The following is a 61,348-nucleotide window of genomic DNA, read 5'->3' on the forward strand; positions in this document are numbered from 1 at the left end:
GACTCATTAAGTAAATATAGCCATATCTAGAATAGTCATCAATAAAATTGATAAAATACTGATATCCACCTCGAGCTTTTACATTCATCGGACCACAAAGGTCTGAATGTATAAGTTCAAGAGGTTCTTTGGCACAAAGACCTTTTTTAGAAAATGATCTTTTAGTCATTTTTCCCTCAAGACATGACTCACAAGGAGGTAAAAAACTATCTTCTAACTGACTTAGATGACCGTTTTTAACCAATCTCTCAATCCTGTTGAGATTAATGTGACCAAGTCTGAGGTGCCAAAGATAGGCGTTAAGAGAAATTTTTCGTCTTTTATTTTGAGTCTCAATCGTTTTAAACATCTCTATATTTAGAATGACTTTTGCTTCAGTTTGTTTTAATATGTACAAGTTATTTTCGAGTCTTGCAGAACAAATATGAACACCTCTTGAAAAAACAAACACTTCATTAATTTCAAAAGATATTTTGTACATATTTTCTAGCAGACAGGAAATGGAAATCAAGTTTCTTTTCATCTTAGGTACATAATATACATTCTTTAGTAAGATGAAAGATTCTCCAAAAAAAAAAATAGCTCGACATCTCCTACTGCTTCAATCAAAATGACTTCTCCTGTTCCCACCTTGAAAGTCATTTCATACTCAGAAAGTTATTTCCAAGAACTAGTTTCCTGTAGAAAAGTGCAAACATGATTATCGTGCCCCGAATCTAATATCCAGGTTAAGTAAGAATTTTCCACTAGACATTTTTCAACTACTAGTAAATCTAATTTACCTTGCTTTCCCTTTTCTTCTTTCTTCTCAGGTAAATACTTTGGGCAGTTATGCTTTCAGTGTCCATCCTCTCTGCAATGGAGATATTTTCCTTTGGGACATTTATTTTTTTTGCAGTGGGTTTTTATTCCCTTTTCCCTTTTTCTTCATTTGCACGAAGAAGAAGGAATAGACTTCTCTTTGTTAGCGGGTTTTGTTCTTGATAAAGAACCCTTGAGAAACTTTTTCAATCGTGAAATAACATTTACATCACTTTCTTTGAGTTTCATCATTGACTGGTAAGTCTGTAGTTCGTTCAACAATGTTGTCAAATTGTAACTAATCTTATTCATCATAACATTAGTACAGAAGGTCAGATAACTCTTCGGAAGAGATTCTAATATCATACTAACTTGACTGGTTTCCTCTATGGTCGCCCGTGAGCTTTAGCAATATTAAAATGGGCCATCATGTCGAGAACATGTTCTCTGACATTGGTACCATCTTTCATACGTGTATTATAAACATATTTAATGGCTTTGTATGGAACAGAAGATGACAGTTGCCCGAACAATCTTACGGGCAGTGGGCATGGCTTCATGTTTTTTTATTAAGTACATCAGATATACTTGCCAAGATATAAGCCCTGGCTTTTTCGTTAGCCCTAACCCACCGATAATAGGCATCCCAAACATTTCGCTTTGTTGTTGAACTGGGAATGAGAGGACATTCCTCTATTAACACAAACCTCAGATCATCCACAACTAATATTATGTTTATGTTGGACTTCTAATTTGAGTACCCTTCTCCATTAAACTTATCAGAAGCGAGCAGTTGTATAGTCGAATTGGACATTTCTGGAAAAATTAAACAAATTCTATTAAACCTATGCATTTAAATCCAAATTTAGTGAGAAGTAATAAAGTACACATACTTCTTTATTTATTTGCAATGATACTTTAATGATTTAGAACATTTGCTACTGAGAGTAGTAAAAAAATCCTTCACTAAACAAGACAATCCTAACTAAATACTATATCCAGAATAACTCTTATTCCTATAGTTCATTTGGTTACTGTTTTCGGTCAAGTTCTTTACTAACAATTTAGTAATTCTTGTATGTGTGACCCGCCATTTTCAAATCTTATAGAACGGTATGAATATGCCCTCGAGTTAGAAGACAATATCCAAGACGGAAACTATAAGACCCTATTCATTTATGAAGCTTGGATTGTTTCGAATCCTATGTTACAACCCTTCGTAGGGATCACCGTGGTTAACAACTAGCTAGTGCCGCCTAAAAACGATAGCAGGTGCAACATAGGAATCTCACAGTTCAAACTAATGGAGGAAACCGTAGGACAATGTTGACACATTTCCTTCCCTCACTTACTATGAACTACTTCCCTCGTTCACCTTGTTATTGACCCATGCAAACACTTTTCGAATGGAGTAGTTATGGTAAAAGCAACATGAAGCCGAACATGGATCTCACGGTGTAAACTCTTAAGGACATGAGAGCTAATAACTATATATCGAATATATTGTTAATCTCCCACTGAAGTATTCTAAATGCTTGGGTATTCATTTACTTAGGTTTATTACAACTAAATTTAAACAACTTATGTCTATGTGATTTTTATCCAAGTACAACGTTTGTATTTGGATTAACCTATGATGTCTAGGTGTTTAAACCAGTTTTAAACCTCACACCACTCATGCAAGCTCATAAAATCAGTTAACAACGCTCAACATTTCGTTCATAATCCTCAGAGAGGAGGTGTTACATAAACCGTCAACTTAAGTACCCCTAGCCTTATACAGGTTTATGAATCAATTTGAGTTTGTAACCAAATTTTATAAGGTAAGAATCTATTTTAACCGTTAAACAAGTTGTTAACCTAAGTGAGCATGTTGTTTATCTTTGTTATAGATTTTAAAGTCTAATTTCATTTTATAACAAACTTATAAAAAAAACATGCTTTAACAAACCATAATATGCTTCAAAGGCATTCAGAATTAATATAACATTTGCATCAATTTTAACAAACCCTAAAAAACATGTATACTATATATTATAACTAGTTATAACATACAATAATGCATGTAACATGTTTACCTATGGTGGGATTTTAAATCTAAATGACATAATATATGCACAAACATGTTTAACTAAAAAATAATACACATCACATGCATAAAATAATTAAATAATACTAATATGGTTCAACTTTGGCATTATAAACAAGCAAAATAACTAAATTATTACAAAATTGAATAAAAAATAAGCTTCAATTTGGGGAAGAATCGCTCAAACCGAACTGAATCGGACCCAATCCGCCTGAACCGAACCACCAAGGCTCCTTTAGGGGTTGAACCGGGTCGGTTTGAGGAAAAACCGGTCGAACCGGACTCTTCAACCTGCGAATCGGTCTAGCAGCGCACAAATTATTCTGATCTGGGATGAACAACATCGTAATGTTGCATCCCAGCATTACGTGCTATTCATCAGTGAGCCCATGGCGTTGCAACACTCGATGAACAGTGTCGGGACATTGCCTGGACAGAAACCTCAGCTCCGTTTTGCTGCTCGACCTTGCTTGCTTCAATCGCTAAATTACAGTCTAATTTTAACTCTAATGACTGCAAATAAATTACAGACTCTAGAGCACACATATAAGCTCATCAATCAAGAGCTAGTTATAAATTTAACAAAGGAATCAAAGAGAAATATAATGCCAAATTTGAATTTATACCATATCAGTTACAAACTCAAACATGCTTAGAAATTCACTCACCAAACTCAAATTAACGATAGTTGAGTGCTTAAATCATGCTCTCCTACCAATGAAAGAGTTAGATAACATGCAACGAAAGAATTCAGAATCAATAAGAATTCTAACTACTCTTAATTTGAGTTTAAAATATATTACTCATAACAAGTTCACAAGAGGGTTTAAGTTACACATTACCTTTGAAGAAAACTCCATGAATTCAGCAAGAAATCCATAAATTTGAGCTTGAATCTTCAAGTAGACCACCACCAAGATCTTCTCTACTAATCTCGAGTGAGGATTGTGTGGTGGAAACACTCAAACTGAACTAAATTTGGATGAACTTTAGAGAGGGAATTGGGTTTTCATTGCAGCATAAATTTAGAGCAAAAACACAACATGCATCCTCAATTCTCAGCATTGAGCTTCAATTTATAAGCTCAGATCATGCATGGAGAGGCAGTGTGCATGGAGGTCAGCTCCAACTTCAACAATCTATTGAAACTCAAGTGGAATTTGGTGATTAAACACTTAATCACCATAGGGGATTTTTCCAAAATTGGAAAAATCCACTAAACCCTTTTAATTATATTTTAATCAATTTGATTAAAATATGATTTTATATTTAAATAAACTATTTTATTTAAATATTTAGTTTTACAAAATTAATATAAATTAATTAATTTAAATAAACTAATTTTAATTTTAATTAAATTATAAATTTAATATCTTAATATTAAATTAATAAAATATCAATTCCACCAATATGATTCAATTTCATATAACTAAAATTTAAATAATAATTTAAATATTAATTGATTCTCCAATTTCGATAAAATTAAACGTTTCAATTGTATCGTATACAATTAATTGAAGCCCTAAATTAAATTTGAACGTTTCAAATTCATAACCTTAATTTCAAATTTCATCCAATAATACTCAATTTATTGATCAAATTTACGAACTAGTAGAGAGACCTAATGGACCTACAGATCATGAGCTCAAACGATTTGTAATTAATTGATTAAACTCTTTAAATCGAATTAATTACTATTCGTTAATTATCAAGACATACCATTATAACTCAATAGTTGCACTCTCCTCACTGTAGATGTATTTCTGTCCATTTTAACCATTGGTAAGTCGATCATTCACAAACCGTTCGTTTTTACAACTAGGTCAAAATTACCGTTTTACCCCTGTAAATACATCTTGCTCCTTAAGCTCCCACTGACCCTCTATTGAACAACTGATTCATAATACCACTTATGAATCATGTCCCTCTCTACCAAGACCAGGAATCAACACTTAGAGAACAACCTATCTGCTAACCCTAAGATGGGTAGGAGTGAATTTCATCTTGCAAGGCTATGTCCCTAACTATCTATCCGGTCTTATTCGCATAATGTGAGGCTTATTGAGCAAGTTGAACTACTCTCACCTATGCAAATCAAAGGATAATCCCGAAATAAATAGGAGTTCATAGTTAACTCCATATTAAGATCGAGTTACCCTAGGTCATTTTAGTTTGAAATAGTCAGTTTTAACAGTAAAATCGTTATAAAGAAAAGTGGCTATTTTGAGTTCCTGTCTTATGCAAATTCAATGCATAGGATGCCCCCACTCACATGTCTCTACATGAATGATCTGTGGATCACATCATTTGTATCAGCATACAAAATGGACCGCATCCAAAAGTGTTACCAGGACGAGATACCCAATTTCATCCATATACTTATAGACCATTTAGGCTATATACTATATCTTGATCCTATCTATGTCACCACATAAAGTTAAAATATTCATATTATAGCCATGGATTTGTTTATTGGATTTTCATAATAGAATGCAATATCAACAATTTTATTGAATAAAATACTCAATAATATTTTATTGATAAATAGAATATTTAACACGAAATTTATGAACTGCAAGTTTAGGACATTCCCAATAATCTTCCACTTGGACTAAAACTCCAGTGAGAATAAACATACACATATATACAATGTTTACAATGTTGAGTAACATAGGGGAAATACAATAAACTAGGGCTTCTAAAATACCATAGACATTCTCCTACTTGCCCTAGATTATGTTGCTTGTAGTCCTAGTCTGACTAGGTGGCCCTCGAACACTTTAGCTGAGAGGGTCTTCGTAAACGGATCAGTAAGGTTGTCTTCTAAGGCTATCTTCGTGACGATCACATCTCCTCGATGTACTATGTAACGACTCGACCTCCTAGGAGTCAAGCTAGGCCGTTACTAAATACATGCAAGCATGGAACTTAAAACGACATCTTTTTATGGTGAAATAAATGCTAAATAAATAAGGTAAGTTCAAAAGCCCTTCATTAAATTCAAATATTAAAAACAACAATAGGGTACCCATAAATCATAAATGTTAATAAATAAGTCTGAAAACAATTCTTAATAGTAAGTTTCAAACATCAAAACATAAAAAGAAATCCAAATCTCATGAGCGGAAGCATAAAACTGGTCCCAGTTGCTCGATCACGAATTCTGCTTGTCATTCACCAGTGCGTCCCTACTCTTACCTGAAACATAAACATGAGAAAGGATAAGTATAAATTACTCAGTAAGTAACCCCACTACTGGGGTCAGGCTAGACATCTATGTCCTCTAGATGCTTACCTCTAGTAGAACATATAAACTGCTCTAGTCCTCCTGGGATGCATACATACATGAAAAAAAAACTTGTTTCTATCCTACTGTAGTTAAGTATACCCACTACCTCTAGTAATTACCGTAGGACCCACAACCTTTGGTGAATCCCGAAGGAAATATAATCTCTAGTGAGTCCCGAAGAAAACACAATCTCTTACGTACATATGGTTATGCATACACCTCTTTCATATACACATAACCCACTTAATGTGTACCACTTTCGTACACATGGTTATGTATACACCTCTTTCGTATACACATAACCCACTGGATGTGTACTTCTTTCGTACACCTGGTTATGTATACACATCTTTCGTATACACATAATCCACTGAGTGTGTACCTCTTTTGTACACCTGGTTATTTATACACCTCTTTTGTATACACATAACTTACTGAGTGTGTACCTCTTTCGTACACCCCAGATCCTCTCTATGAATATAGGGATGCATACCTTTTTTGCACACATGATTATGTATACACCTCTTTCGTATACACATAACCCACTGAGCGTGCACCTCTTACGTACACCCCAATACCCTCTAGGTATGTATCACTTTGATACACACCAGCCCTAGTACTTCTCTTTCATGTACTAGCGCCCTTGGACATGCATCACTTTCATGCAGTCACATAGTTTGGAAAGGAAAAGAGATTACATCTAACTTCATAATACATATAACATTCACATAATCATGAGTTCTCTAAAATCTCCTCATCAAGATCATTTTAATTAACCTCAACGTACGTGTTTAATCTAGTTTTAATGGATCAACTCTAGTACATCACTTTCATGCACTCACACATGTAAACAATCAAACATCTGAAATTTCATAATACATCATATAGCTTACACACTTTCATAATAAATCACGTAAATACGCACATCAACAAATACTCCAACTTTCACCTAACTTTAAGACATTCTAGTAGTAGTGTCCCTTAACTCATAATTTAGGGTCATGCCTAATCTTACTTTTAATATGCCTCATGAAATTCTAAATCATGCTTATACATTAAAGTACTTCAGATATATTATCACATGCTCATATATCTTTTCTAAACAGTCCATTAAATCTTAAAACAATCAAAATTATCCTTTGTAACGAGTCTTAAAATTCTCAAAATAAATCTTAAATTTATCATCTGGCACACAAGCGATTTCAGCAATAAGATTACTTACTCAAGAAAAACCCCAAGCAAGCTTATATCCTCCTTGTCAAGCAAGACCCAACAAGCGGTTTACCCAAAACCACTTTGAAACTTCAAAATCAAACCAACTCCACTATCAATCCGCCAAAATCACCCTTTTAACTTAGCTAGACAGTAGCTTAGAACTTCCAAACTCGAATTCAAAATACCAATTCCGATGAGAAATCGGTGGTTGCTTGAATAGATCCGGCGAAGACCTCTTACAACGGAGACCAGCAACATGAGATGGTGGCAGAGCACCAGTGCGGACCAACAGCTAGCAGGGGGGCACGTTGCAGATGGCTGGGATGAATGACGCAGATGACTGGGCTCCTCGCCGAACGACCGGAAAGGGAGAGGCACGGAAAAACTTCAGGCGGCTAGTCGGCGATGGTCTCGACGAACGGCTGGGTGATGGGTGACGACGGCGGGAAGGGAAATTTTCGATTGGGGGGGGCAGACACGATGAAGAAGGAGAAGGGAAATTAGGTTTTTTTATTAAAAAATAAATAATAATAATAATAAATAAAACTAAAAAGGAAATAAAATAAACTATATTTTATTATTTTCCTTATTCTACTTTATTTTATTAACTTTCTTTCTTTCCATACACAAATTATATATATTATAACCCTTTCCTTTTCCTCTTAAAAATCCAATTTCAAAATTAAACCAATTCCTTGATTTAAATTAAATTTTCGACATTAACTTAAATATCAAATCAATGCAACATAAAATCCAAATTTTCCTTTAAACAAAATCAAATTTCAAAATTAACAAAATGTCCTCAAATTTTACGAAAATATTGAATTTGAATTATAAAAAAAAAAAAAAAAAAAAAAACTCGGGATGGTACATACTATCTCCCTGATGAGATGGTACTTTCTTTCGATATGTTTTCCATGTTTGTGACTCCTTGGTTCTTTCGACTTGGCAACTGCACCACTATTGTCACAATATAGAGTGATGGGTAGGTGCATATCTAGAACCACTTCCAAATCAACCAAGAATTTATGTAGCCATACTGCTTCTTTAGCCGCTTCACGTGCAGCTACATATTCTGCTTCCATCGTGGAGTTAGCGATACAACTCTGTTTAATGCTTTTCCAAACTATAGCTCCTTAATTAAGAGGGATCAATGGTACTTAAGGAGTAAGATGTAACTACAGGGGCAAAACGGTAAATTGGCCCAACTGTACTTATGAGCATCTGTGAAGGGTCATCGCACTGATGATTGGTTATATCCAATGGACATAGAAATATATCTATGGTAAGAAGAGTTCAGTTGTTGGTCTTTAATGAAATGCCTGGCAGTTAACGGATGGTGGATACCGTGGCTAAAGAGTTTAGTCAGTTATTCACGTACCGTTGGAGCTTCGAGCCATAGGTCCATAAGGTCCTCTTGGTAGCTTGAATAAAAGTTGAGAATAAGTTTTTGGGTCAGTTTGAAATGTTCAAATTGACAAGAAGGAGTTCGATTATATATGATATAATTGAACTAGTTAATTATATATGATATAGTTAATTTTATGTATGAGATACTTTAATTTGGAGGAAATTGGATATAAATATGATTTATATCTAGTGGAGGAAAAATACTATGGTTAATATATGATATTAATCCATAGGTTATGAATATAATGTGATTATATTTATTGTCTATTAATTGGACGGTTAAAGGATAATAGGTCGATGTCTCTTCTGTTTTCATAACGGATGAGTAAGATGAAGAATCACTTTGAGACGCTTAAATAGCTCACGGTGTGTTAAGCATTGGATGCGCGACATAGTGTTGAAGTGTGTCATCGCTTAGTAAAATCAAAGCCTATACGATAGTGCTAAACGATCGCTCAACGCTTACACCCGCGCGCGCTATTTACTAAACGATCATTTACCCTTTTCTAAGCAATCATTTAGTGCCCGATATTTACTAAACGATCGTATAGACGATCGCTTAGCTTTTCCTACACGATTGTATAGATGATCGCTTAGCTTTTCCTACACTCGTATACTTCACCTAAACGATCAAGCATTTTGTCTATACGATAGACATGCTTTACTCCCACTTGCTTGATCGTTGTATACGATCTCTCTTCTCCATCCCCTCTACCAAATCCGAACAAAGTCCACCCTTTGGATTCTCACTCCGAGAATACCGAGGGCTCTGAGTGATGGTGACGTCCCCATTTCCTTCTGTTCGTGTGGAGACTGTTCGAGGTAGATGATTGGGATTTGCTGAATGATATCTTGCCGTTCTAGTGATAGCGAGATTTGTTGTAAAGAAAAAGTCTTCAACTGGTATGATCTCTCGATCTTTTATTTATTGTTCCTTTGAGCATGCCAGTAATTTAGTGTTATGAATGCATATTAGTATGTTTGAATGTATATGTGGAAATTTTGTCACAATGAATTGGAAAGATCCGTTTCCGCTCACAGGTACTCTTGAATAAGAGTTCCTTCATATAGAATTCCTTTCATTTCCTCAACTTCTTGAGGTGTCTTAGGACGCTGCTCCTTCGACAAATGAATTCCATATCTAAAAGGTAATATACCCTTTTTGGAATTTTGCATATTATACCTTGACAACATTTTGTCAATATAAGATGTCTGAGATAGTGCTAAGGTTCTTTTCTTATTATTTCGAAAAATTTAAATTCCAAGAAAATATCGAGCATCTCCCAAATATTTAATTTGGAATTGTGCTGCTAACCATATTTTTACGTCAGCAAGAAAACTTGTTTCACTCTCAATGAGAAAGATATCATCAACATAAAGTACTAGGAAAGCTACAGTTTTGTTCACTATTTTCTTGTAAACACAAGGTTTGTCAACATTATGTTCAAAGCCATAAGACTTGATCGCAATGTCAAGTCTTATATTCCAGGATCTAGAAGCTTGATTTAACCCATAAATTGATCTTTTAAGCTTACAAACCTTTTATTCTTGACCCTGTTCAATGAACCCTTCTAGTTGAGACATGAAAATACTTTCGTTAAGATGGTCATTCAAGAAAGCTGTCTTGACATCCATTTACCATATTTCATAGTCATAATATACGGAAATGGATAAAAGTATTCTAATTGATTTTATCATGGCAACAGGAGAGAATGTTTTTTCATAGTCAATCCTCTCCCTTTGAGTAAAACCTTTTGCCTTAAGTCTGGCTTTATAGGTTTGCACCTTGCCAGTTTGGTATCGTTTTCTCTTGTAGATCCATTTACAACCTATAGGTTTAATCCCATGTGGTTGATCTACAAGTTCTCAGACAAAATTGAAGTACATTGACTTTATTTCCATGTCCATGGCTTTTATCCATCGTTCCATATCAACATCTTCCATTGCCTTTTTAAAGGTAAGTGGATCCTCTAGACCATCATCATGTATGATGTCCTGAGTTTCTATTAAACCCATGTAGCGTTAAGGTTATTAAATAACCCTCCCACTACGTCGAGACATTTTCAACTTTTGAGAAGGATGTGATCGAGCAACATCTATTGTTGATCGACCAGTTTGATTAACAACTTTTGTTGATTTGTCTGTAGTATCTTTGGTCATTTCTTTCAATGTCAGTTTACTGCGAGGTTGGTGATTCCTAATATGATATTCTTCCAAGAGTGTAGTATTTATCGATACAAATACTTTATCCTCTTGGATATCATAGTACAACCCACCTTTTGTTTCCTTAGGGTATCCTATAAATAGGCATAATTTTGAACGGTGTTCCAATTTCTTAGGATTTTGTACTAACGTGTGCTGGACATCCCCAGATTCGGAAGTAACGTAAACTATACATCCTCTCCATAACTCATACGATGTTTTTGAAATACGTTTTGAGGGAACCATGTTCAGAATATATACTACAGTCTGTACTGCATACCCCTAAAACGGTAGAGGTAACTGAGCATAACTCATCATCGAATGAATCATGTCTGACAAGGTTCGATTTCTCTTTTCTGTAACACCATTTTGCTATGGTGTTCCATGTGCTGTGAGTTGGGATTGAATTCCATGATCTACTAAATAGTTCTGGAATTGTAAATCCATATACTCACCACCTCGATCTGATCGAAGTGTTTTAATTTTTTTACCTAATAAGTTTTCAACTTTCGTCTTAAGTTTTCTGAACTTTTTGAGAGTTTCAGACTTGTGACTTATTAAGTAAATATGGTCATATCTTGAATAGTCATCAACGAAATTGACGAAATATTCATATTCTCTTCGAGCTTTTACATTCATCGAACCACAAAAGGTCTGAATGTATAAATTTTAGGGGTTCTTTGGCATGAAAACCTTTTTCCAGAAAAAGATCTTCTAGTCATTTTTCCTTCAAGACACGATTCATACGGAGGTAAAGAATTGTCTTCTAACTGATTTAAATGATCATATTTAACTAATCTCTCAATCCTGTTGAGATTTATGTGACCAAGTCTGAGATGCCAAAGATAGACGTTAGAAGAAAATTTTCGTCTTTTATTTTGAGTTTCTGTCGTTTTAAACATCTCTATATTTAAAATGGCTTTTGCTTCAGTTGGTTTTAATACATACAAGTTATTTTTAAGTCTAGCAGAACGTGAATACCTCTTGAAAAAAACGAACACTTCAATAATTTCAAAATATAATTTATACATATTTTCTAATAGAAAATATATGGAGATCAAGTTTCTTTTCATTTTGGGTACATAATATACATTTTTTTTAACAAAATAAAAGTTTCTCCAAAATATAACTTGATGTCTCCCACTACTTCAGTTGAAGTGACTTCTCTTGTTCCCACCTTGAAAGTCATTTCGTGTTCTGAGAGTTGAGTCCAAGAACTAGTTTTCTGGACAAACATGGTTAGCGGCGCCTGAATCTAATATCTAGGTTAAGTGAGAATTTTCCACTAAGCATATTTCAACTACAAGTAAATCTTATTTACCTTGTTTAGCCTTTTCAGCTCTCTTTTCAGCTAAATATTTCGCGCAATTTCGCTTTCAATGCTCGTCCTTTCCACAATGGAAACACTTTCCTTTAGGAGCTTTTGTTTTAGCAGTAGATTTCTTCTTCCTTTTCCCCTTTTTCTTCATCTGGATACTTTTATCTTTAAAAGATGAAAGGATAGACTTCTTTTTATCTGAAGGCTTCGTTTCCGAAGATGAACCCTTCAAAAAAAAAAAATCTGATGTGAAACAACATTTGCTTCACTTTCTTTTAATTTCATCATAGATTGGTAAGTCTGTAGTTCATTTAATAAAGTAGTCAGATTGTAATCAATCTTATTCATTACGGTATTATTTCAGAAGTTCAATAAGCACTTCGGAAGAGACTCTAAGATCATACTAACTTGATTAGTTTTGTCTATGGTAACCCTGTGAGCTTCTACAATGTTAAAGTGAACCATCATGTCTAGAACATGCTCCTTAACATTGGTTCCATCTTTCATATGTGAGTTATAAACATATTTTATAGTCTCATGTCGCACAGAAGATGACGGTTGTTGAACATTTCTTGCAATGAGGCCATAATCTCATGGGCAGTGGGCATGACTTCATGTTTCTTGTTGAACACATCAGATATGCTCGCCAAGATATAGACTTTCTCCTTCTCATTAGCCCTCACCCATCTATCATAAACTTCTCAAATATTTTGGTTAGTATTTGAATCGGGAAGAGGAGAACATTCCGCTGTTAAAACAAACCTCAGGTCATCAACCACTAATATTGTATTTATATTTGATTTTCAATTAGAGTAGCCTTCTCCGTTGAATTTGTTGAAAGCAAGAAGTTGTATAATTGAGTTTGATATTGCTGAAAAATAAACAAATTCTATTAAATTTATGCATTTAAACCCAATTTTAGCAAAAAGTAATAAAGTACCCATATTTGTTTATTTATTTACAATGATACTTTAGTGAGTTAGAATAGATGCTACCGAGGGGCAGTCAAATATTCTTTCACTAAGGCAAGACATTCTTGACCAAATACTATATCTAGAATAATTCTTAATCCTATAGTCTAGGAAACATAAATACTTCTAATTATGCAGAGAATCGGTATCAGATATGAATATGATACAGATATGTGATAGATACGTGTCTGATACGTGATTTGAAGTATCTGATTTTTTATTTTTATTTTTAATTGTCAGATACGCGTATCTGCTCCCAGATACGTGAAGGGGATACGTGAGTCGATTTTTTTTTTTTTAAATTTAAGCCCAACAATTTAAAAGGCCCAACCCACAACCCATTTTATTTTTTTGCATGTTTAGGAATGATTTTAAAATCATCAAATATCACTTTTTTCATTTTTAAAATCACTTGAAAAGACACATTTAATTACTCAAAATTAATTTAGTTTTTAATTTTACACTTTTAAATGCAATTTTCATAACATTAAAATTAGTTTTGAAGAATTAAACATGTTTCACGGCGATTTTGAAAATGACAAAAGTGATTTCAACCATTTTAAAATCACTTCCAAGCATAAAAGTCCACTTAAATTGAGCAATCCAAAACAAAATAAATTAAAAATGATAAAACATAAAAAAAATTTAAAAAATCCCGAAACGTAATTAAATCTTCATTCATCCCTTCTCTCTCACTATTAAAATAATGATTTACACCCCCTTCATCCTCAACTTCATTCTTCAACACGAATGGAGTAGTCGCAGTAAAAGCAACACGAAGCCGAGCATGGATCTCACAGTGTGAACTCTAAGGGATGTGAGAGCTAAACACGGTATATCAAATATATTGTTAATCTCTCACTGAATTGTTCTAAATATTTAGGTATTATTTTACTTGGGTATATTCCGGCTAAATTTTAAACAATCTAAGTCTATATGTTTTTATCCAAGTATAACATTTATATTTAGATTTTATCCTACAATGTCTAAGTGTTAAACCAATTTTAAACCTCACACCCCTCATGCAAGCTCATAAAACAGGTTAACAATGCTTAACATCTTGGTCATATTCCCGAGGTAGGAGGTATTACGTAAACTGTCAATTTAAATACCTTCAGCCTTAGACAGGATTATAAACCGATTGAGTTTGTAACCAAATTTTATAAGATAACGACTTATTTTGACTCTTTTAAACAAGTTGTTAACCTAAATGTGCATGCTGATAATTTTTGTTATGAATTTTAATGTCTAATCTAATTTTATAACAACTTATAAAATAATAGATATGCTTTCAAACCAAAATATATATCAAAGGCATTCAAAATTAACATAACACTTATATTAATTTTAAGAAACCCTAAACATGCATACTATATATTATAACTAACTTATAACATAATATTATGCATGTTACGTGCTTTCCTATGGTGGGATTTTAAATCTAAATGGCATACTATATGCACAAACATGTTTAATTCAAATATAATATACATTACGTGCATAAAATAATTAAACAACACCAATATGGTTCAACTTTGGCATCCTAAGCAAGGAAAATAACTAAATTGTTACAAAATAGCTACAAAAATATCTTCAAATTGATGAAGGACTGCTCGAACCGACCTGAACCAGACTCGAATCGCCTGAATCGGACCACCACAACTCCAATTAAGTCTGAACCAGACCATAAGTGGTTGAACCATACCAGATGAGGACTGAATCGGTCAAACTGGTCATCTTCCTGCGCGAACCGGCTCGTTGACGCGCACTATTCTTGATTGGGACGAACAACATCGTGACCCTACATCCCAACATTGCAATGCTATTCATCAAAATGCCCGTGGCGTTGCAACGCTCATAGTGTCGCGACGCTTGTAGGCAGAAGCTTCAACCCAAAAATCTGCTGCTCGTCCATGCTTGCTTTTCACTTGAATTACAACTTAATTTGGACCCTATTGACTCTAGTAAAATTAAAAACTCTACAGCACCCATATAAGCTCATCATTCAATAGCCAATTATAATTTAAATTCCATAATTAAAGAGAATTCTAATGTCAAAGTTGGATTTTGGATTTTGGATTTTTACCACATCAGTCACAGAAACATGCAATCTTAGAAATTCACCCATACAACTCAAATTAATGATAATTGAGTGCTTAAATCATGCTCTGATACCAATTGATAGAGTAAACTAACATGCAACGGAAAAAATCAGTATCAATAAGTACTCTAATTATATTTAATTTGAGTTTAAAACATGCTTTGAAACACGATTTTAGAAGAGGGTTTTCAGAACATAATACCTTTGTAGAATTTTTTTTTTTTAATTCCAACTGAATTCCAAGAATTGATGCTTCAAGCTTTCACTAGACCACTAAGAGATGCTTCTCTACTAGTCTCTAATTTGGATTGTGTGGTGGAAACACTGAATTAAGAGCAATGGAACTAGGGAAGAATAAGGTTTTTAGGAAGAAACTTTAGTTTTTTATTTCAGCTTGCATGACTGAATTCTCAGCCTAAAACTTCAATTTATAAGTTCTTTCACCATGTAATCAGATTGCTTGCATGAAAGCAAACTCTTTCTTCATTAATTTGAATGAAATTTGTAGCGGAATGGTGATTAAGGTGCTAACCCTTAGTGGATTTTTCCAACTTTTGGAATTACCTTTAATTTTCAAATTTCATTTCAAAATTGATTTCAAGATATGTTTTAATAATTAATAAATAAAAGGTATTTTATTAATTTCATAAAATTAATTGATTATTAGATAAAATTAATAAATATTAATTAATTAAACTATCTAATTAATTTTAATAATTTAATATCAAATATTAAATTAATCAAACATCAATCTCACTACAATGAATTTTAATTCATGTAATTAATATTTGAATCACATTTTAAATATTAATCGACTCTATAATTTCGTAAATTATATTGAATATAATTAACCAAACTCTAAATTGAATTTGAACACTCCAAATTTAAAATTTCAATTTCGATTTGAATATTTTAAATTGGCTCAATTCACTGATCCAAGGTTTAATTTACGAGCTAATAGAGGGACCTTGTGGACCTACTAGCTCTAATGATTTGAGATTAACTGGTTAATCTCTTTAAACCGAATTAATCACTATTCATTAACTACCGAGACACACCACTATAGCTCGACAGTTGCATTCTCCTCACTGTAGATATATTTCCATCCACTATAAGCATAATTAGTAAGTCGATCATTCACAGGTCGTTTGTGTTTACAGATAGGTTAAATTTACCGTTTTATTCCTGTAAATACATCTTTATTCCTTAAGCTCTCACTGATCCTCCATTAAACAATTGGTTTATAGTTCGACTCACAAACCATAACCTTTTTTTTATCAAGAGAGGGCAGGGCCCCTTTGTTCAAGACCAAGATTCAGTGCTTAAGAAAACAACCTAACTACTAACCCTAAATCGGGTAGGAGTAAATTTCATCTTGCAGAGCTATGTCCCCAACTATTTATCCTGTCTTATCCCCAAAATGGGAGGCTTATTGAACCGTGTTGATGGACTACTCTCACCTATGTAGATCAAAAGATAATCCCGAATAAACAGGAGTTTATAATTAACTCAGGATTAAGATCGAGTTACCCTAGGTCATTGAATTTGAAATAGTCAGTTTTAACAGTAAATGGTCGTTACAAAGAAAAATGACTATTCGAGGTCCAGTCTTATGCAAACTCATTGCATAGGATGCTCTACTCACAAGTCTCCATATGAGTGATTATACACAAAATGAGTTGCATCCTACTCATCGACTATTTTGGCTATATACTAAAACTTGATCATCTTTTACGTCGTCACATAAAGTTAAAGTATTCATATTATAGCGTTTATTGAATTTTTATAACAGAATGCAATATCAATAACAATTTATTGAAAAATACTCCATAATACTTTTATTGATAAATAGAATATGTTAACAATATTTAGGAACTGCGAGTTTAGGACATTCCTAACACAAACCACATCGCATCAAATCAACATCAACATCAACACTAACTCAAGTTCAACTCCACAAAACAAGTTTATCCGGAAGTCTCATGCGAACACTAATCCTTCAAGAAAAGGTCATTAAGCCCAAATGCTGATCATCCAAGAAGATCAACAAGCCCAAAGGTCAATAATCCAAGAAAATCAACAACTCAAAAGTCGATCGTCAACAAGCCCAAAGACCTATCATCTAAGAAGATCAACCAGTTTAAATATTAAAGTTTATTTTAAACGCATCAAAAAATTACTATGTTAAATATTATACTCGCTATACTGCAATTGATACAAATACAAAGTTCAAATTTTACGAAACAAGTTTATCCGAAAACCTTCTACGAACATAGATTTTTCAATAATTTGAATGTGTGATGAAAAGAAAGAAATTTTTATTCGAATTATGGATCGACTCGACGGGAACAATGGAGAAAAACTATTGTAACTATTTGACCAAAAAGAATGATGTTATAGGTTACTTCTAACGATTTCCCTACATTTTTTATATTTCCATAAAGATCTCTGCCTTCTAAAATTTGATTGGGTTCATCAAACTCCGAAAACGGCCCAAAAACCACTTCAGGCAGTCAAAGACTATTCCCCGACTCCGAGCGTCGGAACGATTCCGGAGCCAGCCTTGTCTCGTGTTGCATGAAAAACTGGCGCGAATCGGTTCTCAGGCAATCCTTTTCGCCGGATTCCCAATTTTCTAGTTTTCCTCTGGCTGCCGACCGACGCTGTGACAACAAATTCATAGCAAATGAATCTCTACGCTCACGACCTGTCAGTGTTAGATTTTAATTTTGGCTTCTCCGAACCCTACGGCCAGTCCTTCTCTCGCCTTCGCGCTTCCTCCGCTATTTCTTCAACTTCCTTCCTCGATGAACACGACGACTTTTACCGTCCTGGCTGCGCCACAAGGAATAAGTGCGATATGCCTGGCGACAGCCCCCCTAATCGCCGGCATGACGGTTCGTCGCCTCTTCCACTCGGAATGGACTGGAGTCCCCCTCCTCAGAAATGGGTATTGGATCTTTTTTTCTTTTTTCTTTTTTCTTTTTTATTCTTTTCATTCCTTTGGGTGCTGAGTGTTCTTGTCATAGCTTCGGGGTTTGAATTATAAGTTTGTTCGCTAATGCTGCTACTCACATATTTCGTTTTGGGTTTAGCTTTTGTGACGATTTCATATTCCATTTGTAGCGTTGATGAAGTGAATTGCATTTTGGCTTCCTTGTTAAAATTCCGCTGTTGGTTGTGATTAGCTCGGTGGTAGTTTCAATATGATTGGAGTTGATTATCTTTTTCTTAGGCCATATATAACATTGTGGATGGAGTGATAGGGTATTTATGTAGTTGCTTTTGAATTTCATACTGGGGTTCTTGCAAAAGCCAAATATATTTGACATCCAACCACATGCTGCTCGCTATCTAGAATGATGTCATTAAGATGTTGATCTGAGTAAGGGGACTTGGGCTTTGTGCTGTGGGGAGTGGAACTTCCTAAAAGTGATATAAGTATTGTCCACGGTTTGTTATAATCAAGGCTTTGAGTTCGGTTTGATATGTCCAATTAAAGGGTTTTGGGTCAGCTCTTCAAATTTACGGTTACCTTTATACATTTTTCAGAGACGTAAGAAGTAGTTGTACTTGTAACCATGGAAGATGATGTTGGTTTGGCATTATGGGAATGTAACCAACCACATGAATGAATGGAGTATAGAGCTGTTTTTCTTCTCTCTCGCTCTCTCTCTAAATGTAGTTCTGTCAGACCTGGAAGGAAGAATTTCTTTACAGTTTTGAATTGAAATGGTAGTTTTCCTTGTTTTTGTTCTATGATACTATTGACTCGTTTTGGTTGGAAATAAACCTTAGAGTTTCCAAATTATGTTTGCGTTTATTGCCCTTTTGTATTTACTAATTGGAAATGATTATTCTGTGCTGTGAGCTCCTTCATTTTTAGGAGCATTTTCCTTATTATGTATTTTTTAGTGTATCATTGAGAAGTTTATTGTTTTCTTACATTAAAAAAAAAAAAAAAAAGGATGGACAGGGTACAGCGTGGCCTCATGATCCACCCACTGGATGGAGTTATTGTGTCACAGTTCCTTCTTGGACTACAATTCTCAAATCAAATGGTTCAGATCCCGTTGTGGTAATTTTCATGTTTCTGTTGTTTGTCCTTTGAGTGCAGAGATGATAATACTAATTGTTCATGCGTGTGCACTCGTGTGATTTGTGAGTGATTCTCCCTTTCCTCCCTATGGGGAAGTCTTGCTTTTACTTTGATTTGATTTTTGCAACCTCCATAACCATGTTATGCATCTTGTTCTTTTTTTTCTTCCCCCTTTACTATTGTTATTGTTATTATTAGTTTTTCATAAGATAGATATTTATACAAGTAAATTTCTTGGAGACATTTAGCCAATTTTCCTCCCAACATTTTCTTTATGAAAAAAGTCATGCTAACAATACTGAGGTATGCAACTTTTTATTTATATTACAATCCACAATTGAAGATTGTATTTAAAAATTTAAACCAATTGCTCACTACTTTCTCTTTATGGTTGGCATCTGATTTTCTTCCATGTTTTGTGGATTTTAACTTGAACATGGTGAAATCTGCATTCTTGTTATAATGAGATTATTCCTGGATGTATTCTTATTGTGTTTAACATGGCTGTAGTGCTCAATATTTTAAAAAGCTTTGTGATTTCTATCTTATGCTTTAACAATAAAAATTACAGTTTTACATGGTTCAAGTTGGATTGCAATCTCCAGAAGGTATCACTTCTACAAGAGGAATATCAAGAAGATTTAACGAGTTTCTAGAGCTGTTTTACGAGGTAAACAGTCATTATCTTATGTTTCTTAAACTTGTTAGAATTCCTCATTATGTACTATTTATATTAATTTTAGGTGTCTACTGTAATTTTTTGCGTATTTATAAACTAACAGATCCATCTTTAAGGATGCTGCTTTGAATTTATCTGTGCTCTTCATTATCTTTTGTAGCTCAAAAGAGCATTGCCTAAGAAACAATTGCCTCCAGCTCCACCAAAAAAGGTTTTGAGAATGAAAAACAGTGCATTTTACGATGAGGTATGTTGAACATTATGATTCACTCTTTATTTGTTTTTTTATTTTATATTTGAAGGCTAAGAAGTACAGATGGATACGAGGATACGACACGATACTGATACGATGACACGTCATTTTCTAAAAATTAACACGGATATGGCAAGGACACACTTATCAAAATGCACATTTTTTAAAATATATATCATTTTTAAACCAGAAGGAAATTCAAAGTCAATGATTGTATTCATTTCTATGCTTAAAAAATTAAAAAATTAGTTTGATGTATTTTGCTCTCAAATTTTATTATTTTTATCATATATGTGTTGACTTAGTATGTGCAAGAACTGATTTATGCATGTCTACTAAATGTTGGTCTTATTTTGAATTTGTACAACTAGTGTCTAACACATGGATTGCACTAACAAGTGTTTGATACGTGTCTAACAAGCGTCGGAGTGTCCAAGTGTCTGATATGGACACGCTAGCCAAACTAAAGTGTCTATACTTCTTAGTCTAAAGGTTAAAACTGTTGAATCAAGTATGATGGATGGACAGGGACAGGGTACAGCATGTCCTGTACATGATAAATATGATGTATCAAATTAAGGAACTGAAAATTATCTAAAATGCTTTTAATTATTTCATCGCAGCGGAAGTCTTCCTTGGAGGAATGGATGGAAAAGATGCTGTCAGATATTGATGTATCAAGAAGTGCTCCAGTTGCAAGTTTTCTTGAACTGGAAGCTGCTGTGAGATCTTGTAGGTTTCATATGGATGCACGTCGACGGGACTATAAAAAAATGAAAAAAAGAAAACAAGAAAGAAAAACTTGAGGAAGCAGATATGATATAAGTGAACATATTAGACATGTTTGGTCAATTATGATTGTCTATTAATGTTGTATATTAACCAACAAGTGATTCTTTGGATTTTAATTTTTCAGTTTTCAGTGATGTTAATCACCAGATATCGGAGAAGGCTTCTTCTGGTAACATCATGGTCCAACCAATTACGCTATCAAGCTCAACTGTGTCTATGGCTGCTTCTTCTGTTACCTCCAGTGCACGTGATGATACTTGTTATGGGGAACGTCAACTTGGAGCTCCAAGATATGGAGATGATGAGAGTGTAGAATTGGGAATGGATGAACCTGCACTGGAAAAAGCTGGAACAGACAGAGAAAATCTAATAGTAAGATCAAACCAAGAAATGTCTGAGAGACAATTCCTTGCACCAAAGGTGTGGGTGATTTTGATCGTGCACCATTTATTTGCTTCAGTTTTAGATATTCCATGATAAGTACGATCAGATGCTTCAAAAATATTATCTTTTCCCTTTTTCCATTCAGGAGATGTTCAATATTAGAAGTCTCATTTGGATTGTTGATACAGGAGATTAGCCCAATTCTTATCCCCTAGGTTTTGTTTCATTGCCTAAATTAAAGAATTTTCCAACTTTTAATATTGTATGCTTTCAGAGGTGTTTTATTTAGGTGGAGGATACTTCCATCCGCAAGGGGTTTTTCCTCCCTTTTTGCGAGCATACATCTTTTATTACACGTTTTCATCTCATTGTCACTTAGATTTCATACAGCTAACAGAAAGCCTTTATCTTTTTCCAGGATGAACAGGTGCTCACAGAATCAACAATAACGTCAATTTTAGAGGAGAACAAAATTTTGCTGCAAGAGTTGGATGCTTCAAGAGAACAGATCGAATACTTGCATAAACAATTTGAGGAGTTTGTGATGAAATCAAAAGCAGATGTTGATTTTCTTGTCAAAGAAATTAAATCTCTTCGAGAGACTCAGTCAGACTTGAAGCAGGAATACAGCCAAATGATGAAAGAGAAATCAGAATTAGAGGTAGATTTCTCCTTTTCCCTCTGTAGGTTTTAATGCAGGTTCCTAGTGGTGTGCCCTCTTCATTTTTTCAGATCATTTTTCAATTAGTTTTGTACTATTAGCTGGTTAAAATTTAACAACTACGTTCTCTTTTTGAGATTTGGAAACTTTTAGCCTTTATCTTTAGTTCTATTATTGGAATAACTTGTTGCTGGCATTATAAATTGTGGCTGATGTTCTTAATTCAATTTTTTTGGGAGGGCTCTCATGTTGTTCTTCGCATCTGTCTTATGACTCTTACCTACTTGCTAATTTTGTGATTCTCACGGCTTGAGGCAATTTTAAGTGAGATTATTTAAGTTATAAGCTTGGTTGCAAGTATAATGTAGAATAGGGAAAATCAAATGTAGATCAAGTTGACGAAAACATTTCTGATATTTACCAATTAATGAGAGGATATTGCGACATGAAATTTTCTGAGAGAAGGATTTAGTGATTTGTATTGCAAGAGAAGACTGGAAGACGGTTTCTTCATAGATTTTCAGCAGGAAAACAAACAATGAAACAGTAGACTTATTGGTTGCTTTTGGATGTCCAATGTCAACGAAAAGATGCAAATTGCGATGGTGATCTCAGGACGCTACACTGCATTTAAATGGATTTGCCATCTAATAATATTGTGGAATACGTCCTTTTTTATTCAATTTGTGCTTATTTTGGTGTAGTTTTTTTTTTATCTCTCTTTGTATGTAATGTTTATTTGCCCTATCCAATAACATGTAGTCTTTCTTCTGTTTTCTTTAGAGAGTGCTTCAAACTGAAAGACAAAGAATGGAGCAATCTGATATTGCTAATCAAAAGCTTCTGCATGATTGTGAAATTCTTCACTACCGCCTTCAAGACTCTAGTGTCGACTTTTTCATCGAGGAGGAAAATAAACTAATTTTGGAAACTGCTTCAACAGCTGACGACGCTATAGATCTATTGGAAACATCTGATAATCACATTAGCGTTGTTTTATCAGAGGTATATGCATTTTTTCCATTTAAATGTATTTGCATCTTGGACATCTTGATCCTGAATAGCACAAGTTTTGGTACATACAAACAGGCAAAGCTTCTCGCACATGATACCAACGATGCCGATGGCACTGCTGGATCAGCCAGTCCAAATGGAACTGATAAAGGGTCAGCTGACAAAGTATTAAGTTACATACTAGCAAACATGTTTGTCGAAAACGGCCGATTAAGGATGCGGATGAACTCTGTCATCCGTTGTGCTCTAAATGCAAATGGGACCCGTGAAAAAGAAGAAGATGAATCCGTCAAGGAAAAACTGTTCTAAGCAAGTTTTAGAGAGAGAGATTCCTGAATGCACATATATAATGACCTTACTCTATAGGGGCAAGAAATGGGAGAGCTGTAGATTTTAAATAAATGCAGCAGATGTTGCCCATTAATCTGCAAGTCCTAACAAAGTTGGTGGTGGGGGTAGAGAAATGATGTATCAATTTAATATTTAACAAAGTGCATACTTGCTTTGCTTAGCCAAGTTAATCTTGGGCATTTGAAGACTTTGCTCTTGGTAAGGTTATGAAAAACCAAGAGCTCAAACAGAGTTTGGCTGGCTAGATTTGTGTTGATCATAGATCATTAAATGGAATTACACTGATATTCATGATCTCTCCCCTTACTTCATCGATATTCTTCATGATCTGTCTCTACTTCATTGATATTCTCTTCTCAGTAGTGAAATATAATAAAATTAGCAAACAAATATTAATAGTGCACACTTAACATTAACAATAAGGAATTTATACTTGATTTATCCGTAAAATATTTATCTATTAGTTTAAATGTATTTTATGTTTTCTTTATACTTATAGTTTTTTCTTTAAATAAATATCTATGGACATCGACGTTCCAATAGAATTGAGACCTTTTTGTTAACACTTACCATAAGATTCAAAGTGTGTTATTTGAAGAATCAATTAAAGGAGACGACGCTTTTAATGTGGAATATAAATAAAATTATATATCCATATAAATAAAACAAAATAAAACATTTTATGTTTTAGTTGTTAAGGGGTGTTTGTGGCAATGAATTATTTATTATAGTTTTAGGTTATTATAGTTAGATTATAATAATTTACATTTGATGTGTAGATTATTTTAACTGGTATGTGTTTGAGGTGTAAACTATTTTAGTTGAGAAGAAAATAGTAAATATTGTAGCAAATAATAAAAAAATGATGAATGTAAAATAGTAAAAACTGTAACAAATAGTAAATATTGTAGTAAATAGAGATTTTGAAATAATATTGAGCTAATTGGAGATTTTGAAATAGTATTTACTGCGACAATAGGTGGTTGTTATAGTACTAAGATAGTCCTTGCCCCAAACACCCCTTAATGTTTCGATATTTGTGTTAAAAAAATTCGATGACCCGAAAATGTAGATCAACCCAACCGTATGGTTTGAGTTGGGTTGGATTCAAATAAATGAAAATTTTATGGATTTGGTTGGTTCATGAATTCATCCAAAATAACTTGAGTCAACCCACACTTATTATTAATATTAAAAAATATTTTTTACTTCCAATATATATATATATATATATATATATTAATTTTACTTGGTTTCATTTTTTAGAATATTTATTATCCACCAATTATTTAAAATAATTTTTTCTATACTATAGAAACAATTTTTTTCATAATATAATTAAAATTGATTTGCTAATCATTTCTATAAACGAAAATACCTAAACGAATTATTTTACACATTAACACGTTATTTTTCTTAAAAAACAAAAATTTAAATAATCATACGAATAACTCAAGAAACTCAACTCAAATAGAAGATTGAATTGAGTTTGAAAAATGTTCTAACCAAACTCAGCATATTAACACCCTAATATTAATTAGTTTTACAATTTAATCCATCACCGCCGGTAAATGTAAAAAGTTGTTGATAATAAGCTTGCCTTGCATATAATTTAGATATTAAATTAAGTAAATCTCAAGACAAATTGCGGGGATAGCTCAGTTGGGAGAGCGTCAGACTGAAGATCTGAAGGTCGCGTGTTCGATCCACGCTCACCGCAAATTTTTTTTCTTATTTTTCATTTTACTTCTAATGGGCTGGGCTTTTTATAGAACTGTGGAAGCCCAACAAGACTATAATCATCATTAAGGCCCATTTTAAAAGCCGACAAACTCAAGGGTCGGTTCGTAATTTAACGAATATAAAGGATTCAAGACCCGATTTGCTCCAGTTTAGTCTTTTTCTTTTAGTCACTCATCTTTCGTATTCCTCACCCGTTAGTCTCGCTTCCACTGAGCGGGCAAGGGAGCTTAACCCCCCAAAGCCCTAGAAACCGCCATTGAAGAAGCTTCAAAAGCTTCTTTCTCTTACCAGCGAACACATTTTCCTCTTGTATAGGCTTTTCATATCTGGACCCGATCGGACGTTTGGAGTTTCGAGGTCTCAATTATTAGATTAGATTTATCTTGGCGTCTCAATATGTGGAACAATGGACAGATTGCGCCGCCGGGTACTGGTGGGTCTTCTATTCCACCACCGCCTGCTGCACAGCCTTCGTACACGGTGTTGCCTTCTCCTGCGGAGGCCGAGGCCAAGCTCGAGGAGAAAGCTAGGAAATGGCAGCAGCTGAATTCGAAGCGGTACAGTGATAAAAGGAAGTTTGGGTTTGTTGAAACCCAGAAGGAGGATATGCCCCGTGAGCATGTTAGGAAGATCATTAGGTGAGTTATGAAAAACTGTTCTGAATATTTGAATTCTTTTCTTCTTTCTTCCAACGTGATAACTGGCGTATTTCCATTTTTTTTTTTCCTTTTTACGTTTTCTTGGGTGAGCTAATGAAATATTCAAATCAACTTAGCTTTGCTGAAAGTGTTCTGAATATTAATAAGGCGGTTTGTTAGTCTTTTAGTTTTGATAATTCTGAGTTGTTTCTTGGTGTTTCCACCATTCCAACGTATAATCTTTTGTTTATTGTTTGGTATTGTAATCTCACTTCATGGGCAAGATTTTTCACGTTTTCCACACAATAAGTAACTTGCTGGAAAGTCCATAGAACTTCAAATTTCTTGAAATTTAAAGAAATTAAAAAGAAATTTCGGCGTTGTTCGTTGTGCGTTAACTGCTTCGAGGGATGAACTCTTATGCCTCTTGATGTGGTACTTTCGTTTCTTTCTTTTTTTTTCCTTTTTTTTTTTTTTTTTTACTTCAAGAGTGAGGTTACGTTTACCATCTTATAAATGATGTTTTATTTATTTATTTATTTTGCCTAATGAAGTGCATATTACTAGCAACGAATCGATGTCTCAAATCCACCATTCTGCTTGTTAGATTAATTTGAAGAACTATTGAAGAATTCAGGCCTCATGCTGTCCAATCTCCATATGAGCATTATGAGTTATATATCATGATATATCTTCTTTGTTTTCGAAATGAAACTATTTGGTATATGGCATACAGTAATGTAATATTAGTTTCTTTAGGTTTCTGTTGTCGTCCTCCAAAGAGAAGAAAAACCTTATTTGGTGCGGTGGTAGTCTCAGGGAAATTTAGTTGTAAAGGAATCAAAGAACCTCTTATGCCTTGTGAGGTTGAATTTTCTCAGGGTGATTTATGGAATTCACTTATTTTTGCTGTTTCCTATTCGGTCTTGTAGGGGCTTAATTTTCTGCATTAATGAAACTCCTTTATTCTGTTTCACCAAAAATAAAATAAAATTAAAGGAGTTTCTGTTGTCATCATGAAACAATTATCTGTAAATATGGGTTGGAGTATGCTGAGTATTCATATTGTATCTAATTTTTATCTTCACTTTGGCAGAGATCATGGGGACATGTCCTCAAAAAAATATCGCCATGATAAACGTGTTTATCTTGGTGCCCTAAAGTTTGTTCCACATGCAGTTTACAAGCTGCTTGAAAACATGCCGATGCCCTGGGAGCAGGTATCCTTTGCCTTTATAATTCGTGATTGTTTGGAAACTATATTTCTTCTTATTCTCTTGATCCTTAATAGCTTGCATTTACAGGTTCGTGATGTGAAGGTTCTTTATCATATTACTGGAGCAATCACATTTGTAAATGAAATACCATGGGTGGTTGAGCCTATATATTTGGCTCAGGTACTTTTCTTTCTCCTTTTTTCCCAGATTATTGCTGCAGTGGCTAATGTTGTATATGAACTTTTTGGATCAAAACTAGGATGATTATTATCTATGTATTCATGCTTGTGCCAGTAGCAATACTATTCGTGATTGTCCTCTTGATCATTTATTTATTTGTCAGTGGGGAACCATGTGGATTATGATGAGAAGAGAGAAGAGAGATCGTCGACATTTCAAGAGAATGCGTTTTCCACCATTTGATGATGAGGAACCTCCACTAGATTATGCTGATAATTTGCTTGATGTTGATCCTTTGGAACCAATTCAGTTAGAGTTGGATGAAGAGGAGGATTCTGCAGTTTACACTTGGTTCTACGACCATAAGCCTCTTGTCAAAACAAAGCTTATCAATGGTCCAAGTTACCGGAAATGGCATCTTTCCCTTCCAATCATGGCAACTCTTCATCGGCTAGCTGGACAGTTACTCTCCGATTTAATTGATCGCAATTATTTCTACTTGTTTGATATGGAGTCTTTTTTTACAGCGAAAGCATTAAACATGTGCATACCAGGTACACCTTTTTGTTATCATTCTTTTTCTAATATTATGTTTATACAAATATAAAATTGCACTAACACCCACACTCTCTCACTTACACACACACACACAATGTTAATGAAGATGGTCTTGATCGCTTGAATGTATAAAGCTGTTAAACGAACTGCCGACTGTTTCATTGGATAGTATCACTTTATTCATTGAAGCTTTTTGTCAAATCAAAGCACACATGCAGCTGTGAATATGTAATGTTAAAGAAGTTTGTCTTGATCTCACTTGAAAGTTGAATGTTTGGAGCTGTTGGATGAACTGTCGTCTATTTTATTGGACAACATCACACTATTCATTGAACTTCCTGTGGAATCTATAGTTTTGGTTTATAGTCACCAAAATAGGATTCTGTTAGGCATTTACTTCCTTAGCTTGATGCTTTCTTTTTACAGCCGTTGCAAGTAGACATGATGTAGTAATTGCTTTAGAAAAGATATGAACCTTGATACATTCATTGTAATGTGTACCATGCAACGTCAAATTTATTTGTCTTGCTATCTTCTTGCGAGTTCAAAGCCATGCTAGTTTTAGGGGTTCTTGGAACTGCAGACATCTCTGTACTAAAATTTGTTGCTAAGTTTTCATAATTTATGTAATCTATGGTGCTTCTTTAGGTGGCCCGAAGTTTGAGCCATTGTATCGTGACATGGAGAAGGGGGATGAAGACTGGAATGAGTTCAATGACATTAACAAACTCATAATACGATCACCTCTTAGAACGGAGTATAGGATAGCATTTCCTCACCTTTACAACAACAGGCCAAGAAAAGTAAAGCTTGGTTTATATCACACTCCTATGGTCATGTATATAAAGACTGAAGATCCTGACTTACCAGCATTTTACTATGATCCTTTAATACATCCAATTACCAGCACCAATAAAGATCGCCGTGAAAAGAGAGCTTATGACGATGAAGATGATGATGATTTTGAGTTGCCAGAGGGTGTTGAACCTTTTTTGAAGGATACTCAACTTTATACAGACACCACAGCTGCTGGGATCTCTCTTTTGTTTGCTCCACGCCCTTTTAACATGAGATCTGGTAGAACGCGCCGGGCTGAAGATATTCCCCTGGTTTCAGAGTGGTACAAGGAACACTGGTATGGTGTATATTTTTGTAAATTTCATTAACTTGTTTTAGTCATTTCAAATTTCTGATTTCTTCTAATTACATTGTGTGCAGTCCTCCATCATATCCTGTTAAGGTTAGGGTTAGCTATCAGAAGTTGTTGAAATGCTTTGTGTTGAATGAGCTGCATCATAGGCCACCCAAAGCTCAGAAGAAGAAGCATTTATTCCGATCACTTCAAGCAACCAAATTTTTCCAGACGACCGAACTTGATTGGGTTGAAGCAGGTCTGCAAGTTTGTAAGCAGGGGTACAACATGCTAAACCTATTGATTCATAGAAAAAATTTGAACTATCTTCACCTTGATTATAACTTCAATCTGAAGCCAGTGAAGACCCTAACCACCAAAGAACGTAAAAAGTCACGGTTTGGAAATGCTTTTCACCTTTGTCGTGAAATATTGCGATTGACAAAGCTTGTTGTTGATGCTAATGTTCAGTTCCGTTTGGGCAATGTCGATGCATTTCAATTGGCTGATGGTCTACAGTATATATTTTCACATGTTGGGCAGCTCACTGGAATGTACAGGTACAAGTACAGACTTATGCGTCAAATTAGAATGTGTAAAGATTTGAAGCACTTGATATACTATCGCTTCAATACTGGTCCAGTGGGAAAAGGGCCTGGTTGTGGATTTTGGGCGCCAATGTGGAGAGTCTGGTTATTTTTCCTCCGTGGTATAGTCCCTCTCCTTGAACGGTGGCTAGGAAATTTGCTTGCTCGCCAATTTGAAGGAAGACATTCAAAAGGAGTGGCAAAGACTGTCACTAAACAGCGTGTTGAAAGTCATTTTGATTTGGAACTCCGAGCAGCAGTCATGCATGATGTTCTTGATGCTATGCCTGGTACAAAGTTCAGATTTATATTTTTGTCTCTTGAGCATGTGTTGCTTGCTTTATTAATTTCTCAGTGTTCAACTGCCGTTTTCTATCATTTACTAAATATGTATAATGTTTCTGCAGAGGGAATTAAGCAAAATAAAGCTCGCACTATCCTCCAGCACCTAAGTGAGGCATGGCGATGTTGGAAAGCAAATATTCCTTGGAAGGTACTCATCTGCTTTTGGACTTTGTCTTCCATTTCTTTCCCATGTTCCCTCCATCTAGATATTCATTACCCTTTGGGGTTTTCTTCAGGTTCCTGGTTTGCCAGTTCCTATTGAAAATATGATTCTTCGTTATGTCAAATCAAAAGCTGATTGGTGGACGAATGTTGCTCACTACAATCGTGAACGTATAAGAAGAGGTGCTACAGTTGATAAGACCGTTTGTAGGAAGAATCTTGGAAGACTTACACGTTTGTGGCTAAAGGCTGAGCAGGTTTGTTCTTTTCTTAATTGGCTTCATCTTGTTCTTGTTCTATTGGTTAGGGTAATATTTCTGCTGTGAATATTTTTCTTGGCCTTAGCTATGGTCTTCTAATATATTACGATTATAAGTGTTCTTAGTTTCCTTTCTCATCTTGCAGGAACGACAACATAATTATCTCAAAGATGGTCCATATGTCACACCTGAAGAAGCGGTTGCCATTTACTCAACGACTGTACATTGGTTGGAGTCAAGAAAGTTCTCTCCTATTCCTTTCCCTCCATTGTCTTACAAGCATGACACAAAATTACTGATCCTTGCCTTGGAGAGGTTAAAGGAATCCTACAGTGTGGCTGTGAGGTTAAATCAACTCCAGCGAGAGGAATTAGGTCTCATTGAACAAGCTTATGATAATCCACATGAAGCACTATCTCGTATTAAGCGTCACCTGCTCACACAACGTGCCTTCAAAGAGGTAAGCCTTCATTTCTTCTTTTATTTGCAGTAATGATTAACCAATTATGAATATCTGTCACCTGTCTATCGATGTGTACTGATATGATACTTTTGCAGGTTGGCATAGAGTTTATGGATCTATACAGTTATCTCATACCAGTTTATGAGATCGAGCCTCTAGAGAAGATTACGGATGCATATCTTGACCAGTATCTATGGTATGAAGGTGACAAGCGACATTTGTTTCCCAATTGGATAAAGCCTGCGGATTCAGAACCACCACCTCTTTTGGTCTATAAGTGGTGTCAGGGTATTAACAATCTACAAGGTATATGGGACACAAGTGACGGACAATGTGTTGTGATGCTTCAGACAAAGTTTGAAAAGTTCTTTGAGAAGATAGATTTAACGATGTTAAATAGGTGAGCGTCCTTTACGTTTCTGATTTGCTGACTGAATGAGTTCAAAGGAATTTCCATTTTTCTTGAACTATATACTCATCCTGTTTTCTTGAATATGTGCAGGCTTCTTCGTTTGGTTCTTGACCATAATATTGCTGATTATGTCACTGCAAAGAATAACGTTGTCCTGTCTTACAAAGACATGAGCCACACTAATTCATATGGTTTAATACGTGGTCTTCAGTTTGCTTCGTTTGTTGTTCAATATTATGGACTTGTGCTTGATCTGTTGCTTCTCGGATTGACCCGAGCCAGTGAAATTGCTGGCCCACCACAGATGCCAAATGAATTCATTACTTATTGGGACACAGAGGTGGAGACCCGGCATCCAATACGGTTATATTCTCGTTATATAGACAAAGTACATATCTTATTCCGCTTTTCTCATGAGGAGGCTCGAGACCTTATTCAGAGATATCTCACTGAACACCCCGATCCAAATAATGAAAATATGGTTGGATATAACAACAAGAAATGCTGGCCAAGAGATGCAAGAATGAGGCTCATGAAACATGATGGTACAATCCATGCCTTTAATTTACGATATCCTTGATCACTATGAATAAGAAACATTATCTTCCACCATCTCTCTCTCTCTCTCTCTCACACACACACACACACACACCCACCCACCCACACACACACGCCTGTATTTGTTTATTTATTTAGTTAGTTCGATGATGAATTTCCCCCTTTTTTCAGTCAACCTTGGAAGAAGTGTTTTTTGGGATATGAAGAATCGGCTTCCTCGCAGTATCACAACTTTAGAATGGGAGAACAGCTTTGTCTCTGTTTATAGCAAGGACAATCCGAACCTGCTTTTCAGCATGTAGGCATCTCTTGTTTTGTTCTTTTACCCCGCTTTGCATTTATATGTTTCCCTATTTTGTTAATTTATTCTTTGTGTTTCAACTTTTCCTTTTTTTCTGTTCCCTAATATTTTATCGAGTAATATACACCAAGATTAATAACTGGAAGCTTACAATTTTGCAGCATTTCAAATGTATTTGTGAAAATTTCAAATTGTATCTTGTCTCTGTTTGATTAATTAATGTCCTCTATTCATTGATACTTCGCTATATGACGTTAGGTGTGGGTTTGAAGTACGGATACTTCCCAAGATTAGAATGACTCAGGAAGCATTCAGCAACACAAAAGACGGAGTTTGGAATCTGCAGAATGAACAGACGAAAGAAAGAACAGCTGTAGCCTTCTTGAGGGTTGATGACGAACACATGAAGGTGTTTGAAAATCGTGTTAGGCAAATTCTTATGTCTTCAGGGTCCACAACATTTACAAAAATTGTCAACAAATGGAATACTGCTCTGATTGGTACAGCTTTGACCATCGTTTCTTTTTTGTTTTGGGGTTGGGAGGCAATGTTAACATTCTCGTTGATTCATCAACTCAGTGTAAATTGACTTCAATGTTCCTCTTTTATCCCTTTTTGTGATAGGTCTCATGACTTACTTCCGTGAGGCAACTGTTCACACACAAGAACTGCTAGATTTGCTGGTCAAATGTGAAAATAAAATTCAAACTCGTATTAAGATCGGGCTGAATTCGAAGATGCCCAGCAGGTAAAATAATTTCCTATTTGCAGTTTTGTTTTATATTGAAGACAAAAATGAACATTTTAATGAACTTTGTTATTGTTTCAGGTTTCCTCCAGTTATTTTCTATACTCCCAAGGAAATTGGAGGCCTTGGCATGTTATCTATGGGTCACATATTGATCCCACAAAGTGATCTTCGGTACAGTCAGCAAACAGATGTTGGTGTAACCCATTTTAGGAGTGGAATGAGCCACGAAGAGGATCAGCTTATTCCTAACCTTTACCGATATATACAGGTAATATTCATTTCCCATCCAGTGATATGCTGTGTATATAAAAATGTGCTTCATATTTTGCCTTCATTTGATGAACTTTTCAATTATTTTACAGCCTTGGGAAAGTGAGTTCATAGATTCACAACGGGTTTGGGCTGAATATGCTTTGAAGAGGCAAGAAGCTCAGGCACAAAATAGGCGATTGACACTTGAAGATTTGGAAGTAATTTCTATTTTCTTCTGTCTTCCATTATGTTCTTATTTTTGGGTTTATTCATTTTGGGGTATAGAAGTCCTTTAAGGGAGTCTTGCATTAGATTCTAACTGAATAAAAAGAATTCACATTATAGTTATGAAGGCCAATAAGCATTTTAAATTTTATGTTGATGGTGTTATATAGGATTCTTGGGACAGGGGAATACCACGAATCAATACTTTATTTCAAAAAGATCGCCACACTTTGGCTTATGACAAAGGATGGAGGGTCCGCACAGATTTTAAACAATACCAGGTCTTGAAACAAAATCCTTTCTGGTGGACGCACCAAAGACATGATGGGAAATTGTGGAACCTGAACAACTATAGAACAGATGTCATTCAAGCACTTGGAGGTGTTGAGGGGATTCTTGAGCACACATTATTCAAAGGAACATAGTAAGTTTTCTTCTTGATTTGGAGTAATTTATTGCTGTAAATGCTTTTTTTCCCCCTTCAGATTCCTTCAGTCTAGACCATAAATTTTCACCACACTGATATTTTTTTTATTAGACTTGGTGTAAAAGACTGATGAAAGAAAGTGATGGTTGATACATTTCATTTGAAAGGCTTAGTAATATATGAACAATTGTTAATTTCATCAATGGAGTGTATGTGGCTTAGTTTTCTTGTTTTCTGATTTCAGCTTCCCAACTTGGGAGGGTCTCTTCTGGGAGAAGGCATCTGGTTTTGAGGAATCCATGAAGTACAAAAAGCTGACCAATGCACAGAGATCGGGGCTTAACCAGATTCCTAACCGTAGGTTTACTCTTTGGTGGTCACCTACCATAAACAGGGCAAATGTTTATGTGGGATTTCAAGTGCAATTAGATCTAACTGGAATCTTCATGCATGGAAAGATCCCGACTTTGAAAATTTCCCTCATTCAGATTTTCCGAGCTCATTTGTGGCAGAAGATCCATGAGAGTGTTGTCATGGATCTCTGTCAGGTTCTGGACCAGGAGTTGGATGCTTTGGAAATTGAAACTGTTCAGAAAGAAACAATCCATCCGAGGAAAAGTTACAAAATGAACAGCTCTTGTGCTGATATTCTACTCTTTGCTGCCCATAGATGGCCAATGTCGAAGCCTAGTCTTGTGGCTGAGTCCAAGGACGTTTTCGATCAAAAACCAAGTAACAAGTACTGGATTGATGTGCAGCTTCGGTGGGGGGATTATGATTCTCACGATATTGAGCGTTACACGCGAGCCAAATTCATGGACTACACTACAGACAATATGTCTATATATCCATCTCCCACTGGTAAAATTTTGATTTTTGCTTCTTTCCTAGTGTATATGTTCGACTTTTGCTGTATAAATTAAGCAGCCATGGGTTATTTTCAGGTGTAATGATTGGGATCGATCTTGCATATAACTTACATTCTGCATTTGGAAACTGGTTTCCTGGATCAAAACCACTATTGGCTCAAGCAATGAACAAGATCATGAAGGTATGATATTATCTATTCATATGTAGGGTTCTTGGTCCGTGGGAGGGGTTTCGACAACCCTCTGCCCTTAGGCTGTCCTTTTTTGCTCTTTTGATGAACATACATCTCTGTTTCTTATATATATATAAAAAAAGAGTTCTTGGTCGTGAGTCTTGTTGACTTGTGAGAATGTTTGTCACGAATTACTTGGTCTTGTACAGTCAAATCCAGCCTTGTATGTTCTGAGGGAGCGTATACGCAAAGGTTTGCAGTTATACTCTTCTGAGCCTACAGAACCGTATTTATCATCACAAAACTATGGAGAGATCTTCAGCAATCAAATAATATGGTTTGTTGATGATACTAATGTGTATCGTGTTACAATTCACAAGACATTTGAAGGAAATCTTACCACCAAACCCATCAATGGTGCCATTTTTATTTTCAACCCAAGGACCGGGCAACTATTTTTGAAGGTTTGTTCTCTTTAGTGGGTACTTCTCTCTATTTGATTCCAGTTAGTTTTGTTAACTTATTACTTGGACTTTACAGGTTATCCATACTAGTGTGTGGGCTGGACAGAAGCGTCTTGGTCAGTTGGCCAAGTGGAAAACAGCAGAAGAAGTTGCTGCTCTTGTACGATCTTTACCAGTTGAAGAACAGCCAAAACAAATTATTGTGACTCGTAAAGGAATGCTTGATCCATTGGAGGTTCACTTGCTCGATTTCCCCAATATAGTTATCAAAGGAAGTGAGCTGCAACTCCCATTCCAGGCATGTTTGAAGATTGAGAAATTTGGTGACTTGATTTTGAAGGCTACTGAGCCCCAGATGGTTCTCTTCAATATTTATGATGATTGGTTGAAGAGTATTTCATCATATACAGCATTTTCTCGTCTAATTCTGATCTTGCGTGCTCTTCATGTGAATAATGAAAAAGCTAAAATGTTGCTAAAGCCAGACAAAACAATTATTACAGAACCCCACCACATCTGGCCTTCTCTCACAGATGACCAATGGATGAAGGTAATTTCATTTTTACATCCCTCATCTGTTATATTTATCTCTACCCATTTCATTCTTAATCTTTCAAATTATTTAATGAATGGGATCTTATGCTTTTACAATTATCAGATGTAGCTTGACCGCTTTTTTTTTTTTTTTTTTGGCCAATGTATAGGTTGAGGTTGCGTTAAGAGATCTTATTTTGTCGGATTATGCTAAGAAGAACAATGTGAACACATCGGCCCTAACACAATCTGAGATTCGTGATATCATTCTTGGAGCTGAGATCACTCCACCCTCCCAACAAAGGCAACAGATAGCTGAGATTGAGAAACAGGTACTTTATTTACCATGTGATTGGTGGTTAAAATGATGTATTCTTTCTCTTGCAGTTTCTTTCTTTTTTATGTTCATTGTTGTGTTTCATCCAAATACTTTTCTTTCAGGCCAAAGAAGCAAGTCAACTAACAGCAGTCACGACAAGGACTACAAATGTGCATGGTGATGAGCTCATCGTCACAACGACAAGTCCATATGAACAGGCTGCATTTGGATCCAAAACTGATTGGCGTGTGAGAGCAATATCAGCCACTAATCTCTATCTTCGCGTGAATCATATTTACGTAAATTCAGAAGATATAAAGGTAAGAACTAACATTTTACCTCTCTTTCTATAACGAGATTGTAATGTTCACTTCTCTCTCTTTTTTTTTTTTTTTTTTTTTTTTTTTCCATCGACAATATTATATTTTAGATTGATTGATTGTTGAATAACTCATTCACAACATTGCATTTTTTTTTTTTTTTTTTTTTTTTGGTGGTGGGGTGGGGGTCTGACTTTTGAATCACAATGGTTATACAGGAAACTGGATACACTTACATCATGCCAAAGAATATCTTGAAGAAATTCATCTGCATTGCAGATTTGCGGACTCAAATAGCTGGATATTTGTATGGAATAAGCCCCCCAGATAACCCTCAGGTTAAAGAAATCCGTTGTATTGTAATGCCACCCCAGTGGGGGACACACCAGCAAGTTAATCTTCCTACAGCACTTCCTGAGCACGACTTTTTGAATGATTTAGAGCCGTTGGGATGGATGCATACGCAGCCAAATGAGCTTCCTCAGTTGTCACCGCAGGTTCCATTTTCAACTTGTCATCTTTTATGTTAAATAGCCATCTTACGGTAGGGGTGCCAGATCATGATGGCATTATAAGTAAGCTTTGCTTATTAATTGGTGTTTTCGTTCCATTTCTTGCAGGATCTCACAAATCATGCTAAAGTCTTAGAGAACAACAAACAATGGGATGGTGAAAAATGTATCATTTTAACCTGTAGTTTTACTCCTGGTTCCTGCTCGCTAACTGCGTATAAGCTAACCCCATCGGGTTACGAGTGGGGACGTGTAAACAAGGACACTGGAAGCAATCCACATGGGTACCTCCCAACTCATTATGAGAAGGTGCAGATGCTCCTCAGCGATCGCTTCTTTGGTTTCTACATGGTAAAGTCTCTCTCCTAGAATATTTTGTATACCTACTTTTCCTTGTGTGGAGGAGTGGGCACTGATACTTGAATCTCGATTGCCTTCTGTTCTTAGATTCCTGATAATGGTCCCTGGAACTACAACTTCATGGGGGTGAAGCATACAGCAGGCATGAAGTATGGAGTAAAACTCGGAACGCCACGCGAGTACTATCACGAAGATCACCGTCCTACCCATTTTTTAGAGTTCAGTAACTTAGAGGAGGGTGAAACGGCGGAAGGAGATCGTGAGGATACTTTCACTTGAAGATTAAATAAATCCGTGTGTATGTGTCCTTACAGATTAAGGATGGGAACCTTGTACTAATACAACTCTGTAATAGATGTAATGTGTAGCCTAAGAAGAGGATATAAAATCCTAGAGGTTGTAAAATCTAGTTTTGTAAATTCTTATTGATTATTTTAGCTTTTGATAAGATGATTTCTTGATATTCCTTCCCTTCCGAACAGAAAAAAATGATTGTCCCACATGGTAAGCTCTTAAATGGCTCGTCGATTTTACGAGGCTTCTGTATTTGAATTAGAACAATGGAGAATCAAGTTAAGTAATCATTTTCTGTTCTTAACTCGTTAATATCTTTTGAAACAATAAACTAACACAAGAACTAAGAATTATTTAATCTATTTGTTTTGATAGAAACAAAATCGACAAGCAAAAATTTCAACAGTGAAGAATGACACAAATTGAAAGCATTCCCCAAGGCAAGAAAGGTAATTTTATTTATTTATTTACTTTTATAGTAAATTAGACTGATGGTGGGTGGTGTGGACAGTACAAACACAACTTCAAAAGCCACTAATAATTTGTAGCTGTACAGACTAACAGTAATAATAATCAATTTGAATTCATGTATTCATGAAGTTTTCTTTAAAACTATACATAATGGGATGGGTTCTTTTTCCATGTACCAGTAGAAGATACAAAATTGCTTCCTGCTTGGTGGAATGGACTACGATCAACTTGGCTAAAATGATGTCGAAACAGCTATCCAACGAGACTTCTTACATATGCAGAAAAGCCCTTGCAGTGCCTCATTTGACACGAATTTGGATGAGGTGCAAGAGAAATGAGCAGCAGGCGTATTAGTCCTCAGTATCTGTATCAATTGGACAAGATCCATCATCTACATTGGCAAGCGGGTTGAATAAATGCGAGCTAGGATCTGTGCAGCCTAGTACAAGATTGAGATCACAACGGTCACCCTGCAGTTGTTATTTATAGTTCAGTCTCATTAATTGCAGCCCGAGCTTCAAGAAATGCTGATTATAAACTAGACAGCGAAATTCCTAAAATAAAGATTTTCCTTACCCCTTCCACAGTAAGATTACCAATCATTGCACATCTCGTTATTACAATGTTTGTGTCTGGAAATATCGCTCTGTCGCAAGCTCCTTCTTTACTCAACTCTTCGGCTAGACCCTACGGTACGATGTGAGAATCGGATTCTTATTACATTATGCTGAACATAGCATGAAAATGTAGGTAGACATTGATTTATCATTTGAAATGTTTCCTACCATATTCTTACCTGATTGAAAAAGTCGATTGGTTTGTTTTGCCAAGGCTTGGGAACTTGAAACTGCAGTCTGTAAGGACCATCCCAATCGACACCGTTCGTAAATGAGAAGATCAAGTTTACAGCTGTGGAAGGTCAGGAAAGAAAATGAGTTAAGGGAAAATGAAATAGTGAAGATAAAGATACATAATGTTCTCGCAACGCAACCGACCATGCTTCGGAATACATATTTGGATGGTATAAATCGGTCCATCAGCTTTGCCTCGATCTTTCCTGAGCATTGCCCTTGGCTCCCCACCACACATTATTGGCTGATTAAACCCTCCTGCATCATCATGTTCAAATATTATGGAAGAATCAGCTCAAATTGCAGCTTCAAAGAAAAAGGAAGCTGATTCAAGTCCTTTTAGCCTGCTACTATATAACTCAAAAGCATAACAGACTTCAATCATGAAAGCCTGCATTTTATGAGGTAAAGCCTACAAAAAAGCTCATTTTGTTTCCTGGTGACATTTTACAACAATGAATCTGATGGTTTTACAACAGAAAATTGATCAAGGCATGGACTTTTAACTACCATAATATAAGACTGGATATCAGGTATTACCATTAAAAGCAATCCCAAAATCGTCGTTCGGAGCCAGGTTGGTCGCAGCTGGATTATAGAAAAGCTTGAGCTTCTCACCCTATCAAATTATGGGACCAATGTAGCATTCTAAGATTATAACCAACAAGAACCAACAAACATAAACACAATAAACCATATCATGTGCTATTATGCTTACTGAGGTAGGAGGTAGACCATTCACAGTTTTCCAGTACACCGGGGCCTTTCCGAGTTCAAACAAAGCCCAAGATGGAAGTTTGATCCTGATAAAGAGTTTTCAGAGAAACCACAACTTCAATTCATGGGTTCTTAGAAGCTTGCAATAAACAAAGGGGAAAATCTAGGCTACTAAAAACATCAACAGTGAAATGTTACAGATTTATTTAGTCATACTCTTTCATTTCCTCTGTTGGCGATGCTTCAACAGCCACAGCAGCATTCACCTTTCTCACAATCCTAAACCTGACATCTTTATTGTTCGGAAGGCATCTCGGCAACGACGAACCGGAGAAATTAGAACCTGCATCAGAAATAGTAAAGGATCTGATGTGAAATGATTGTACCATCAGTGGTTCCTTCTTTTTCTTATTCAAGGTTGACTAAAATCCTTCTTGTACTTGAAACACTACATTTCTTCATTATTCTATTCAAGTCTCAGTGAATTACAATGCAAAGAACAAAAATTTAAAACATCATCTGACGAGTAGTTAAGGATCATTTGATAATGAATTCATTTTTAATTTTTAGTTTTTGACATTTATTTCCTTACATTTCTTACTATGATTCTCTCCTTTCTTAAATAAACATCTAAAAATTCTTTAAAAAAATTACAAATTTTAAATAACTTGGTCCGTTTGATAACTATTTAATTTTTAGTTTTTGGTTTTCATCTTTCTTAAGTAAAGAAGTTGAATTCTTAGTCAAATCTAAAAACAAAAACAAGTTATTAAAAAATATCATTTTTAGTTTTCAAACTTGGCTTGATTTTTGAAGATACCAGTAGAAAGTAGATATAACAAAGCAAATAAATTTAGGTGTAAGGAATATTTATAGGCTTTTCAATAACAAAAAACTAAAAACCGAATGGTACTGAACTGACCTACTTTTTATAGTTTTCAATACTTTACTTGATTTTTGAAAATATTGATAAAAAGTAGGTAGAAGTAATGTTTATAAACTTCAATTTAAAAAATTGAAACTTCTTGCTCAAGTATGGATACAACTACCAGAGATCTACAATTAACTATGTCAAACATATACAAAAGATTATGCTCCATTTGATAACGATTTAGTTTTTTTTTTCGAAAATAAACCTTATAGAACTCTACTTCCACCCATTGACTTCTTTGTTTTGTTCTCTACCTTTTAAAGAGTGTTTTAAAAAACCAAGCAAAATTTGGAAAACTAAAAGAAAATAGTTTCTAAAAATTTACTTTTGTTTTTGGAATTTAATTGAAGAATGAAGTGCTTGGTTATGAATGGCGAAAACCATGAAATTGAAATTGTAAGAAAACAAACACAAATTTAAAGGGAAAAAAAGGCTTGTATCCATAAAACATCCCACGTAACATAGATAATAAATAAATGATATCTCAAATCATAAAGTTACCATTGTTCAAATAAGATGATCAAACGGGGCCTTAAGTATTGAAGTTTGGTTTTTAGATTCAATCATAGTTTAAAATGGTACCATATCAAGAGATTCCGTGTTCAAAACCACAAAATCGTCGAATGGCATTTCCTCTTCAATTAATATCGACAAGTTTCATTCCCTTTTACAATACCCCATTTCCTTTAAATCGCTTATTCGAAGTCTAAACATAGCATTGCATAATCCAGAGGAGTAGATAGAACACGAATCAGATTCCCCAATCTTGTATTATAAACCTAGAAAGTTGGGTTCTAATTCCCCATTTACTGAAGAATCCATGGAATGAAATGAAGCAAAAAGAAGAGGAAGTAGTAAATTTGGAATAAAGTTAAGTTACCTAGAGTTCGAGCAGATTGTGGACATGATTCTCCTATGCGTTGGGTTCTTATGGCGAGAGAAGTTTGAAAGGAAGATGCAAAGATGGGTGCGTTCGTTGCCGCCATTAATGAGAGCTTCAAAGCTCCGATTCAGAGAGAGAGAGAGAGCGAGAGAGAGAGATGAAGCTCAGTGAGTCGTTTGAGGCCAGAATTGAAGAGGATAAAAAGAGGATGAAGATTGAAGAGTTAGATTTTATTTTAATTTTTATTAAAAAAAAAGAAAAAGGGAATGATGAAGAACAATTGATTTAGAAACACATAAAAAGGAAAAGAAAAAAAGAAAAAAGAGTGAAATATATCTTCTAATTTCACTTTCGAATCCTTTGGCTTTTTCTATTAAAATGGAAACGATTTGCCGTCTAGTTTGAATTTTTAAATCACATTCTTCTACTTTCTTAGTAAAATATCTAGATTCATATCATTGTGTATGTGTGCGTGTAATCAACGTATAAAATATTGATGTCGAAACAAATGATGAAGTATCGATTAGCAAAATTGTTGAAGGAAATATCGATAAAATGTTGATGTTTAAATTAGTACATCAATATTTTGTACTTTGTTTAACAAGTTAAAATGTCTGTTATGTGTATGAGTTGATATTTTGTTGCTTATTTTATATCTAAAGTTGATTAATTTTTTAAAACTTAAAATATTTTAAGGATCTATTGTACCTGAAGTTGAAAATTGGAAGACCTATTAGACATTTTAAAAATTGAGAGACATGGAAAGTTGAAAGACCTATTAAATACTTTTTAGATAGACTTTAAACACTTTTTAAATAGATTTATTAAACGCTTTTTAAATTTATATGGCCAAGCAGACACAAACGTGAAAATCTAGAAGCTAAACTTATTAACTTAAACAACCTTTTTGAGATGAGACAAAGTCATGGAATTGGATCCTTATCTCGACTCCCACCTCGAATGTATATATGAAACGGAAGTATACCCTGAACACTAAACCCTAATTAAGACTTCTTGATTGTTGAAGCCCGTTATGCAAGATTGATGGTAATCGATTAACTATACCTATAGAAGATGATCGGTTACTACTAGAAGGTAGATTGAATCCTAAAATGAGTCTAGCGGACGTCTTCCGCAAAAGTGAAAGAAAACGGTATTTTAAGCTCTCTGATGCATTAAATTATGCATATATCAAGGACCTACGCTTTTTCATGATTCTTTATATTATTTTTCTGTTCTATCTGTCTTTTTTTTTTTTTTTTTTTTGTCGATGTGGGTTTAGCTGAATAACAATTGACATATACTTCTTCCTTTGAAGTCATTGAAGTCAAAGATTCAAACCTCCACAATCATTGTATTTAAAAGACAACATTTCTTCATAAACCTGGGAAATTCTTCCTTATTTGCTAAATGCTTTTCCATCCAACTTAATTAAAAAAAAAAAAAAAAAGATCTTTAACAAAAAAAAAAAATAATAAAATGATATTTAAAAGTAAACTCTATACTATCTCAAGTAGCTTAGATCCTCCTACATAGACCATATCTTTCAAGTATAATAAAAAGCATTTTGTACTACCAATCTTTCACTCACTCACTCTCTCACTCTCAAGTAAGCTTAGTTCATTCATATGATGATTCTTCCACCAATGCTCATGAAGAGGCATTTCATATTCATATTTCAATTTAGATCTTGCACAAATTCTATCATAAGAGGCAACACCATAATATATATCTTTCATAGCTCCTTGTAAATTCTACATTTGATTTTGTCCTCTTTTTTGTTTTTTTCCCCATTAATTCTAACTCTACATTTCTATACTCATAATTAGCTAATAAAACTTCTTATTTCCAATCCTTTCGTAAATGATAAAATGTATAAAAATGTCAATTAAATATATCGATACGGTCAAATCTATTCGAGTCCTCTAAGAGTTCACAATCAGTACATATAAATATCTTTATTCTTTCCCTCGTATCAAAATAAACAAGTTTTAATTTCTCTAAAATCATCCCAAAACATGTCTTTAATTAATATTCAAATTTTATTTAACGTTTCATTTTACACTTTTAAATATGATTTTTGTTGATCCCAAAATCATAAAACACACAAGAATTTCATATGATAAAATCAATTTTTTTTTTTTTTATATAATAGAGAAATTATAAATTAAAACAATTTATTCAACTTTCATGGAGAATGCTAACTTAATTAGTTTAGTGTTTTATACTTTTATTTCCCTCCCTAACATTAAATCTGTACCAAAAGTTATTTTATGGTGATTATATCCATTCCATTCCAAATCAATCCTAACCATTTTCATATAATTAAATTTGATTTTGAAAATTAAAAATATGTATCGGAGTAATTTAAAAATAAAAGAAATTTAAAATAATTTAAAAATCAACATGTACTAAACTAATTAAGTTAGCATTAGAGTTAGACAAATTCACATTATTTTTCTATTTTCCAAGTCAACAACTTTTTGGCTTCAAAGTCCACAAAGCTTTACTGTGATATTACCACCACAAATATGGAGCATACAACTTTCATGAGATCTTTTTTCTTATAAAGATGTTTGACCCAAAAAAAAAAAAAAATACTCGATGACAAAAATTAGTAAGATTAATTCTATATCTTAAAATATGGTTCTTCTTTTTTCGTAGATAAAATCTCTAACATCGAAGTCATTGTAAACTTTACGTCAGTTAAAATATGTTTATATTGAGAAATTAATATTAATCTATTAATAAATTAACATTGATAAATAAATAATTTATTTTAAAAAATAGTGCAATAATTTCACATCAATATAAGTCTCATTTTCACGTGAGAAGAAAACAAAAGAAAGTAATATGAATGTGTAATGTAATTAGTTGACCTAATTATACTTTGTTTGTTTGAAGTTAGAATCTTCTTTCTAGTGGGCCATAAGCTGTAATGCTTTTGGTAAATTTTGCTTTCAAATCTTCCAAAACGTTGCGTTTTGAGTTTGGTTGATTTTTTTTTTTTGTTTTTTTAGGTTGAAATGATACAATTTTAAATTCACGAAAAAAAAGAATGTATATCACCGAGAATCATGATTTATAAATAATACAAAATGAAAATTGGACAATGATATAACCGATATATGTCATAGTAGGTTTAGCTCAATTGTAATTGACATGACTTTTTCTTTGGAAATTGAAGTTTCGATTCTCACCCCATAATTATTATTAGGGGTGTTCATGGGTTGGGTCTAAAAAGTCTTTCAACCCATGAACCAACTCAATCCATAAATTTTTAGACCCAACCCAATCGTTCAGGTCGTAAATTTTTTCAACCAAAATAATCCTTATTAAAAAATGAACCCAGGGGTTAATCGGATCATTTATTTAAAATTTTATTCTAAAAAGAAGCAAAACGTAAATATGTACAAATCTAATTTAATTATTTTCATATATTAAATTAAGATTAACTATTCAACTTCAATTTATATAGTGCAAATTTTCTTTCTAGAGTGTAAAGAAACTACTTTTAAGAGTTGTTAAAGAATAAATTATTAAAAAGATATTGAAATTAAATAAAATTAAAATCAATATATATATAATAATTGTGTTATAAGTAACAAAAAAAAATATATTTTAAAATTAATAATAAATTCGGGTTGGTTTTGATTATATTAGGTGAACCCATGAACCAACCCAACCCATAAAATTTTCATTTATTTGAACTCAACCCAACCCAAATGAGTTGATAACCCAATCCAAACCGCATGGGTTGGGTTGGGTTGATCGTTTTTTTCGGGTCATCAGGTTTTTTGAACACCCCTAATTATTATATTAAATTTAATTCTCTTTAAGAAAAATAATAATTGACCTATGTTCTTTCTTTTATATTAGAAAAAAGTAATATAGAAAATGATTCTAAATTATAGCATGATTAATAAATTACAAATTTAATTATTTTGGTTAGAAAAATGTAGAAATGTAATCCTATGATTTAAAAATTAGAATTCAACTGATGATTCGACAAAATTCTCCTAAACAATATTCAAGAACAAATTTGTATTTAACCAAAACTTAAATGGTAATCTTTTTATTTTTTTCCTTAAACGAAAAAATACAAAAGGAATATATCGAGACAAGAACAACAAAAATCCATCTCAGAAAAGTGACGGATCAAAAGCGGGAAATCCTTCCACCAAATATGAGAACAAACCTCACTCATTGACCATTTAACCAAACGGTCTATGCATCTAATTCTTCGAACGCCTTATATGCCAGAATTGACACACAATTCTATTCTTATTCATCTCTAAAATCTCTTCCACCAAGAAACATACATTTATGAAATTGACATTCTAATCTGTTAATAACTGCATCACAGATAAACTATCAAACTCAATGATAATTAGGCATCGACCTCGGGAGGTAATAACTTTCAACCCTTTAACTCTAGCACAGATCTCCACCGTCAAATAACCAAATTCTCCACAAACATATCAACAACCCACACCATATTATGTCAGAAAGAAAATGCATTATTTATGTCCTTTTGTGATAACTCTATTTTCACACCATATTATGTAGTCATTTTTTATTTTAATACTAAATTCAAAAAATTTATTGTGACAGTTGGCCGAAATTTCCCTACGCAAAATATTTGGATAAAGAAGAGTAATTATTTTAGATAAATCTCACTATTTATTAGTGATAGACCACAATAACTATCTATTATAGATAGATAGTGTCATTTTACTATATTATAAATAAGTTAACTCGTTATCCTTTATTTGAAAACATTCCAATAAAGAATCATAAACCTGATTAACATTCCTATACTTTTCTAGTTTTCTTTCTTTTTTTTTTTGGAAATTAAATTTTTGCAAAATTGAAGTTGCAACCTTTATTGAATTAATGACATTTTTTTAATAGATCATGAACTTAACATTGCTTAACATAGGCATATTGACTACAAATTTACGACAATTTGTTCTACAACTAGGTAACAATCAATTTGGAAAATAAGAAAAAACAAACCGATGAAATTCGACAAATTGACATAAACTTTGACGAGCCAAAATATGAGTAGTTTTATTCAACTCACATACAATATGTATGAAGTTGACTTCTTAAAACTGAATCATTTGAAATAATATCAGCTAAAAAAGTAGAAACCTCCTCCAAAAGATCGTTAACTTTATTGATCATATGGATCAATATGATGATATGATTCTAAAACTTTGATAATTACTATAATAATTTATTTACTATCGATAATAACCTAGATATATAATGGTGTTTTATTTCTAATAATGAATAAGTTAGGTCCCTTTTAGTTATCTTTTGGTTTTATTTTTTTTATATTTTTGAAAATAGCCAAAAAATATATATAAACTTTATTATTTTTTTAATTTTTAAAATTTAACTAGAAATTCAAGGATATTTTTAACAAAAATGAAAATTATAATTAAAAATTTCAATGGAAACAATCATGAATTTCTAAAAATGAATCGTAGCATAATCAAACTTGTCCTCTACATATATAAAGAAAATCAAAGATATATTTTTTTTTATCAAAAAATTCAAAGATAATTTTTTTATCAATATGTTTAGATTGATTTTCTAAATATTTAAATAAATGTTTCTAAGTGAAAAAAAAAAGTTTATAAATACCTAAAATGTCAATCCAAACAAGCCTTAAATTTATTAATTTTCTTTTGAGATTTTATTTTTTAATTATAATTTTAAAAATATACTTATATCTTAGACTATATCTATCTTTATGCAACTTATTCAAATATCCAATCAAGAGTTGTAATGTGACAAACTTTTATGTTTTATAAAGAAACATACTTAGGTGCATCCCATATTGTACTTATCTTCATTCTATTAAATTGTCCGATTATAATTTGTATAATATATTTTTTTAAATATTTCAATTCATCTTTTATGTATGTGATGAGAGTGCAACGTATAAAACTTGGTGTATCTTCCACCGTCCTTAGGAAAAAAATATATTTCAAATACTTTTTTCCTATTATTATTATTATTCTTTTTGAGCTTGTAGTTTTCTGATTTTTTAAAATTAATAATTGAATTCGATAAACTAAAAACGTCATTTGCTTTTTATTTTCTTGTTATTAATATAGGGTATGTCATTCAAGCAATAATAATTTTATCTTACCACCAACTAGAAAAATAAATACTCGAAAATAAGGAATTTCTTTATAACATATAAGATCTATTTAGTTAGCAATTTGGATTATGTTTTATGTTTTCAAATTTATTGAGAATATGAATATACGTGTGGCAAACAACCCGAATTCTATTTCTGAAAATTGTTTTTGAATTCCGTGATCCAAACCGTGCAAATTTTGAAAACTAACATTTTTATATTTTCATTGTATCCAATTTTTGAATTTTAAAATTTAAAATGTAGAATTATATTAAATAAAGATAAAAACATTTAGCAATATAGAACATTTAGAAATATAGTATGTCATGTTATAAATTTAATTCAATTTTTTAAAATAAAATATGTATTACGTAATGTATTATAAATTGAATTAGGTTATATTGGGTTCCCATGGTTTGGATAAGATTAAAAGTTAGTCAATGTGGTATTAAAATTTAGAATTTCGTTCATATATTTTGATATAACTTTATATATAGTCCTTATGGTTTGTTAAATCCTCTCCAATAATCTCTACCATATGGACTATTTACGATGCTTTTATCAAACAATGGAGTAAATTCTAATTATAACCCATAAGACCTAAATTTAACTTCTTCCAATCATAGAGATCAAAATTTCAAATTTTCCTATAAATTATCTAATGTTACTAAATAATCATTATACAATTTTTTTTAACATAAAACATATTCATAAATAAATGTATAATAATTTATTGTCAACTAATATTTAGTTGGTATTACAACTAGTTTACAATTATTTAAATTAGAATCCAAATTCTGAATTTTGTTACCAAACAAATATCTGAAAACATGAAATACAACTTTATTTTCTTTTCAAATTTCCGTTTTTAGATTCTTTATCAAATAGACCCTAGATTTTGGAAATAAAACTCATCTTTATCGCATGACTTATCACCCTTTATTTAAATATTATTTTCATTGTTTAATAGATGGAGATTTGAATCTCCACATGCTAATTATTATTAAACTATTTTCTTTTATTATTATTATTGTTATGATATCAAATGGAGCATAAAAATAAGGTTTAATTTTTTGGTATCTAATAAGTCTTACGATTAATTAATATACATTTTTTAATAAAAAGTTGGAGTACCTTCAAGTAAAAATTAAAAAAAATAAATAAGTAGCTCAAGAAAATTTATTATATATTTTTAAAATTTTAATATCTATCGGATACAAGTCAGTAACATTATATTTGTGTCTAATAAATCAATGACATATTACTCTTTTTAAAATTAACTAATCTATTAAATATAAAATCAATTTTGATATCTAATAGATCCTTTTAACTTTAAATTTGTAGTTGGTAAATATTAAGAATGTTGAATAGTAATCTATTAAACACAAAATAAAAAAACTTAAAGATTTATGAACACTTTTTAAAGTTTTAGACTTATTATACAAATAATGAAAGTTCAAAGTACTGATTCCTTTAAAAAATTCATACAACTATTTTGACACAAATCTAAAATTTGAAAAGATTAAAGTTTTAACTTAAATCTTAATTTTTTAAAAAAAATTAAAAACCAAGAAATTATCATCTTATAAAGACTCCTAAGAAATCCATTGAATCAAAGAAAATGGCTGAAACTAACCTAAAAAGTAAAAACTATATAAAAAATTTATTTTACAAAAACATCATATACCATCAATTTGATTATTCCTATCATCATGATTATGTTTCTACTTTTCTTTTTTATATTTTAGAAGTCGAGATATTTTAACATTTTGTCCGACTTATAAGTTTAATCGAAAATAACACGAAAAAAACGTATGGAATGCATATATTTTGATGAAAAAGGAAGATTCTAAAATAAAAAATTCTTATAAATAGAAAATTTCTAAAATCATTTTCAATTTGTAGTAAAAGTTCTAAAAGTGATGACTTTTAAAAACTTTTATAAGCAATAAAATGTAAATATTTTTAAATATTTTTTATATTAAAAAAAGCCCTTCTCACTTTTTTAACCATCATCTTGAAATTTTACACATGAATTAAATTTTATGAGATTTCTTTCTTTTTTCTTTATTATTATTATTATTATTATTATTTAAAATATGAATTAAAAATTGACGCCCATTTTTAATCCATCATCTTCGAATTTCCGAAGAACAATATCTTACATTTCGGTGACACTTTTAATAAACAAAATATTAAAATTGTAAGAAAACAATATTATATTCTGTATTTTAAAATTATGATTTATTTATGGATTCCGTTTATATGAATCATCATGAGACTTGAGAACAAGAACTCACCGCCCAAGTTATAAATTCTTCCATTTTCGTCTCGTCGTTCTCACCGATCTTGCAGAGTCCACTAATTTCGTTCTCCATTACCAATCATCCTCACATTCTCTGTTGTTCATTTGCAGAAGAAGATGAATGAATTAGGCGTAATCGTGGAAGATACCTTTGTGTATAATGAAGAGAAACATCTCACTGTTATGAAAACCTCTCTCTTCTTTGCAGGCGATGGCTATACTGTCTATGATTGTAAAGGCGAGCTTGTGTTCAGAGTCGATTCCTACGGTCCGGATGCACGTGAGAAGGATGAAATCGTTCTCATGGACGCACAAGGCAAGTGTCTCCTCACTGTCCGCCGAAAGGTAATGCTAATAATGTCTCTCTCTTATATCTCCTTCATTCTCGTTTCTGTTTGGCCGATTCGATTTCGAAGTTTTTAGAACCGTTTGCTCTGTTGGTGTTGAGATTGATTGTTCTGGATCTGATTCCGGTTATTTTCTTGTCTTATTTGCTCCGATTTCACTCGGCGAGTCACTTCGTGTTTTTACTCGCTAGGTTTTCGAATTTGCTACTGAGTTTAGTGAAAATCGATTTGACTCGGAAATGAGATTCTGGATTTCTTTTTCTGCAATATAACAATGATCGAGTTCGATTCACTGAGTCGCGTCGATTCGAGTGATTTGGCTTGGTTAATCATCATGATTATTTAAAGCCATTAGTGAATCTGTGATTCAGTTTTTGTGGTTTGTTTTCGACGGCCATAGTTAAACTTAAACAGTACTTGAAAAATCGATGAATAACTGGAGAAAAAAAAATGACGAACAGAGGCTATGGGAAGGATTATTTAAATTTTAAAGCCATTTGTATTCAGTTTTTGCTGTTTATTTTCGACGCCATAGTTAAACTTAAGCAGTATTGCTTGAAAAAAATCGATGAATAACTGAAAAAAATGATGCAGAGGCCAAGTCTACATCACCGATGGGAAGGATTCTTAGGGGAGAGAACAGAAGGACAGAAGCCAATCTTCAACGTGAGGCGTTCATCAATAATCGGACGGTCAAGCATGACGGTGGAAGTATTCAATAATTCCGGCGACGAGTACCAGATCGAGGGGTGTTTCGGTAATCGCCAGTGCACGATCTTCAATGCGGCGAAGGAACCAATGGCTGAGATTAAACGCAAAGTAGATGCCTCCACTAACGTGGTGCTTGGGAAAGACGTTTTCTCTCTCATCATCAAGCCAGGTTTCGATGGTGCCTTCGCCATGGGGTTAGTGCTCGTTCTTGATCAGATCAACGGCGATAGTTTTGATGATGCCGGTAATGAAATGGATCCCACCGCAGGGGATTAGTCCTTTTTCTTTATTATTATTTTTTATCTTTTTTTTTTCTTTTTGGATTTTTCTCTTTTTAGAAATAATTTTGCCTGTTGATGGAAAAGCCCCCAGGGGCCAATGCATATCATATGGTTTTTTCTTTCCTTTTTCTTCTTAGTATATATTGTATCGTTATTATGGAGACGAACGGGTAATAATTAGTAAACTATCATGAATTATTTAGGTTAATTTATTAATTGGTGTCCATAGTTTGTTATAATTTCAATTTCATCCATACTATTAAGGTCTAGTAAATCATTTCGTTTTTTTTTTTTTTTTTTTTTTTTTTTTTTTTTTTTTTTTTTTTTTTTAAAATTAAACTTATTTTTTTTCAATTTCTTATAATGATTAATTTTTTTTTAAAAGTATAATGGCTGAATTTTTAGCTAAATTTTTAAAAGCTACTCTTTTTTTTTTTATATAATTTTTAAATTTTAGCTTGTTTTTTTAAATCATTAAAAAAAATAAATAACAAAAGAAAAAATTTGGAGATGAAATTAATATTTATAGGTTTAATTTTTAAAAAAAATAAAAATTAAAAAACGAAATGGTTACTATACACAATCTAGAAGTTTCAATTTAATCTCTATAATTTAAGTTTAGTTTTAATTTGGTTAAAATATCATTTTAGTATTTTGACTGAAATTTTTTTAAATTTAGTTCTTTTACTTTTGATTGTTCAATTTTAGTACTGTGCTTTTAATAAATCTTAAATTTAGTCTCCAATGTTAGCTTATTATCGATTTTTTTAAAACCTTTTTGTTATATAATAGAATTTTTACTACAAATTTTGGAAATATCTACGCATATTATTTTCTCTGCATGAAAATTATTATTATTATATAATCAGTTTCGGTAAAAATTAATTTTAAGAGACTAAATTTAAGATATATTAAAAGCATATGGACTAAAATTGAATAATTGAAAGTATAGGAATAAAAAATGAACAAACTTTAAAGTATGGAGACCAAAATAATATTTTTACCATTTAATTTAGTCCATATGATTTTAAAAATTTTAATTTCATCTTTTGATTGTCACAAATTGTTTCCTTTATTATATATTGAGATATATGAACAAAATATTAAATTAACAAATAATATTTAAATGAGCAGCTAGACCGTTGATGAAAATTTAAAACTTTGTATTGAACTAAAAAATAATATTGGTGGTTATTATTAGCTAAGAGGGACTTAAAAATTTGAAACATTTCTAAAGTAAATTTTTTTATTATTTGACTTTGATATTGGCTTGAATATTATTTATTATTATTTAAAAAAGGATTTTGACTTTTGGTGCGGGTGGAAGAAATTAATAACAATCTAGAGTCGTTGATTTCCTTTATAAATTTCGTCATACTTGTGTACGTTAAATTTTCAATTATAATTGTTCTGTATTTCCTTGCTTTTAATTAAAGTTTGAAATTTACAAGTTTACTCCGTCACTTTTAGGGTTATGTTCCAACAAATTTTTAAACTTTAAAAAGTATTCACTGGATGATTGAATTTTTAATTTTATGTTTATGAGGTAATTTAAGGGTCAATCGAATTGATTAACTTTTAATTTCATAAATTATGTTATATCCTATTTAGTAATTATTTTATTATTTTATTTTTAAAAATTGAGCTTCTAAGTAACACATTATTTCTACTTATAAGTTTTTTTTCCCACTTTCCTCTCATATTTTAAAAATTAATCCAAAATTTGAAAACTAAAAAGGATAGTTTTAAAAAATTTATTTATGATTTTAGAATTTGACTAAGAATTCAAGCAAGTATGAGAACTATGGTATAAAATTTATGAGAAAACAAACATAAATTAAAAAATAGAGAACTAGAAATAAAATCGACACTAAATGAGATTTTAAAAATTTAGAAACTAAACCTATTAAATAAAAATTTCAAAATTTAGAGACTAAGGACCTACTTGCTAGATAATTTGAAAAGGATTCAACGAAAACAAAATTGCATTTCAGGTTTTCAGATATGTGTTTGGTAGCAAATTAAAAAATTGGATTCTAATTTAAACATTTGTTTAAAATGTGTTTGCATTTATAAATCATAAAATTAATTATAGTTATCCACTAATATTTGGTTGACAATAAAATATTATTAATTTATTTATGAATCTGATTTATGTTTAAAATTTTTTTATAATTACTATTGTTTTAATATTATATGATGTATAATACATTATATAATACATTTTTCTAAACAATAATTTGAGTTTATAGCATGATATATTGTATTTCTAAATGTTTTTATTTTTACTTAATATAATTCTGCATTTTAAAATTTAAAATTCAAAATCTGGATACAATGAAAATTAGGGGTGGAAACGGTTCGGTTCGGTTTGTTGGTCAAACCGAACCGAACCAAATTTTCTAATATGTGAAACCGAATTGAACCAAACCAAACCAAAAACCGCATATATGCGGTTTGGTTCAATTTTAGTATTTTTAATAAATCTATGTTTTATTTTTTAATTAAAAAATGGTTTGGTTCAGTTCTTGTTTAAATTTAGTTTTACTCTTATATATATATATATATATATATATATATTATATATATATATATATATATATAATATATATATTATATATATATATATATATATTAGTTTAAAAACGGTTCGATTTGGTTTCAAATTCAGTTTCGAAATTGAAATCAAACTAAACCGAATTAATTCGGTTTCAAAATTTCTTTAAACCGGACCAAACCGCATTTTCGATTTCACTAAGTTTTCAGTTCGGTTTTTGCGGTTTGAATGACTACCCCTAGTGAAAATATAAAAATGTTGTTTTCAGAATTTGCTTTATTTGGATCACAAAATTTGACAACAATTTTCAGAAGTAGAATTCGAGTTGCCTGCCAAATACATATTTGCTGAATTCAGTAAATTTGAAAATATAAAACAAAATTCAGATTCTCTATCAAACATATCCAAAATTAACGACAGTACTTTTTTTGGCAACTTGTATAATAGAAGGTCCGAATTATTATTTGATATATTAATCGAGGATATATACATATATTTTTTTTATTATTATTATATTGTAAAGAAATGATAATTATGATTGATTGAATTGCCGAACCTAATCCCATTACCTTTCACATTTGATTTAATTGTAACCAATTAAATAAAATTATGGGTGTTTTGTTTTCACCCATACGTATAATTAGATACCCACTTATTTTATGGGTCCACTCGTCTTTTTGAACATCACATATATATATGTATGGTGGTTGAGGCAGGAAAAAAAATATCTACTACAATGCCACTCATATATTATCTTTTTTTAATTTATTATATAAAATAAAATTTCACCTATATGAGTTTGTGACCACATCTTCTTAGATCAATTATTTTCTTTGAACCTTCACTTCTTATATAAATTGTAATATATATTATAAAAAATATAGATTAATAAGATAGTGATTATATCTAAGCTCCTCCATGGACTTGCTGAGGCTCCCCATATGGGCCATTTGAGGTCTTCCATAAGAGTTGCTGAGGTCCTTTGTGGGTCATCGAGGTTTAGATGAGTCTTTAAAGATTTTTCATGAGTTTTTTGAGATGTTTAGGCCAAGAAGTTGGAAAGTAAGAAGGTGTGAACTCCACTCTTTATTTGGTTCCAGGAGTTCGTGGATCACACGTCTGAAAAACATCAATTTCATTTCTTATTAACTTCTTATATTGTAGGTCGCAAGATTTCACAACTCCCTAAACTTCACAAATCTACCTCTTACCACTAACTTTGAGTTTGAGGTATTCCATGAGACGTGCCGAGTTCTTCCATGGGTTTTTCAGAGATCCTTAATGGGTCCTCTAAAGCATTTTATGGCTTATCTAAGTTTCTCTATGGTTTGTTTGAGATTTTTAAAGGGACTTGGTAAAGTGCAAAGGGTCCTCCTAGGATCTTGAATTGACCTCCTATAACCATGGTTGGCTCTAGTAAATCTACCCATTAACAAAAATTCATAGATCCGAAAAAGAAAAAAAAACCATACTTGGTTCTCTCTTCAATTGAATTTGTAAGTTTTTGAGGAATTACTTTCGAGTCGATTTTGTGCATTAGTCTAATTTAATTTTGTGCAAAGTTTGTTTAATATTAAGGTTCTATTTGGTAATCATGAAGGTCTCGTTCAGTAATTATTTTGTTTTTGAAAATTAAGCTTATGTATACTACTTCCACCACTAAATTTCTTTCTTCGTTATCTACTCTTCACCAATGATTTAAAAAAGTAAGCCAAATTTTGAGAACTAAAAAAAGTAGCTTTCAAAAAGTTGTTTTTATTTATGAAATTTGGTTAAGAATTCAATCATGGTACTTAATAAACATGCAAACTATTGTAAGAAATGTGGATGAAATAGACTTAATTTAAAAAAAAAAAATCCAAATGGTTACTAAATGGTACCAAATTGGACCTTAGTTTTTGGTTTATTGTTTTTGAAAATTAAGTCTACGAACACTACTCTTACCACTAAATTTCTCCCTTTGTCATCTACTTTCTACCAATGGTTTAAAACCAAGTCAAATTTTGAAGACTAAAAAAAGTAACTTTTAAAAACTTGATTTTGTTTTGGAATTCGGTCAAGAATTCCACTATTGTATTTAAAAAGATGCAAATTATTATAAAAAATGGAAAATAAATAAGTTTAATTTTCAAAATTTAAAAATAAAAAATGAAATGATTATTAAACTCATCTAAATTTGTGAGTTTCTTAGAGTTTTTTTTATTCCAATTTTTTGTCAGTATTAATGGGCAAGTTGGGTAGAAATTGAATAGACAGTAAAAATTGTAACGTGTCTAATTTAATGATAAAAATTGACTTCTATTTTTTTTTAATCTAATTAATTTTTCTTGTACCTTAAAATAATATTTTACCTTGTCAACTCAAACATACCCAAATTCTATCTATACATTTGTAGTCAAAGTTTTGATGATTTCCACGTCCAAGTATGTTGAACTCGAAACAATTGTTTTAGTTTCAAATTTCCATAAAAGAGTTACATATTTTAGTTATTTTTATTAACTTTTTTCTTAACAAAGTTATTTAACAAAATTTGGAGGTAGGTAAATCTTTTTTGTTTATCCACTTATTGGTTGTTATATTAATATTTATATGACAAGTCTTACGAAGCTACAAGCAAAAAGTTATTTGTTGAATGGTTGGTTATATTAGGTTTCAAAATATTAAAATTATATTTTAATTTTGATTTCAATTTAGTATTCAAGTTTTAAAATGTGATAATTTTATCTTTGAAGTTTGAGTTTTAATTTGTTTCAATTTTGTCTTTAAATTTTAAGATTTACATTATTAACATCAATTATTCACCGAATGAATAATCACTCTCAATTTTTAATCTTAAGGATTATTATTTAATTTATAATAAATAAAAGAGTTACTATTAGTTAAATTTTACTATTTTTTTCATCACTATTAAAATTAACTTTAAAATCTCACTTCATAACTACTTTAAATTAATTAATAAACAAAGATTGAAGTTAGTATTAAGTTAAAAATCAAAGTATAAATGTGTACCTTATCTTGAAACCTAAGAATCAAAATTTTAAAGATAAAATTATTAAATACATTGAAATTCAGCACAGTTGGGAAATGTAATAAACCTATAATTCAACGTTAAAAAAAGTAAATATAAAAGTTTATTGGAGACAAAAACTATGAAACAAAAATATAGGAAGACACAAATGAAATCCAATCACTAAATACTATATCTCTCAACTCTCAACAAAATTAAACCTCACATGTAATTATGAAAAATCAAGACACACAACATAATATATGTCTAAAAGAAGGTCATAAGAATGGCAGAGAAACTGAGATAAAGGGTTGCCGAAAGTGAATTGGAGGAGGAAGGAGACGGCGGTGGCAGGACTGTGGAAGGTGGTGCCGGCGAAGATGGCGATATCGGACCACCGGCAGCGGCGGAGACGACATTGATGGATAACTTTTGGCCTAACGAACAATGTGGGCCGACGGTACAAACAAAGTAATGCATTTCTGTGTCGTTGAGTGTCACCGTCGCCGGACCTGCCCTTATGATATCGTCATCGGTAGGGTTGAAAGTACAACTGTCGAACGATTCTTTTGAGACTTCAAATACATCGTGGTTGTTGGTTTGGAAGTTAAATCCTGACCAAAAACAAAAGTAAATGTATATTCTAAATACTTAAAAAAATTATTATTATAATTAAAAGTAGAGGTGATAGTCGGTTTGGTTTTTATTTTTTTATATTTTGAGGATAATCAAGAACTAAAAAATTGATTGGTTTTATAAAATAGTGAATCAAATCAATGTTCAATAAAGAACGAAATCAATAGTTTAGATTTTGATTGGATTGATTCCACGTTGGTTCGGCTTGGTTTTCGATTTTGGGTTTTATTGGCCATTTTTTTTAAAATTTTAATCGTCTTTCAATTTTATTTCAATTTTTATCTATATGCAATCTCAATTAGTTTCTATGGTTTTTTTTTTGACAAATAAAGTTATTGTATCATAAAAGTATTACTATTTTTTTAACAATTAATTTACGAACAAAAACTCACACACGGCCGTTAGTAGTGTGTATATATAAAAGGTTAAAATATCATTTTCTTTTTGTAATTTGAGATTTGTTATAATTTTAATCCTTATACTTTTAATAGAACTTAAATTTAGACTCTAAAATTTTATTTTTTCTTATTGAAATTAGTTAAATAATAATAAATAATTTTCCAACAAGAAAATAATAATAATTTTAATATTTTCAAAATTAAAGTGAAAAGATGCTAAATAACATTTTTTTTTAAAAAAAAACAATAAACAAATAGTAGGGACTAAATTCAAGATTTCTTGAAAGTACATGGACTAAAATTAGACATTAAAATGTATATAAACTAAAATTAAACAAATTTTAAATTAAAGAGACCAAAATGACATTTTACCTTATATTTTATGTGACACACGTTAGTATGTTTTTGAGTATTATAATTTTTTTTTTATTTATACTATAGATTTATCTTTATACGTATTAACAGACCTCATACTCTATTTTTAAATTAAAAGCAATTTTTTTTCATGTTTTATGTGGCACATAAAAAACTCTTTAATAAACATGTAGATATTTTAGGAAATTATTGGAAGAAGCGACCATAATGTGTCCAATAATATTGTATAATTGAAAGTATAATTTTTTCAATATCGAATTTATATTAATAATTATTGAAGAACTTCTGAATTAAATCTAAGTAGAGGAAGTAGGAAAAAAATAAAAAATAAAAAATCTTACTGAGGGAATCGCCAACGCGGAAGATCTTATTAGCAGCCCAGTCGGAATAGAAAGCGGGGCCGCCGCTCGGAGGAACCGTCCAACCGGTGGTGCCACCGACATCATGAACCGTCTGAGCGGTGGCATGGTGAAGAAAAACCAGCGCAACTAAACCCAGAACAAACCCAACTCCAGCGGCCATCTATATATTTCAAAATAATTATTAACGGAAGGTAGGGGAAAGTGAGAATTTAATAAATAAGTTGAGGGAAGTTTGTGTTTGTTAAATGCAAATTTATAGAGAATTAAATGTGGAAAAGTATAAGAGAAGAGAAAAGAAGTAAGAGGGTATTAATGGAAGGTGGAAAATTGGGAATATGAAAGGTGTTGGGTAGTCAAAGGAAATTGCGTAGAAGTTGGGGGGTTTTGGAATAAAATCAAATTAGGAAGAGGACCAATGCCCCAATTAGTTGTTTGTTCCTACTCTCTTTTAAACTTTTCAAAGTCTCCTCTCATTTTTCCTTTTTCTTCTCTTCCCATTTGTAATAACGACGTAGAGAAAACTCCATTGGGGTATCCTCCATCGCGGGGCATATCCTAGAAATTCATGTGAAGGAGGCAAAATGTATATATGATCAACTTACAAATTTTCTAAACTTTAAAAAATGTTATAATAGATTCCTAAATTTTCGTTTTTTTTTTTAATTTTATAGATTCCTAAATATATCAAATTTGCATATGATACATTTCTTACATATGTGAAAATGTTACAAATTTAAATGTTATATTAGACAGTAAATTTAGCGCATCACACTCCTTATCTTTTAATTTGATCAATAAACGCCCCCTAGTTTACCAAGTGTTGTAATCAAACCCTTTAGTTGGTTAATATTAAATTAGGGACGGTCAAATCTGTTCATTCACAAATATTCAACAGAAAAAAAAAATTATGCTAAAAATTAGAAGGGTTCGATGACAGTCTTGGATTGCTCAAGGACGGTGGTAACATCGAGCACTTGGAGAAGCTTCAGGTTCCTGATGGGTTTGGCTGGAAAAATCATTAAAAAATGAATAAAAATTAGGAAGATCGATAAGTTAAAGCACCCATCATTGAGATAAAGAGACGAAACTACAAAAATCCAAAATAGACGAACAAAATGGGAAGAGAAGTGAGAAAGAGTCTAGAATCTTAAATAATTTAATTTTTAAATATTTTTAAAAAACAAAATAGGGTTTTTAAAATGGATTTCTTGACATTGATTGCCAAATCTCGCAAGTGAACAACATCGCATGACCTTCATCACCATCTCCTTAGGAAAAAAGGAATCAAAAGAGATGGAAAGAAAAAGGTGGATGGAGAGAGAGAGATTGGTACAACAAAATTCAAAGAAGGGAAGGGTCACAAAATGATGGTTAACAAAGTGGCGTGGGTGAACACTAGAAGGCGACGTTGAGTTGTTGCAGCTGTTGACTATTGAAAGAGAAGAGAGAACGGGGAAGAGGAGCTTACCAACATTGAAAGATAGTTGGATGAAAGATGGCCGAACAACAGCGCGAATCGACGAAAGTTGGCTGACGACTGGTTGATGCTAGTTGTGGTGTGAGCTGCGTTACAGAGATGATGAACGAGAGAGAGGGCATGAGTGGCCTGCATTGTGGCTTCATCTAGCTTTGCTACCGGCACTTACAGGTCTTTTGTTGCTTCTTTTCAGGTAATTTTCTTTTTGTTTTTCCTTGTATAGATATGTAAATCGACAACTTTGTCCTTAATTTAATTTCAAGTTATCAACTAACATAAGGGTTTGATTACAATTGTTAGTAAACTCGAGGGAGTTTGATTGATCAAATTAAAAGTTAAGGAGTGTGATTGTAACAAACCTTATAGTTCATGAGAGGTTTGTGCAATTTTTCCGAAAGTTAATGTATCTATTAGCTCCAAAATATAAAATTTAATGTATAAAACTATTTTTTTTTTTTTTGTCTCAAGAAGTTAGTTTTTCTTTTTTTTAAAATATTTTTAAAATTTTTAATATCTATTAGATACAAAATTGAAATAGTTTCTATATTTATTAGACATTTTTAAGGAGACTAAAATCAAAATTGAAAGTTGAGATTTTATTAATAACAATTTTTAAAAATTTAGGGACTAAACTTATAATTTAATATCGATATAAATATAATTTTAAATGTACTCATATATATATATATATGAAGTAATACAAATTACAAAATTATTATTAGCCTTTTATAGAATTATTCACCTAGATACATGTGGAAAAAAAAAATCATTAAATCAATTTTTATAAATTTTTTTTCTAAAGTTCCAACCCTGGTCTCCTACCAATTGCTGGGTCGACCAAGCCACCAAAGCAACAAGCTCAAAATACAATATATTTAAAAATGTACTACTAATTTTCTTTTAAAAAATTATGGTAAATCTGCTAAAAATATTATAAAAAATAACAAAATTTGTAATCAATCAATGTCAATAATAGACACTGATATCATTTATAGATTTTAAAATGATGCTATATTTTGGTTCATTTTTCTATTTTTGAAAAAAAATCTTTTTTTTTTTTTTATATATTTAATAAAAAATAATATACAACAATATAGAATGTCACTACATGAGGGGCACATGGTCTCCTTAAATAGATCTGTCCTTGCTCAACTCCACATTTTGCAGCTCATTCACTAGTCCAACTACAATTTATAT

At 32.4% G+C, this 61,348-nt stretch overlaps 5 protein-coding genes and 1 non-coding gene across 6 annotated transcripts; 4 read left to right on the top strand and 2 right to left on the bottom strand.

The window, feature by feature from the left end:
• Positions 1–17,813: 17,813 nt before the first annotated feature.
• Positions 17,814–23,935, top strand: LOC120086425 (PX domain-containing protein EREX-like). Its single transcript, XM_039043068.1, has 9 exons — positions 17,814–18,346; positions 19,364–19,474; positions 20,067–20,165; positions 20,335–20,421; positions 21,051–21,159; positions 21,344–21,639; positions 22,022–22,264; positions 23,048–23,269; positions 23,354–23,935. The coding sequence occupies exons 1-9, from the start codon at positions 18,083–18,085 to the stop codon at positions 23,585–23,587; spliced, it is 1,665 nt and encodes a 554-aa protein (XP_038898996.1). The 5' UTR covers positions 17,814–18,082; the 3' UTR covers positions 23,588–23,935.
• Positions 23,936–25,276: 1,341 nt separating this feature from the next.
• Positions 25,277–25,349, top strand: TRNAF-GAA. The gene has a single exon. It is a non-coding gene; the product is annotated as a tRNA-Phe (tRNA).
• A 177-nt stretch (positions 25,350–25,526) lies between these two features.
• Positions 25,527–37,922, top strand: LOC120085181 (pre-mRNA-processing-splicing factor 8A). The gene is made up of 26 exons (XM_039041070.1): positions 25,527–26,010; positions 27,107–27,230; positions 27,315–27,407; positions 27,571–27,961; positions 28,614–29,100; positions 29,184–29,974; positions 30,092–30,177; positions 30,266–30,448; positions 30,597–30,911; positions 31,010–31,314; positions 31,417–31,871; positions 32,056–32,182; positions 32,444–32,685; positions 32,810–32,933; positions 33,015–33,204; positions 33,299–33,406; positions 33,584–33,837; positions 34,085–34,701; positions 34,785–34,891; positions 35,092–35,346; positions 35,423–35,896; positions 36,051–36,212; positions 36,322–36,519; positions 36,738–37,016; positions 37,140–37,382; positions 37,479–37,922. Exons 1-26 carry the CDS (start codon positions 25,769–25,771, stop codon positions 37,668–37,670), a joined length of 7,044 nt encoding a protein of 2,347 aa, XP_038896998.1. The 5' UTR covers positions 25,527–25,768; the 3' UTR covers positions 37,671–37,922.
• Positions 37,923–38,123: 201 nt separating this feature from the next.
• On the bottom strand, positions 38,124–41,782 carry LOC120085182. Its single transcript, XM_039041071.1, has 8 exons — positions 41,536–41,782; positions 39,941–40,067; positions 39,726–39,810; positions 39,548–39,626; positions 39,152–39,265; positions 38,953–39,065; positions 38,733–38,843; positions 38,124–38,626 (listed from the first exon to the last, which is right to left on the bottom strand). The coding sequence occupies exons 1-8, from the start codon at positions 41,639–41,641 to the stop codon at positions 38,507–38,509; spliced, it is 855 nt and encodes a 284-aa protein (XP_038896999.1). The 5' UTR covers positions 41,642–41,782; the 3' UTR covers positions 38,124–38,506.
• Positions 41,783–49,921: 8,139 nt separating this feature from the next.
• On the top strand, positions 49,922–51,547 carry LOC120085094 (protein LURP-one-related 12-like). Its single transcript, XM_039040950.1, has 2 exons — positions 49,922–50,345; positions 50,942–51,547. The coding sequence occupies exons 1-2, from the start codon at positions 50,118–50,120 to the stop codon at positions 51,332–51,334; spliced, it is 621 nt and encodes a 206-aa protein (XP_038896878.1). The 5' UTR covers positions 49,922–50,117; the 3' UTR covers positions 51,335–51,547.
• Positions 51,548–56,973: 5,426 nt separating this feature from the next.
• On the bottom strand, positions 56,974–58,912 carry LOC120084649 (cucumber peeling cupredoxin-like). The gene is made up of 2 exons (XM_039040458.1): positions 58,654–58,912; positions 56,974–57,517 (listed from the first exon to the last, which is right to left on the bottom strand). Exons 1-2 carry the CDS (start codon positions 58,832–58,834, stop codon positions 57,171–57,173), a joined length of 528 nt encoding a protein of 175 aa, XP_038896386.1. The 5' UTR covers positions 58,835–58,912; the 3' UTR covers positions 56,974–57,170.
• Between the last annotated feature and the right edge of the window lie 2,436 nt (positions 58,913–61,348).

This window comes from Benincasa hispida, chromosome 9 (assembly GCF_009727055.1).
Source record: "Benincasa hispida cultivar B227 chromosome 9, ASM972705v1, whole genome shotgun sequence".
In the NCBI taxonomy this organism is placed as follows: Eukaryota; Viridiplantae; Streptophyta; class Magnoliopsida; order Cucurbitales; family Cucurbitaceae; genus Benincasa; species Benincasa hispida.

Excerpts from the sequence above, each read along its gene's own strand:
- LOC120086425 (XM_039043068.1), top strand. The coding sequence starts at position 18,083 with ATGAATCTCTACGCTCACGACCTGTCAGTGTTAGATTTTAATTTTGGC. Across the intron at positions 19,475-20,066 it reads ATGGTTCAGATCCCGTTGTG|TTTTACATGGTTCAAGTTGG; the intron begins GTAATTTTCATG and ends TAAAAATTACAG. Across the intron at positions 23,270-23,353 it reads TTAGCGTTGTTTTATCAGAG|GCAAAGCTTCTCGCACATGA; the intron begins GTATATGCATTT and ends ACATACAAACAG.
- LOC120085181 (XM_039041070.1), top strand. The coding sequence starts at position 25,769 with ATGTGGAACAATGGACAGATTGCGCCGCCGGGTACTGGTGGGTCTTCT. Across the intron at positions 30,178-30,265 it reads AAGCAAATATTCCTTGGAAG|GTTCCTGGTTTGCCAGTTCC; the intron begins GTACTCATCTGC and ends GGTTTTCTTCAG. Across the intron at positions 36,520-36,737 it reads TAAATTCAGAAGATATAAAG|GAAACTGGATACACTTACAT; the intron begins GTAAGAACTAAC and ends ATGGTTATACAG.
- LOC120085182 (XM_039041071.1), bottom strand. The coding sequence starts at position 41,641 with ATGGCGGCAACGAACGCACCCATCTTTGCATCTTCCTTTCAAACTTCT. Across the intron at positions 40,068-41,535 it reads ACAATCTGCTCGAACTCTAG|GTTCTAATTTCTCCGGTTCG; the intron begins GTAACTTAACTT and ends TTTCTGATGCAG. Across the intron at positions 39,811-39,940 it reads CCAACAGAGGAAATGAAAGA|GATCAAACTTCCATCTTGGG; the intron begins GTATGACTAAAT and ends ACTCTTTATCAG.
- LOC120085094 (XM_039040950.1), top strand. The coding sequence starts at position 50,118 with ATGAATGAATTAGGCGTAATCGTGGAAGATACCTTTGTGTATAATGAA. Across the intron at positions 50,346-50,941 it reads TCCTCACTGTCCGCCGAAAG|AGGCCAAGTCTACATCACCG; the intron begins GTAATGCTAATA and ends AAAATGATGCAG.
- LOC120084649 (XM_039040458.1), bottom strand. The coding sequence starts at position 58,834 with ATGGCCGCTGGAGTTGGGTTTGTTCTGGGTTTAGTTGCGCTGGTTTTT. Across the intron at positions 57,518-58,653 it reads CCGCGTTGGCGATTCCCTCA|GATTTAACTTCCAAACCAAC; the intron begins GTAAGATTTTTT and ends GTTTTTGGTCAG.